At 35.4% G+C, this 72,089-nt stretch overlaps 1 long non-coding RNA gene across 1 annotated transcript; it reads left to right on the forward strand.

Annotated features, from left to right (window-relative positions):
• On the forward strand, positions 48,689-58,860 carry LOC110257010. Its single transcript, XR_002339136.1, has 2 exons — positions 48,689-48,809; positions 58,699-58,860. It is a non-coding gene; the product is annotated as an uncharacterized LOC110257010 (long non-coding RNA).

Genomic DNA, 72,089 nt, shown 5'->3' on the forward strand with positions numbered 1-72,089 from the left:
GCCCACAGAGAATAAATCCATCCGTTGTCATTATTGAAATAGAACTGCAGCTGTTTTGCACCTGTTGCTAAAATCTTTTTAGACGTCTCAATTGAGACCCTAATAGTTCTACAGATATGCAGTTTTGGACCTCTGTGTGAACAGAACTATGTCAATATTATACACAGGTGTAAAGAAATAGCTTTTTAAGTTTTTTTATGAAAGCTTACTTTGAACTTTTTATATTAAAATCAAACATTTAACTAGTCTTCAATGTGGCCACTAACAGATATATTTGGAATTGAAAGTTAGAAAATTAGTTGCTTATATCTCCTGCCTTGATGGGTTGCCCGTGATTTTCATAATTATAGCATTTACTAAATAATTGAGCATGTAGCTATATGGTCTTATTTTACAAACACATAAACTGAGGCTTTAAGAAAGTCAAGTCACCTGATCAAGATTATGGAGCTAGAAAGTGGCTGACACTAAATCTTTTTCTTTTTTAGGGCCGCAGGTGCAGCACATGGAAGTTTCCAGGCTAGCAGCTGAATCAGAGCCAGCCTATAGTACAGCCACAGTAATGCCAGATGCTAGCCACATCTGAGACCTACACCACAGCTCATAGCAATGACAGATCCTTAACCCATAGAGCAAGGCCAGGGGTCAACCTGCATTCTCATGATACTAGTTGGGGGGGTTTCCACTGAGCCACAACAGGAAGTCCCTAAATCTCATTTTTAAAAATCACTGCAAGCTTCCTCCATTCTGTGAGAACTAGCACTCTATTTTATGCAAGAGGCAGATGTTTGGAGGTTCCTCTAAAATGTAAAGCATAAACTTATGTAAACCTATTATATCTTTCAGAAGCAACAGTGCATATCTCAGAACAATCCATTTTAAAATCACAGTGGATATTTTCTATTTCTGGGAAAATAATACATTGTAATATAATATATCCCTTAGAATTAAATAATGGTCTAGCATTTTTCAATCAAGTAACTTACTGGATAATATGTATACCATCTTCAAAAGAGATTTTTTTTTTTTGGTCTTTTGTCTTTTTGCCTTTTCCGGGGCCACTCCTGTGGCATATGGAGGTTCCCAGGCTAGGGGTCTAATTGGAGCTACAGCTGCTTGCCTACACCAGAGCCACAGCAACGTGGGATCCGAGCTATGTCTGCAACCTACACCACAGCTCACCGCAACGCCAGATCCTTAACCCACTGAGCAAGGCCAGGGATTGAACTGGCAACCTCATGGTTCCTAGTCGGATTCGTTAACCACTGAGCCACGACGGGAACTCCCAAAAGAGATTTTTAAATGCATAAAATAAAAAAGCTGAATGGAATTCTACCTGGGACTAAATACAAAGAGACATAATCTCAGGAAGTTGTATTTTCCAGTTTCTTTCAACTCCTGACAGAAATACATTTTGGATCACACCAGAAATAAAACTGGCTTAAGGAAAATATTTTATAATATCCTTAGAATATCATTCTATGAATGACCTATTATGGACAATACCTCAGACCACCACAATAAGATGAATATCACAATAAAGTGAGTCACACAAATTTTTCAGTTTCCCAGTGTATATAAAATTATGTTTATACAACACTGTATTAGTGTACCACAGTATTATGTCTAAACAGTAAGCATAATTTAAAAATACTGTATTGTGGAGTTCCCATTGTGGCTCAGTGGGTTAAGAACCATGAGAATGCAGGTTTGATCCCTGGCCTCATTCCGTATGTTAAAGATCCAGCATTGACACAAGCTGTGGTGGAGGTTACAGATGGGGCTCAGATCCAGTGTTGCTATGGCTGTGGCTTAGCCTGGCAGCTGTGGCTCTGGTTCAACCCCTTGCCTGGGAAATTCCATGTGCAGCAGTTAAAAAGGAAAAAAGAAAAAAAAAAAACTTTATTGCTAAAAAATACTGTTATCTGAGTTCAGCAAGTTGCAATAGTAACATCAAAGATTACAGATCACCATAACAAATATAATGATAATGAAAAGGTTTGAAGCATTGCAAGAATTATTAAAATGTGACTCAGAAACCCAAAGTAAGCAAATGGTGTTGGAAAAATGGAGCCAGTAAACTTGCCCCAAATCTTCAATTTGTAAAAAAAACGCAATATATGCAAAGTGGAATAAAGTCAAGGGAAATAAAATGAGGTATGCCTATACAGACATAAGCCTATTAGTTCACCAGTTAGATCTCCTGAAAATCATGAATTCGGGATAGAAACACCCTTTCAGGCATGGCATCATATTTTAGAAATAGCTTAAGTCAAATCTTTTATTTATTTTAACCCACAGGATTTAAAACACATTAACATTAATAAACTGTTCCTCAGTAACAAATATCTCATGTAGAATGGCCTGTTTCCTCTTCATCAGATGCTGACACATCATTCAAGCATTCCTAAATGATCTAACGTGCTCAATCATTGTAATTTGGATTTAAAATATAGTATAGCTAGTAAACACTGACTCAGAAAACTTATAACCTCAGCAAGATTATTAATAAATACTAAAGCTGTCCACTGTTATTTATTGAGCTCATTTGGGGTTTTTTTAAGATTTATATTTAAGTCATTTAACATAAATTCAAACTCTAGCATTTTGAATTTTGGTCTTTCCATACTGTCATCCTTAGTTATAGCATGCATCACTAGCCTAAAATGGCTGTCTATGAGGGCATATGGTATTTTGGGAAAAATGCATGTGTTTCAGAACAGAGAAAACTGGATTCAAGTCCTAGTATTGTCATATGTTAATTAACCTAATCTCTTTCCATGTACCTCTCTCTTTTATTATAATAAAAGGAGAATACGACAAACTCAGAAAACTGTGGGGAGGATTTTTTTTAATTATATAGATCTATTTAATTATATATAAATATATTTATATATTAATTACATGTGTATGTATTTATAGTTCATATGTATCCATATATATTCTCTATAAATAATGAATACATGCAAATAAATTAATATATCAAATATATACAATTCTTGAAAGTATTTCTTTCTTTTTGTAACCCTGGTCATGACTGATATTTTATAAACAAAAGAAAACCTTACTGATTCAGAGAAAATTGGGGGGAAAGGAACCATACAAATTAGTGAAGGACCTCAGACTACAATTTCTTATAGAATTTTATCAAAATTGCTGTTCCCCACATTTCCAAGTAGAGGGCACTACTTTTAAAAAAAATAAAATCCACCTAAAATAAATACTATCTACTTATATATAAACCATAATTAATAGCAAATGCTATAGAGTGCTAACTATGGGTCAGGTAATGTTCTATGTACTTTAAATCACAGTGAAATAATTGTAATCTTGACAGGCAATTACTTCTTACTGTTGAGTAAACTAAGACTTTCCCAACCGATCTGTCCAAAGCCGTAATACATACTAACTGGCAAATCAGTCTAGCTACAAGATTCATGTCCCTATCCGCTACTCCTTTATAATAAATGTGAAAACAAAATTTTTTCTTAAATATGTCTCTTAAAACAACATCTTACAATGTTGATTACATTGTTATGTTGCTTAGTAAAAATTAATTCTTTATTTAGTCCACCCCATGCCACTTGTAATTAGTCTATTTTAAATTACTATAGTCCAAATAGATTCATCTCCGTTTATAAATTTTTAAACAAGAAGAGAATATTGAAAACCAATTTATCAACCAAATTTTAATTTTGCAGCACAAGTTTTCATATAAGAATAATAATTAGCTATACTTCAAAATATATTTCTGAAACTTGATTAATAAGGTACAATTTTGAGAACCAAATGTTGTCGTTACATTTGAAAAGAAAAGTTGAAATAAATAAGAATACAATATTCAACTTCTATGGAAGGTGCCTAAAAAATAAAAACTGATTTTAATTCAATAAAATTTGGAATAAAATAAATCTTTAGTTATACCTTTGATTTTTAAAGGTATAACCCAATCCCAAAGGATTAATTAGCTCATCTTTAATAACTTTTTGATGTTCTCAAAAGTAAATTTAGAAATTGGAAAAGAGCAGATCAGAAGAAATCTAAATTATACCAAAAATAATTATATTCCTGAATGTAAGGCTTAGGAAAAAAGAAAAATAGTTATTTTTAAAGGCTGCATAATTTGATCTAATATTAATATATCAATATTTCTGTACTATTTTGTTTTGCTTAGAAGCAAGGTACAGATCGAACTGAGCTTGGGTTTCCTTTACAAAGTATAAGCCCATAAATCTATAGCTTAATATATTTTAGGATATTCACGATGGAAGAGTTACACAATTCTGCTTTTGAGATTCCTCTTATATTTCTCAATTCCCTAGTCAATACCCCATTTGAGAATATCCTTAATGTGAATCTTAAAATTAAGAAATATTCTCATATTCTAGCAAGAGCAGACAAAATTTGGAAAAAGGAGACTGTTGCCAATTAACTATAATGAGTGAAAATAAATCTCAAAGTTTCCAGAAACAAATGATTTCTATGGAAGTGCTTAATCTCTAGAAATTGTTATAATTGTTTTATTTTTGATGAAATTAAAGCTTTTATAAATGTTTGTTGAACTCAGAGAATATAAAAACAATTCATGGCCCACTGACATCTTTTTAAACAAAGGAAAACTGTCAACACTTAGTAGAGTTTTAAAATTTCTCAAGAGAAAAATTCAGTGTCACATTACAAAATTAATTTGAATTGATTGGCAAAACACTAAGATTAGTAACATTAATTACTTAGAATGTGATGTGACATTTTTTGTACTTTTGTGAAAATAAAATTACTGTATTCTTTTTGAGTCAGCCTCCCATCATATAAAAACTCTTAACCCTTTCATTGAATTCAGAAAATATAATGTATTTGATGCTATGTTACACAGGGTTAATCCATTCTCCACAGTGGAGTGCACAAGTTTGAGCAGTAACATATTCTGTTCCACTATCATCCGTATAAAATATTGTTTACACTCCAGGACTATTGCTTCAGGAAATTATTGATGAGAGCAGCTGCTCCTTCAGAAGAAAAGTAGAAAAGTCCTTTCTGTCCAACCAGGGGCATTTTCAGTCCCCTGCTTTATCTCTATGGCACAGAAGCATGCAAGATTGGATTTCAGACTTTGAATATAAAAAAAATAATAAAATGAAATAAAAATCTTTAGAAAGGAACTCTTTAAAACTTCACTTGGGAACTTTTGTCAAGCTCTGAGCCATCTCCCTTTACTCAGAATTCTTTGTTAAAAATGAAATGAAAAGCAGAGCCTAAGCTATACAAGGTAATCTCTATCCAACTTCAAATGCAACTCATTGCTACTGAACTGAACATTGTAATTGCAATTATAACTCTACACTGGTTCATGCATAAATTATTCAAATTCTGGCAATAGATTATTCAAACATTATCTCCAAGAAACACTTCTGAAAGTTCATCAACAATTATTCTACAACCCATTACTAACAAACGTCCTGCAATTAAAAGCTTAATGTATTTTTAAGACCCCGAAATGGTCAATAAAATTGTTTTAACATAAATCTATTTTTAGCTATAATTCACTATCAAAAACTTATTTCTTGCCAAATCTCAAAAAATTCAAAACTGTCTCTGAAAAGGTTGAGAGTTTATCTACATTGTTCACATTGAGTATATATACTTCAAAAGATGAATATCTTCCATAAAATATGAAAATATGAATATTACTGAAAAAGGAGATTCTCAATTATTGTTAAAATAGAAGTACAATGCCAATTTGACTTACCTAACTGACTGTACCCACCATGCTCAATAAAACCATATTTCCATGTAAAAAGTTGAACCAAACATTAGAATAACTTTCAGTTGAGTTCTAAAGTTAAAATCATTTGGGCTTGGCTTTTGTGTAGGTCGCTAAAATTCATAAACTCTGCACTATGCTGTTGTTTATGTTGTAGGCTCTATGAATTTCCTCTTTAAGGATTATTTAATCCACAGCTTACACAGACACACCTGAGATCTCTGATTGCCTTCCCAGAGTATCGCATCAAGTCAGTAGCATAGAATGCTTTCTCAACTATTATTGTCTGTTCCATCATGAATGTCACTTACAGTAGCCTTTTTAATTCATTAAAAAAAAATAAACTAGAGATTCAATAAATGCTTACTGCTTAACCTCTGGCCAAGGAATTGATTACCTACCTTACTGAAAAGTCCAAAGGCTGATCTTGTTTCCCCCATGACTGGGTCTTTCACACAGATTTCTTCTCATTGGTTCGGAGTGCATCATATCTGTATTGCTGAGCCAAGCACTGGGGCAGCAGAAACATTAACTCATACATTGGTTTGGCTGGTGTCACGTGACCAGGAACAGTTTATATAAGAGTTATAAATCACACTATTATCTCTTTTTGTTACATGTATGTTTAAAATATAACTATTCCTTTATTTTGGCTACACAGATGACAAAATATCAGGAAAGTGTCATTATACATTATCTATATTGTTTAGCCTTTGAATGAAATTTTCTCTTCCATAACTGAATGAAAATATTCTCATGTGTGAAAAGTAAAGGACTATGCTTTGTCTTATTCTTGACTCACAATTTCCTCCTACTGAAGGGAAGAATTTATAGGCTGTCCCTAATAGCTGTCATTCTGCCAGCATGCAGAGGTGCACAGTATATACAAAATATGAATTTCTGTATATATGACTATATTTATACTCCACATCATTCCCTAAAGGATTCCAGTATGGTTTAAAAGAAAATATGTTCTACTACAAGATGAAACTGAATGGAATTTGGCATATGACTAAATAAAAACAAAGTAGTACGATAGCAGGAATACAAAAAAAGCATCATAATAACCACCGTTAATTTGCATATAATTAGTAGAGTAACAGTGTAAAATTGCTTTTAAGCTTCAGAGTAGGAAGAACAAGGTGAACATGATCAACTTTCTAAAGATTCAGAGTTTCTGTAAAACTTAAAAATACGCCCACAAAGAGAAACTGCTTTACACAGTTAAAACCACCACCAATATCTGCTTTTTCTTCCTCACTGAATGGAGCCAAGAACATAAAAATGTGGCACTGGACAGAAGGTAACCTTGAAGAAAGTGCCCTGAGATGGTAGTTATGATTCTACAGTAATAAGCAGAAACCTCTAGCCTTATTTTTATTCTGCTTATGAAGCCCTGTAGCAGGGAAAGAAGGGAGATGCAGGTTAAGGATATGCCATAAACTAGTCAATGTACAGGTGTGAAATGGATTATGAAACTATTAGGGGAATTTTTGCTGCCAGCAAAAAGACATTCCTGTTTATAGTTTATTATTTGGGACTTTCCGAGAAGTAAAAGACACCAGCAAAATCCTGTCTTCATCTTTCTCTTGTTATTCAAAAAATTAAATTGCATATCAAAGCTTGCTTATCAAAATTATATTTATCATCTTTCAAACACATTAAGATGAAAATAACTAGAAAGTGTATTTTAAAGAAATAAATAGCACTACTTTCTTCTTTCAACTTTGCTGGAGAATAAAGTGACTAGATTTTGGATTTGCATAATGAACAATTTAGGAGTTATGAAGAAGACACTAATTGTTGATGGAGCAACCTTTGCTGAAGAACACTCTTATTTAAATAAGCAGTGCCTCAGGGTATTTTTGTCAGTCTAAAGAGAGGCATTTTATTTCACTCTAGGAACTTCTACAGTTCAATGTTGCATTAACTGAAAAAAAAAAAAGTTTTAAGCAGCACATTTGCTTATGCATATGAGTAGAAAATCTCAATAGAGATATTAATTCTGATTTTTTGGATAAAAAAATAAAAGGGCAAGAGACCACATGGGACTGCATTATAAACAAAAATAGAGAAAAACCATAAAGAATTTCACAGAAGAGCCATTGCCACAACAGTATTACATATTCAGCTTACCTGTATTACATAGTCTGTAGTTACATCAATTAGTGATAAACTCATTAACCATAAAAAAGCACCATCATTTTACATGTGATCCAACAAGAAGATGCACTCAATTCATATTTACTGAGTGCTTATTATATTTGAGTTGCTTTTCTAGACACAGAAGCCAGAGAAACATCAAGATTTTTATAAATCATAACAATTCATCAATATTAAATGTACTCCAAGAAGTTAGCATTAAACTGGAGAGGAACATAGTTTTGGATCTTTCTATTTCTTAGATTCAGGTTTTGTAATGCTGCATTTTTTAATGAAGAAAAATAGATGTGTTGTTAGACCACAAAATGGAGAATAACTGTAATTTCTGAGGAAGATTTATTTAGATGGAGTGTTTGAACCTAGAGTGAATAATGAAGAGAAAATGGGGATGGTAAAGGACCAGTTGCAATGAAGTAAAACTTATTCCTTGCATTGTGTGGGCTACTTAAGTACTGTAGAAAAATGAAATCTGAAGAGTTTTGTCTACATTCAACTTTGATAAAGAATATCTCTGGGAGTTCCCATCATGGCTCAGTAGAAACAAATCTGACTGGCATCCACAAGGACACAGGTTCAATTCCTGGCCTTGCTCAGTGGGTTAAGGATCTGGCATTGCCATTAGCTGTGGTGTAGCTCACAGATATGGCTTGGATCCCGTATTGCTGTGGTTATGGTGTAGGCCAGCAGCTGCAGCTTTGATTTGACCCCTAGCCTGGGAACCTCCATATGCCATGGGTGTGGCTCTAAAAACACAAAAGACAAAAAAAAAAAAAAAAAATTCTGCATTGAAAACAGATCAAAAGAAATACAGCAAAATATTTGGATAATGCGATTATGGTTATTTGCATCTTATACATTTCTTCACTTTCCAATTTTTCTGCAATAAATGTTACCTCTAAAAGCAGGAAAAAAATCAATAAATTATATTTTTAAATGAAGCGTAATATAACACGAAAACTAATAAAAATAAATCTGTATTTGCTTTTATATCTTCAAAGTACATTTAAATTATACTTCATATTTATGTAAATATGTATACACTTGAATGCACACTTATATACATATTTTGCCCATATATTATACCCTCAGCACAGAGTTACTGGTTTCCACTTCAATGTAAAGTCGAAGTTCCATTAGCCCAGGATCATACTGTGAAAACTACCAACTGTTAATAGTGATGAAGACATCAATTTTCACATCTCTGGTCAAGATTATGGAATGCTTAAAATAATCATATATTTCCAAATGTAATACTATAATGTACATTTAAAATTTTTATTAACTCTGAAGCTTTGTGTATTAATTAGTTAATGACTTTTTGTAAATCAGAATTCGCTTCCAGTTCCTGGATCCTCATGGTTAATTCCTTGCCACTCTGAGACATATAGGAATTTATTACTGCAAACCAAGCAGAACTGCAGGTAACTAGTTGAAACTATCTAAGATCCTTATCTGCTTAGACATTCCACATAAATATTTATTCTTTGGAGTCCTCCCTACCAGAAGATCTTTTCTAAGGAAGTAAGCCACAGGTACCTTCTATTCTCATACTGTAGAAACCTACTTAGCATATGTTACTACTATTAAAAAAAAAATGGCTCAAGAAACTGGGTGCAGAGCCCCTTCTGCAGGAAAATTCGATGGAGTTTTTAAATTTTTCTCCTGTTTTTCTTTGCCATAGCCCAAGCAACCTTCCCGTGTCTTGTGAAAACTTGTTCTTTTACTGTATATGTTCTTATATTTTGCATGTGTGTTTGCATGCGGTGTGTAATCTCATCTTACATATCTTAACTTCAGACTGCTTCTGCAATATCCTGCCTGATTCATTCACTTTGACCTAATTCTCAGGGGTATTCTATACCTTCTTTCTGACTCTTAAAAGGAACCCACCTTCCATATTTTACTATGCAAATCTCCTGAGAACTCTGAGTTCACTATAACTTTTCTCCCACCACCTAAAAAGATCTATGACTCTAGTAAGACTCTTTTCATCACGAGTCCCAACATACATCACCCCAGCTTCAACCCTGTTTACGTTGGTCACTCACTGGGCTTCACATGTACTCTATTTCTGCCCAAGCTGGAAACATTCAAGATTCAACTCTAGGCATTTCTCCTGCATAAAGTTTTCCCCAATACTTTTCCCACCTCGATCATTCTTTGGTCAGGCAGCTGTTAACAATGTGTACATGATCTTTTGTTTTTGCAGTACTTTCTATTCTTATTTTACTCTATTTTACATGCTCATGTATTATTGCATTAGAAGCTTCTCACAGAATTCATTGTAGGCAGTATTCAGCTGAACAAAATGAAGTAAATAAATACTTAGTAAACTGAATTAAATACATACTTATGTGGAGTCCTAAAGAGAGAATGAGAATATGGTTGTTTCAGATATTTGTCTCCCTATCTTGATAAGACAGACCCAGCTAAGTTCAAAATATACAAGTAAATAAATATTAAATTTCTTTCTTTCTGATGTAGCCATTCTAGAGTATTTTAATCATACAAAAACTCAGTATGTTAATACAAAATTAGTGTTCTGCCAACATCACTTCATTTTTAATATTTTGATAATCCTTGACCCAACTGCCTTCATTGGTGCAATGCTTAATTCAATCTCTTGAGAAAATGTGTTTATTCCCTAGTCTTTTAGAAATTAAAACCTCAGTTTTCTCTGGCTGTTTCTTCATAAGTGCTTTCTACTCTAATGCATTATTTAAAGTAAAAACATGTGTACGAGGCTATTTCGATTGGAAATGTTATGTTCATTTGTTTTCAGAGATAGAAAAACAAGAATACAATCATCACCTTTGTATATTTAAATAATTCACATTGCCAGAGGTCCTTTGTGCTTACTAAAACAGGGATGTATTTCATTAATCTTTGAGAGAGTATATTAAACAATGGGTTGCTAGATACAATTTTCTTTCTACATTTCCACTACATTTCCCTTTCTGATATTAGATATTTAAAGCATTGGTGACAATGAAACTTTAGTGGTGCATTATTTTATCGGGAAGTTTTTATTTCCCATGGGGTAACAGCCTTTCTAGAAGCACATTCAAGATCATTTCTAAGGATTGTTTTCATTTGTTACTAAGGAGATCTCAACTAGGAAGTAAGCATCAGGGACATTTTCTCTTTGCAGCTAAATCTACAGCACCTGGAAGAGTCCCTGGCATTCAACAAATATTTGCTAAAGAAACAAAGGCTAGGGAGTTCCTGTCTTGGTGCAGTGGAAACGAATCCGACTAGGAGCCATGAGGTTGTGGGCTCAATCCCTGGCCTGGCTCAGTGGATTAAGGTTCTGGCATTACCATGAGCTGTGGTGTAGGTCACAGGTGCGGTTTGGATCTGGTGTTGCTGTGGCTCTGGTGTAGGTTGGCAGCCATGGTTCCAATTAAACCTCCTAGCCTGGGAACCTCCATATGCCACGGGTGCAGCCCTAAAGAGACGAAAGACAAAAAGAAAAAGGAAAAAAGAAACAAAGGCTAAATCAGCAAAGAAGATTATTTTCTTCTGTACTGTGTTTCTTCTTATGCCTTTCTTTTTTTATTTTTACTTTTTTTTCTTTCTTTTATTATTATTTTTTTTATGCCTTTACCTGTGGCATATGGGAGTTCCTATGCTAGGGGTCAAATTAGAGATGAAGCTGCTGGCCTACACCACCAGCACAGCAACACTGGATCCAAGCTGCATCTGTAACCTACAGGCAAACCTGCATCCTCAGGGAAGCTATATCAGGTCCTTACCTGCTAAGCCATAACGGGAACTCCCTTATGCCTTTCTTAAAAGTTCCTAATGTCCCTTTTCCTCCCATCCCCAGCTCTTGAATACACATCCCATTGATACCTTCAGGAACTAACCGACAGAAACAGCTTTAAACTGTACTTAGTGATAGTAGAATACTAGTTGATGTGGACAGTGCAAATATTTACAGATAGGAAGCAAATATTTATAAGTATTATATAAGCTTATTACCCCTCCCCCCAAAAATATTGCTTGATTTTCTCTAGGTTTAGCAAGTTTGCATAAACATAATAGAAGTTAAGATTTGAAAACTAGTTTCCTATAAGAACCTAGGAGGCAAGCAAATGCTACCTCTCCACAGTTAATGTCTCTACAGCATGAGACAAAAAGAGACATAGAGAAAGGGAGTGATAAAGGGAGGGAAAAAGAAAGGGAGGGAGGGAGGGAGGAAGGAAGGAAGAAGAGAGAAAGCCTAATATCCATTGTATCAAAATACGCTATTTATTTTTTAAAAAATCAGTTAGCTGTTTTATACACTTGTAGTTGCCAAGGAGAAGGGAGAGGGAGTGGGATGGACTGGGAGTTTGGGCTTAGTAGATAGATGCAAACTATTACATTTAGAATGGATAAGCAATGAAGTCCTACTGTAGAGCACAGGGAACTATATCCAGTTTCTTGGGATAGACTATGATGGAAGATAATGTAAGAAAGGGGATGTATATATAAGATGTGTATGTGTATATATGTATATTTATGCACATATATATATATGCATATATATATATATATGACTGGGTCACTGTGCTGTACAGCAGAAATTGGCACAACATTGTAAATCAGCTATACTTCAATAAAAAAATTTAAAAAATCAGGTGTTTTAGATCACATGGATTTAAGCAACTAATTAGCTTGCAAATATAAATGTTTCACTTAAACAGATTTGTACTATCAATATAAACACTTGTTCAGAAGGACTATCTTCACATAAAGATGACAGCATCTGAATAAATCACCAGGAAAATCTTTTAGAGGTTTTAGAGTTCTGACTTTTTAAATTATATTATACATTACTAAATACCTTTTTACATATGAGTGGGTTATTAACATTTAAGAAGCAAAGCCAATTCATATTTAACTTTTGTTGCAGGAGCTCACCATGGGGCAGTAATTCCCTTAAAAGAACAAGGAAACTAGGCACCTCCAGCTGTGATAGAAATGGGATTGGAAAAGGGCTCCTCCCTCAGCTCACCTTTTCATTGTTTCCATGTCTTTTACTGTAATAAATCACTTTAAAAGGCATTTTTACAGTATCACTTCTGCTTACTTTACATGATCTTCAATTTTGGATACACATCAGTATACTGAGATATAGTTTGCATTTTTATAGAAAGCTTTATTCGAAGTTAAATTTGTTTTTTAATGTTAAATCGGAGAACTTCATTTTTTTTTTCTTAAAGTGTTAAAAGTGTTCACGTTTTAAACCTTGAGACGTAGACACATAAAATAGCAATATAAATGGTTTTGGAATTTTGCTATCTAATTACTATGCTAAAGAGGCCAGGTCCCTTTATGTTTTGTTTTTGTTTTCTTTGTTTTTACTTTTTAAGACCATTTATGCAGAACTATATAGACACTAGACACACTGAAAACTATTGTATATTTTCAGATAAAGTAACTAAATTTTGTAACCATATGGAAAGAAAGCATTATACTTGAATACACAAGAAAGGAAACAAAATTTTATAGTAAAGAAAGATTTTAAATAATTTTTCATGGAATAAGTAAGATGTATAAAATATATCATGTGTGTACATAACCATACTCAAATTTTGATATTGCTTTTATAATAATTGAGATCATACCCATAACCTTCCTATACTTTGTTTTTCTCACTCCAAAATGCATCATGAAACTACAGGTTAACTAGTAGAAAACTAAATCATTATTTTTAATGGCAGCATAATGTTCCATGGTGTGGATTTTCCCCCTAGTTTATAAAATCACTCCCTGTTAACAGGCATTCTCTTCATTTCCACTGTTTTTCTTTACTTATCTTTTACTCAAGATATTTTCACATATTTTATTAAGTAATGATGCATCTGTTCATCTATACAGTAGACTCCTGCAAATAAAATTAGTAATCAAAGGTTATGCATCTTTATTTTAATAGATGCTGACAAATTACTTTCTCAAACAGAAGCATTAACGTTCACTTTTCCTAGTATGTGAAAGAGTAAACTCTTCTCCACATCACTTTACATCACTTTTTTACCACTGATGGAAAATATAGGGTTGTGTGTTTTTTGGGTTTTTTTTTGACAGATCTATGAATATAATGAAATATCTTGTTTTCTGTGTTTGGCTCAATGTGTGTGTATGTGCATGTTTCTCTATCACACTTAGCCAATTTTTTCTCACATTTGTTGACCATTTAGGTAAAGATCTTTGCTATTTTTTAAAGACATTAATTCCTCTCATCAGTCTAAAAGTGCTGCACAAGGTATTAGCAAGTACAATCCAGAAACAAATAAAAATGAAAATATATGACTAAAGGTGTATTCTAGGAATGCAAGAGGAAGTCCATTATTCTACATATTAATAAAAGAAAAATATATGATCATATTTATAGGTTATTAAAAGATATTTGATAAAATTCATCAATAAAAGCCTAAATAAAATAACAGAAAAAATATGCAACTACAATAGACAGTCTTACCACTTCTCAAAGGTATACATTATAATAAATAAATAAGCACTAAAATCTTTCCAGTTATACAGGGATGAACGCTATTACAATGTTAAATACTGCCTTGAAAGTTTTAACAAAAGCAAATACCCAATAAAATCAAACAGCTAGCATTAGCACCAGAAGAGACTCAATAGGATACTATTTGAGTAGTAGAAAATCCAAGATATGAAATGTTCAAACAAAATTATTAAAACACTTTGCGAAGGTAAAATGACGAAACATAAACATGCAAATCCAAATAGCTTTCTCTATCCTAGCAATAAATACCAATAATGAAAACACAGGGAAAATCTCTTTTTGATAATGATGAAATCCAAAAGATATTTAATAACAAAGATATCAAGGAAGAGCAATGTAAAGAAAACTATAAAATGTTATTTAAAAAAATAAAAGAAGATATGAACAAATGGAAATCATACCATGTTCCTGGGGAGAAGGAGAAAAGCATTCCTGCAATGCTTGAAAGTGGACCTGGTGCTCACATGTACTCTTCTCAAAGATACTCAACTTCATAGAGTAACACCATCAGAAACAGCTATGCTATCACCATGATGAATAAATACAAAAACTAGAGTACTACCTAATTTTTTTCTAAACACAGACAAAATGTGAATACTGTCCAAATAACAAAACTAATCACACCTCCTACTTCCTGGTTAATATGAGTACCTGCTTCTTCTTTACCAATTACAGCTCCGGCCTCTCTTTATTCCTCCTGCCTTCTAGGTGAGATCTATTATTACCCTCAATGGCAGAATCTCTCCTGCTTCCTTACAGGATCCAATCCAGGACAAAGCCAGACGGACTGCCTTACATCCTCTCCAAGATCACTTAATAGATCACTTATATAATAGATCCTTTTTAACTCTGAGACACCCTATGGCTCCCCATGATGTGTGTTACCCTTAGTTGCAAAGAACAATAAACCCAACCTTTTCAACAAAAGTTCATTTCCAATGGTCTTCAGCTGGGTGGGCATTGACACTGAATGGGAAGATTAAGAGCAGAACCTATCAAATTTTTCCAAATTAATATTTATTTTAATGTTTAAAGCAATTACAATAAGTGCCCACATAATGTGTGTTGTGGGTCTGGATTTGCTTAAAATGATCTTCAACTTAATTTAAATTTCAATTAAATAATTGAAATTCTTCAGTTTCATTCTTCAAACAAAGAATGTTTAATGACTGAGTAGGCTAAAAATATACATATAAAGAACAATAGAAAGGAGGAGGGTATATTTATAAAAAGGCAACAAGATGGGTCATATGGAGATAGAACTGCTTGGTATATTTACTGTGGTGATGGGTACAAAAACTTATACATGTGATAAAATTGTTTAGAACTAAATATACACACAAATTAGTGCAAATGAAGCTAGAGAAATCCAAGCAAAAGTGGTGAATTTTATCAATGTCAATATTCTGGTGTGATATACTGTAACTCTGCAAAATGTTACTATCAAAAAAAAAAAAAAAAAAACTGGGAAAAGCATTCAAAGCATCTCCCTGCATTATATCTTACAACAACCTGTGAATCTACAATCATCCCCAAATTTTCAACTAAACAAAAAAAAACGAATAGCAAGATTTGTGCAGGAAGGGAACTTACATTATCAGAATGAAGACTTTACTCCAAAATCAGTGAACACAAACAGTAGGTATTGATATGAAAATAAATCAGTCAATGGACTAAATTATAAAATCTAGAAATATATTCATATACACACTATTATTCATAAATATTTCCAATTCAGAGATTATTATTTACATCAGTGTTTCAAACTTCTGGAAAGCAATATATAGCACTATGTAAGTTATTATCATCTTATCCTCTTATCCTTTTAATCAAGTAATTTGATATACTGAAGGTAACCAATTACTCAATAAATATAAGCAACAGTGTTGCTACACCAGAATAATGCAAATTCTATTTTCAAGTTGAATATTACATATAAATCTTGCTTTTTGAGTGAGAAATTACAATTTCAGTGTATTCTATAGAATTGCTATCAGTGCTTTTATTTAAACACTGGAAAGTAATGTCTAGTATGAATACATATGTTTACCGTTGTCGTACAAAACAAAAGAGAATCTCTTGATCCATGTGACATTTAAACCTCTCAAGAAAGATTTCATCTATGAAAATTTCTCTACAAGGCCAAACCATCACTCTCCTAATCTCAATTACAGAAAATCAGATAAATCTAATACCTAAAACCCCTTTCCTAAAACTGCCTTATCTCTGGGAAGTAGGTTTCTTGTTCCTGCTCTCTTGTAATTTATCTTGAATTCTTTAATTCCTTTTCTGGTCTCCTTAATCCTCTTAATTACAGCTTCTTCGAAACTCACTCTTATGTACTCCACTTGCACTATTATCAGATCATTTCATTATCAATTATCTGTAAAATTAGTTCTTAAATTATTCTTGGTTTTTAATAACTTATTGTTCTCACCCATCAACCTTTCCAATTCTAAGGTAGTATTTTTAGATCCATTTCTTATTCTCTTTCTCAGAGTCATTAATCAAAGACCACACTGATTTTCTTTTCTCATAAATACTATGAAGTGCCCTACCCCTACCTCTCCTCAGGATCCAGAGCCAAAAACAGTCTTTCTCAAAGTTAGTGGGCCTAGGAATCACTTGCGATATGTAAATTTCCACCTCCGTTTCCTTAAATTCTGACTAGCTCTATGGTGGGAGTCAAGAATCTGTATTTTTTTCCTGAAACATTTATTTTTTTTTCTCTATTTTTCCTAGTTTCATTGAGCTATAATTACACATAACAAGAAATCTATATTTTAAACAAGCACCCTATATGATTCTGATATGGGACATATGTGGACAATTATTAAGAAACACAGATGGAAGGGTAGATAGTTTCCATCAGTGAGCCTACAACATCCTCACTGGAAATGTCTCAGTGTTTTGGCCAATAATTGAAGGAATCTAAAGCTTCTTCTAAGCAAGGCATTGGGACAATATAGTTAGTAATAAGGGGATATGAAGGCCGCATGAGCTCAAACAACTGTTTTCCTAACACTAAGCCTCAGTTTCTTCCTCTGGCATATGAGGATAACATCTACCCCACTGGGTAATTAAAAGAATTAAATGAGATCACCTGTAAAATGTTTATCTCAGTCAAACAGAGTATAAGCAATAAGTAAATATTAGCTCATATTTTTCTACTGGGAACTTTTCACACTTTTCTTAGATGTTTTTATTCTTAATAACTGTTTTACATTTCTAAAAGAGCATGGTCTGAGTGGAACATCTTACATAGTCCTGGGATCCTGCAGATGCTTAAATGATTATTATATTGGAAATTCAACAACAAAATATTTTGTTTTCCTCCTGTGTTTAATTTTTCTTTTTTGACCTGATGAAAATTCTTAGAAATCTGAGAGGAAAGTATCATAAGCATAGTGTCTGCTGAAAAAGAAGACAGCTTTCTCATATTACCATATTGTACTGACCCTTCCCCATGTCCCAGTATAGTCCCAGAGAAAAACATTTTCCCCTGTTAGAAACATAATAGTATCACAATGTATAGCCATGGATCTGTTTGCTCTGTAAGCAATATAAATATTTCACCTTTTTCAACAAGTTTGAAAGGGGAAACACAAAAGAACTGTGTTATCCCATTGAAAGTCTTATCAGAGAAGACTGTTCCTATATCACCAACAAGGTCCTGGAGAAAAATCACTCACCATTTGCAGTCCTAAAAAAAGAAAGGGAAAGGCAGACTACCCTCTTCATTCCAATTATTATCTTGACAAAAGGATTTCACAATTCACTAACTAGACAGCAAAAAGTATCTAGAGAGTACACACCTGGAGAATTCTAGAATGCTTCCTCTCTAGCCTCAGGAAACAATGTACTAGTCACTTTACTCTACAAGTGTCAGACACCACGCCTACCACACTCAAGGAGTTCTTGGTCTAACAACAGGTCTTTAACCAATACTTTCTCCTCCTCCTGGGTTGTACATTTCCCATCAGCTGTCTGTATCATCATGGCAAGGTGCTTTTCTTAGAACCATGCTTCTTTTTCTGAATATTTCCTTTTTCCCCCTTTACTTACTCTATCAAAACTGTCTAATTAGCTCAGATGTCTGGGAATACGACTACCTTGTGGCTAATATATTACACAGATCAAATATAGTCATTTTAGCTCTAGTCAATCTTTTTCATTTCATTTCTCTCCTAAAAGGAGAGGTCTGAGAAGAGGCTATCACTCTCTTTAAATCATGTTGCATATGCAGCCATAAACTCTGCATTCCACTAACTGCCAATTACATATTCATTCAGTAAAGCAAAAATCAAGCAGCTAATATGAGCTAGGAATGCTTTCATATTCTAAGCATTTAGAAGTTAATTTTAGCTAATATTACTGAGTATTTATGCTATTCCAAAAAAATCTTCATGCCCTTTACATAAATTAACTCACAATAACTCTATAATTAAGGAACTATTATCTCCAATTTATATATAAGAAAGTTATATATATATATATATATATATATATATATATATATATATGAGAAACAGAGAGGTTCTATATATTTGCCAAGGTCACACAGCAAGTAGGCACTGGAATCATGATTAAAATCCAAGGAGCTTGGCTTCAGAGCTCAATGTGCTTAATTAAGCATTATGAACTTTACCATTCTGAGAAAGTTTCCATGAGACTGAGAGCCCATTGTCCTAAGGGGACAATAGATGTGGAAAGAAATACCAATAATAAAACTTATGAGCTACACAGTGAGTTCTGTACCCTGAAGGATATATGCTTCTAACTTCTGGGATTCCTCAGCCATCAATCCTTTTCATAATTGCTCTAGATGAAAAGAGCAATCACCTTGCCCAAATTCAGACCCCTTTTCAGCACAGCTCCCATCCCAAGGCTGATGGACATGGAGAAGGCTATTCAAGCCTCACATCTTTTCATGGAGCTCACTGGAACTCTCTTTGAAACTACATCTCAGCTTGGTATCTCCCTCTGCTCAATCCTGCTCCTTTCCCTTTGCTTTCACAGATATTAAACTTCAGAATACTCACAAATAAACATCCTGCATCCTAATCTCCAGATCAGAAAAGAGTCTGATCTCAGTGCTGAATAGTAATCTCCATTTCAGAATCTGATACGTGGGAATTCTGACCTAAGACATGCTATAGTAAATTAAAATTTGAATGAGTTGAAAAATGATAAAGGAATTCATTAACTTCCAGAGGAAGCTCCAGGGGCAGTGGGTAGGGCTGAGAGAAGAGTATCTATTCTAGTCTTAGTTGTAACTAGCCACCAATGTGGCTAGTTTCCATTCAAAAAAAAAAAAAGCAAAACTCTTTGTTAAGGGACATCAAATAGCTCATAGAATCTCTAAGGGGGTTGGTCGGCTCTGAGATTATCCCTACACATGTGTGTGATGCACCATATGCACATCTCTGCCTCAAACATCCCAGCATCAGTCAGCAATCCTTACATCTGGGATTGAACTCCAAAACATTTGCTACTGCTGCCCAGGGAATTGTATACCTTCACCATAATGCTTGTTAGAAAACTACTTCCCCATGCAAGGCCACCTTGTAATGCTGCTCATCTCTGAGTCTACATCTGATTTGTAAAACACCTTTCAGCTACCTATACCCTAGCCTAAAGGGCATCTCAGGAGGTGCATTTTCAGAAGGTGGGACTTCCCTGAGAAAGTAACAAATTGTAAGGAGAATGTTCAAAGATGGTGGATAGCCATCAACCACCACCCACTAGAGGAGGATTACCTGTGTTTTCCTCTTCATGTAGCAGGGAATCTGTGCAGTCTTTCTGGGTTATGTAGAGTTCCACAACAATTGGAAGAGAAAATTAATAGCCAGTCTCTCTTCCTTAACCAAATGTTTACTGCTTTTTTCTTGACATACCCACAGAAAGTAGAATCAGATTAATTATATATATATTTATCATGTTTTTAAAGCATTTTGCCATTCCTCTTAACTTGTTCATCCATTTTGAATGGTTTCAAATTAAACTTTACATTTTAAATTCATTGTAGATTTTGTACTGTACAATATCGTGGACTAATTATCGATGAATTATGCTCTTTAGAGAGGTAAATAACCAAATGCTTTCTCCTTGCTGAAAAGAATTGTGGAATTGTGGTATACATTTCTGTATTTTACTCATAATCACAATATAATTCTATTCTTTATTCATAAGACTAGGTCCATTCTGTATTATTTCTGATTTAAACCAAACTACCTTAGTTGAAAAGAATATTTATCATAATTATTATTAATTGGTTTATAATAAAATCTCTGCTGCCATTTTATAATACAAATTATAATTTAGTCTCATATACTCATTACCATTCTAAACTTATTAGTTAAAAACTTCATATTCTAATCTCAATATTACTCTGCTTTAGTCAAACATAGGGGTGATTTGTAAAATTATGATCTCAAGTACAAGATCAGGCAGCAGGGGTTAATATTTCATCTCATCAAGTCAGGTTGATGTTCAGTATCTTTTGTCTTTGAACTGCTGACAGGCAAACAGGCTCAAAGGAAGCAGGAGACTCTGGGTTAGTCAATCTGATTTGGCAAAAAATTTTTCCACATAAGGCAAAACACACACATTCACACACACACACATGTACACACACACACACACACACACAATATTTAATTTAAAAGGTCTTTGGGGAGTTCCTGTCGTGGCTCAGTGGTTAATGAATCCGACTAGGAACCATGAGGTTGTAGGTTCTATCCCTGGCCTCACTCAGTGGGTTAAGGATTTGGTGTTGTCATGAGCTGCGGTGTAGGTTGCAGACGCAGCTCGGATCCCGTGTTGCTGTGGTTCTGGCATAGGACGGTGACTACAGCTCTGATTGGACCCCTAGCCTGGGAACTCCATATGTTGTGGGTACAGCCCTAGAAAAGACAAAAAAAAAAAAAAAAAAAAGTCTTTTGGTGTTCCCTGATGGTTCAGCAGGTTAAGCATCTGGCATTATCACTGCTGTGGTACAGGTTCAATCCCAAACCCTGAAACTTCCAAATGCCAGAGGTGGCCAAAAATTTTTAATTAATTAAAAGGTCTCTTGATGGAATATTTTATGGGACTGTTTGTTGTAAAAAGCTACTATATATTAGGTTTGCACAAATGTTTAGCACCTCTTTACTACTTGATCTTTTTGGGATCTAACTCAAAAGCAAAATTACATGTTATAGCAAGAGCATTAATAGTAATTACCTTAAGAACAGAAAAACAAGACAATTCCACAGCTTTCCAAAATCCTACTCATAAAGTAATTTTAAAGGGTAGGGCATTTGCCTAAATGGATGAGATAAAATCTTTGTAGCTGTCTTCTGAGTCTGAACTTTTCCTTACATGTAAAATACCGATGTGCTTGTACGGACTCAAAGGGATTAAATGTGATTTGCATCTGATAGCTTTGTTTCTCATGGTAATTATGTATCTAGAAAAATGAAAGAATGTAGTTTCTGACAAACTAGGCATTGGCTTCGAAAATCATTTTTTAATTAATAAGTGATATGAAAAGGAAAATAATATTTGACTATTGAACTGCCTATACAAAGAAAAATCAACAAATAGATTAATTGAAAAAGTCATTCCATCTAGTTTGGGGACTTGGGCTGGGAATAAAAAGAAAGGCATGATTGACATTTCAGCTTTTAGTTAATTGCTTTGGCACTGTATTCACACAACATGGCTTCATTGTTTTGCTGGCACTCCTGAGCAATTCTTTACCACCATGTTACCCAGGTGAAAAGCACTGTGAAATAAACAAAGAAATAATGAAAAAGTTTTTCATATCATTATAATAAATTTATAAGTATACTTAATGTCAGGATCGTCTATATGCCGATTTCCTCTAGCAATGTTGAGCAACTGGAAATTACAGCCAAACAGATAAATTGAAAAATTCAAAGCTTAGTAGAAAGGGAGCTGGACAGAAGCAAGATCAGATGACAAAAAAGATTAAGTACAAAGAAAAGATCTGCCATGTTTACTGTTTTAGAAGAAAGATTAATAGCTAATGCTTTATTTGAAATAACATGCAAGAAGATTTCAGCCAAAAAAAAAAAAACAACTAATTGTTAGTTAGACATAGACAATACGTTATAGAGCCCAAAGATTGAATCCTGTCTCTACCACTTCCCAGATAGAAGACTATACTCATTTAGCTTCTTCCTCAATAAGATGAGGCAAATGCTAACAACACCTGCCTCAAAAGATAGGTGTTAGGATTAAATTTCCTTCAATAGAAAATACCGATTTTTTTTTTTCTGAGACGGGTATAAGTCACTGTAACACTGAATTCATGGCAAAAACAATAAAAATGAACATAAAGAATGGTAGACCAATTAATAGAACTTGAATGTGCATTTAATGGCATGAAGCATATCCTGATTAAAAACTAGCCTATCTAAAAGAGATTTACAAGGGCCTTAACTTCTCTGATTTGGTCTACTCTAATGTAATCGTCAAACCACATGCACCAAATCCAATATTCACATGCTATGAGACCTAGAGAGGTTTCCACTATGAATATATACATATATATGTGTGTGTGTGTGTGTGTGTGTGTGTGTGTGTGTGTGTGTGTGTGTGTATTTTGCTTTTTAGGGCAGCACCCACAGCATATGGAAGTTCCCAAGCTAAAGGCTGAATTAGAGCTATACCTGCCAGCCTAAACCATAGCCACAGCAACCCAGGATCCAAGCCACATCTACGACACAGCTAGCCATCTTCTTAGTAATAATTTGGAAATAGCCTAGCAGTTACTGTTGTCATTTTATGTCTACTTTAAGGACTCAGCTTTTTAGGGGTTTAGCAACCAGCTGCAGTTTGGCCCAGATTTTAAAAAATAGTATGGCAGTATGTGTGATCTATATAAAATACAGATATATAAGATTCATCCTTCTCTCTACCTCTTCTTCAACTTCTGGTTCTCTCCTAGCAACTTTGCCTCCTGGTTTCATGTCTATCAAGTCCTTGTGATAAGATAACTTCGATGCCCTTGATGCAATTTACATAAAATTATTAGTCTTAAATAAAGTCCATATTGCAATTTACATAAAATTATTAGTCTTAAATAAAGTCCATTCCAGAGTATGCAGGAATCTGGGCATGAATAGGTATCTGGTAACCCTAAGAGGATGGGCATCAGTCAAATGGGATGTGATAACACTCAGAGAAAAAGGCAGGATGAGAACAGAGAAGAAATTTCAGGCCAGGATGTGGAAACTACATTCCAGGCAAAGACCCTGAGAACAAGATTGGCAAATGGAAGATGGTTGATTACCTAAGACATCATTTCACCTAATGAAAGATCTTAAAGAGCTCTGTGTGAGCTCTGATTTGAGTGAGTACTAGGATAATCTGGTTTAGTTAGTCTCGGCATTTGCAATTACAGAGCAAAGTCTTTCCCTTCCATATCCTATTTAAAATGGTGGCTGTTATCTTCACTTATCACCTACAGTTGCTCTGTCCAACAATATCCTTATTTGAATGCTCTCTGACACCATAGAGTGGTTTGAACAGCAATATTCTACTCCCTTTCTTTGCTGGGAAAAAAAAAAAAAAAAAAACATAGATTTATAATTGGACAGAGTATTTTTGTCATAATCTTTCAAGATAAGACAATGAGCTCCTATGACATCACTCACAGATATTCCTGTTTCAATTTTTTGTTGCTATTATATATCTTTTATTTTTAGGGCCACACCTGAGGCATATGGAACATTCCAGGCTAGGGGTTGAATCGGAGCAGCAGCCACCAGCCTATGCCACAGCCACACCAGATCCAAGCTGCACCTGAGAACTACACCACAGCGCATGACAACACCAGATCCTTAAGCCGCTGAGCAAGGCCAGGGATCGAACCTGCATTCTCAAGGATACTAGTTGGGTTCATTACCACTGAGCCATAATGGGAACTCCAGTTTCAATGTTTTAATCCCAATAGAGAGAAGACTTTACAAATACACTGAAGCACCAGTGTTTTCATAGGAAAATTCCGATATTCCTGAATGATTAATATATTTCCTTTCCTCCAAAACAAGGCATGTTCCTCTTTTCTAAAACACTTATTCATATTCCTGCTGTGTGGTTATTCATAATAACAAATAAGTATAATAATTTAGAGAACTGTGGAAAAAAATTCATTCTCTAAACATCAAATTTAAATTGTGATTTTCAGAGAGTTCCCATTGTGGCTCAGCAGTAATGACTCTGACTAGTAACCATGAGGATGCAGATTTGATCCCTGGCCTTGCTCAGTGGGTTAAGGATCAGGCGTTACCATAAGCTGTACTGTAGGTCGCAGAAACAGCTCAGATCTAGCATTGCTGTGGCTGTGGCATAGGCCAGTGGCTACAGTTCTGATTTGACCCCTAGCCTGGGAAGGGGTCATGTGCTGCGAGTACAGCCCTAAAATAAATAAATAAATAATAAATAAATAAATAAATAAATAGTAATTTTTTCAGACTTGATAGTCCCAAAACTTTACAGAGAATTTAGCATCTGCATCTAAGAGAACAGCTCCCACTATCACCTTTATATGGATAACTATGCGACCAGCTGTATGTCCAGCCCTGGTGTCTTGAGCTTTTGTCTGTTCCCAGTTGTTTTGTTTTTTAGTTTTTTTATTTTTTTCCACCGTACAGCATGTGGACCAAGTTACACATACATGTACACATCATTTTTCCTCCCATTGTTGTGTTGCAGTGTAAGTATCTAGACATAGCTCTCAATGCTACACATCAGGATCTCATTGTAAATCCATTCCAGGAGCAATAGTTTGCATCCATTTACCCCAAGCTCCCAATCCCTCCCAGTCCCTCCCTCTCCCCCTGGGCAGCCACAATTCTATTCTCCAAGTCTATGATTTTCTTTTCTGTGGAAAGGTTCATTTGTGCTGTATATTAGATGCCAGTTATAAGTGATATCATAAGGTATTTGTCTTTCTGACTTATTTCACTCAGTATGAGAGTTTATAGTTCCATCCATGTTGCTGTAAATGGCATTACGTCATTCTTTTTTACAGCTGAGTAGTATTCTATTGTGTGTATATACCACATCTTCCTAATCCAATCATCTGTCGATGGACATTTGGATTGTTTCCAACTCTTGGCTATTGTGAATAGAACTGCAATGAACATGTGGGTGCATGTGTCTTTTTCAAGGAAACTCTTGTCCGGATATATGCCCAAGAGTGGGATTGCGGTGTCATATGGAAGTTCTATGTACAGATTTCTAAGGTACCTCCATACTGTTCTCCATAGTGGCTGTACCAGCTTACCTTCCCACCAATAGTGCAAGAGGGTTCCCTTTTCTCCTCACCCCCTCCAACACTTGTTATTTGTGGACTTATTAATGATGGCCATTCTGACAGGTGTGAGATGGTATCTCATGGTAGTTTTGATTTGCATTTCTCTAATAATCAGGGATGTTGAGCATTTTTTCATGTGCTGTATATCTTACTGAGAGAACAGTCTATTCAGGTCCTTTGCCCATTTTTCCATTGGGTGGTTGACTTTTTTGCTGTTGAGTTGTAGAAGTTGCTTGTATATCCTAGAGATTAAGCCCTTGCCTGTTGCATTGTTTGAAAGTATTTTTGCCCATTCTGTAAGTTGTCTGTTTTCTGTTTGGTTTCCTTTGCTGTGCAAAAGCTTGTCAGTTTGATTAGGTCCCAATAGTTTATTTTTGCTCTTATTTCTGTTGCATTGGGAGAATGACATGAGAAAATATTCATGATGTTGATGTCAGAGAATATTTTGCCTATGTTCTCTTCCAGGAGTTTGATGTTGTCTTGTCTTATATTTAAGTCTTTAAGTCATTTTGAGTTTATTTTGGTGCATGGTGTGAGGGTGTGTTCTAGTTTCAATTGCTTTGCACGCAGCTGTCCTGTTTTCCCAGCAATTCTTCCCAAATAGACTTTCTTTTTCCCATTTTTTGCTCTTGCCTCCTTTGTCAAAGATTAATTGACCATAGGTGTCAGGGTTTATTTCTGGGTTCTCCATTCTGTTCCATTGGTCTGTCTGTCTGTTTTGGTACCAGTACCACACTGTTTTGATGACTGTGGCTTTGTAATATTCTTGAAGTCTGGAGAGTTATGCCTCCTGCTTGGTTTTTGTTTCTCAGGATTGCTTTGGCAATTCTGGGTCTTTTGTGGTTCCATATAAATGTTTGGATTGTTTGTTCTAGTTCTGTGAAAAATGCCAGGGGTAATTTGATAGGGATTGCATTGAATCTGTAGATTGCTTTGGGTAGTATGGCCATTTTTAAAATATTGATTTTTCCAATCCATGAACATGTAATATCTTTCCATTTCTTTGCATCTTCTTTAATTTCCTTGATTAATGTTTTATAGTTCTCGGCATATAAGTCCATTACCTCCTTGGACAGGTGTATTCCGAGGTATTTGATTTTTTGGGGGTGCAACTTTAAAAGGTATTGTATTTTTGTATTCCTTTTCTAATAAATTTCATTGGCAGTAATAGAAATGCAACTGATTTCTGAATGTTAATCTTAAATCCTGCTACTTTGCTGAATTTGTTAATCAGTTCAAGTAGTTTTGAGGTTGAGTCCTTAGGGTTTTCTATTGTCCCCAACTTCTTAAGTGATCATCTCTGCCTTGGTGTTACCAACCAATAACTCAAAATTATATCCAAAACGCATATTATCTCCTTCACAGAATCTATTCTTTCTCTTCTGTTCCTTATTCCCTCTGATTTGAATGATTATTAACATACTCTCCCTGTTCAAAACTATAATAGATTACTTTACAAAAACTTCCTTTCCATATTGAATAGACAACCAAATTCTGTGGATTTTTCTTCAACCATATCTTACATTTTTCCTTTTTTTCCCATTCTTAATATATTTTATCATCTCATACCTAGATAGTAATAGACATAGTCCTTTAAAAAGCCTTTGCTTTCCATTTTGTCCTCTTTTCAATATATTCTGAACACAATGCTTCATTTCTCTTCCCACTGATGATATCACATCATTCACTCTACTCAAAAACTTTACATAGCTTCCTATTGCCAATTACATAAAGTTCAAAAACTTTGCTTATCCTGTTAATCATAGCCCTCTATGATCAAATCATAATCTATCTTTCTAATCTTTTCAATTTGTGCACATTTCACATAAACCTATAAAAATTATTCACTGGACTGCTTTTCACTGCTTTAGCTGTCTGAACATTGTTGAGGACATTATTTAGATCTTTTCTAAAAAACTGCTTGTAATTTCTTTTAAACTTTGTGGTAAAGTTTTGCTTCCTCTGAGAGGTTTCTTTGTTTTAACAGAAGAGTTTTCCTTTTTTTGTTGTTTTGTTTTGTTTTGTTTTGCTTTTTAGGGCTGTACCTGCAGCATATGGAGGTTGCCAGGCTTGGGGTCCAATTGAAGCTACAGTTGCCAGCCTACACCAGAGCCACAGCAACACCAGGTCAGATCTGCATCTGTGACCTATACCACAGCTCACGGCAATACCGGATCCTTAACCCACTGAGCAAGGCCAGGATCAAACCCACAACCCTCATGGTTCCTAGTCAGATTCATTTCTGCTGAGCCACAATGGGAACTCCAACAGAAGAGTTTTATAAATGACCATATTCTCTTTAATTATTATTATGCCTGTTACGTTGCTTAGACAAACCTGTAGATCAATTATATCAATATACATTTCCACCATGCTCTAAATATTTCTTTCTCCCTAATCATTTAAAAAATGTCTATTTCTATTTTCTAACATGTTCTTTATTATCTGTAATTTATTAGTTGTTTACTCTGTGTAAACCCCCTAAAATATTTCCATAATGAGGTAAAGCAAACAAAATTTTATCCAAACTAAATTTATTTTCTTGGGCCCATAGAATGTACATAACTATGTGTCTATACAATTTATGCCCATCCTGCCTCAGCATCTCTAAACAGAGCTGACATGCTAACATGTCTCCAGGAAATCTCCCAGTCCTTAACTCTTATTTATGATTCCCTACTTAGTATTCCTGGCTAATTTCTTTCATATGGTTTCATATTGAACTTGGCTCTTGCTTCTCTAGCTTATCCACACAACACTTCCCCTTAGGCTTGGAACTGATATTCTTCCTCCACCCAGGGGTCCCTGCCAGAGCTTAGAACACCGGGAAACTGCCTGTAGACACGCTCACTTCTCCCAGTAGGAGAGCAAGATCAGCTGTATTCATTAGAGGAAAGGTCTCACTCTAATTTACATGTTTCTAAATCCTAACCAATCTGCATTCAGTGCCTCGCATTCACCTCCCCCATGCAGTCCTTCATAAGCCCTATTCCTCGGTAACCAGTCTTCTGAAATATTTGGCACTTAAATGCTTTTCAAATAAAGTCCTATTTCTTTCTATTATAACAGGACAAATACAAACAAAAAACGAACCTATCTATGGAACCGATCTATGTCCTATCACGGACATAAAGAACAGACTGGAGGTTGCCAAGGGGGAGGGGGAGGGAGTGTGATGGACTGGGAGTTTGGGGTTAGTACATGCAACTATTGTATTTGGAGTGGATAAGCAATAAGATCCTGCTATATAGCACAGGGAACTATATCTAGTCACTTGTGGTTGAACACGATGGAGGATAAAGTGAGAAAAAGAATGTATATAAGTGTGTGTATGACTGGTCACTTTGCTATGCAGCAGAAATTGACAGAACATTGTAAATCAACTATAATAAAAAATTTTTAAAGAGGATTATTCTCCATGTTCAAATTAAAGGAAGCAGATTTTCCTCCCCTCCTTTTTCTTTGAGCATTTATGTGTACTTTTAAGTACTTTCTTCCACTCCCCTTATTCTTTTGAAAACCAAATAGTCCTTTTGTTGACCTTGGAAAGTCTTTTTCAAGGACTGGGAGCCATCTTTTTGAAATGTAAATGTCAAGTGAGATAGCACCCCTGTCTCCCAGTTTCTGTGAGACAGTAGGAACCTAACTTCAGTGGATACCTTGCTCCAAGTTGCAAAATTCTTTCCTGTCAAAAGAAATGTTTGCTTTGCCTCTTGATAAAGCCAATGAGCTAACACACCAATTACCATGTAAAGTTAGGATGAACTATATGTGACAGACAAATGGTATCATGAAGTCCTCTTACTTGAAGACTAATGATTGCTTATCTTGAGAAGATGTATATAATGGATCATATCTACTTGACTATACAAAAGGGTAGATTCCTTTCTGCCTTTGCCAATTGCTTGTGATATGCATCACATTCAGTTTAATTTTGCTTATTCAATAATAAAAGTGTTTTCTTTCTCTACCACCTTTGTGGAAGGGATTTCTGAGTTAGAAGATTTTGTTTTGGATTATATTTCCCCATCTCTATACACATAGATATTTTGGGTGTTTCATTCCCCTTATAAACTACTATAATAGAGTTGAATCTATCACACTGGATGTTCAAATAATGTCATATTTCAAACTAACCTACAAAAATTACAAACTATTACCAGAATTAGTAATAGATATAATAGAAATCAGTATAGTCTTCAATAGTCAAATGTGGGTAAGGCCACACACACACACACACACACACACACACACATCACATCACATCCACACACATCACATCACATCCACACACACACCTTACTACTATGTTGTATATGATAATGAAACCCAGTATCTGACAAAAGATAACATCTGATTATATTCTGCTACCTATACAAATATTTCTCAACAAGCAAACACAAAATGTTACACTCAATAATTTGATGCAGTCTCAGATCTCTATCCCTTTAAGTGCTCTAAAATGTATCAACATGAAAATCTGGTCAAGGCAGTTGCAGCAATAATTCTAGCAGTAAAATTCGTCAAACCTACTAGCCAAGTGTCAGATGAGGGAATCCTCCAAAAGTCTCTGAACAGATGAAATCAAATGGAAATCTTACACTTAGGGTATGTTTCTGAAGGATATAGGCTACTGGAAATCACTCGATTACTTTATCTGATTCGTAAAGAATAGGATTATATATTTTTAGTGAATCCACATACCTTGAACAGTATTTATTTCACTAGCAAAAGTTCAGTAATGGCAAAATTCTGTTCTCCATTAGCTACAGAGCACACCCTGAGGGGTTGATGGAAAATTTAGACAGCTGAATTACTTTTGTAGTGCAAGCTTTTTATGAGTCTTTCAAATTCCTGATCATTGCAGTTCACAAGCAACTAACCACTCTTGAGTACAGCTCAAAACCAAATAATAGATGCATTTTTTTTTTACTATGTCTGTTAACATGTCTTAAATTACAGGCAATATAACATTATGCTTTCAAATTTAATTCAACTGCCTTGAGACATCACATGAATGACAATGGCAGAATGTCTCCCACCTTGGACCATGATAGAATTCTGTATCCCAACCTTGCAGCATCCTAGAGCTCGGGCCTAGATGTTATTTTCATTTGTAATGAAGACTCTCTCCCCTGACAAGTTCATCAGGTCTGAAGGCTCTAAATGTCATCTATAAGCCAACACTTTGAAACCTGTGGCCTAAGCCTGGACTTCACACCTGACCTCTGGGCTTATTGACCTAGCTGCCCACTTGACATCTTCCATCTCCGCTTGCATGTTTAATGGACATCTTAAAACTTATTACACCAATAGTTAGGCCCACATGTTGTCTTTTTTATTCTAGCAATGTTCAGCTTGCTGTCTAACATATAGTAAATGATCACTTAACCTTTTTCATTGATGGAAGTTGTAAATTTCTAACTTCATATAAAACCAAACATTACCCCACAAATATTATAGTTATTTTATCCCAATTGCATTTAGCATCAAATGTTACTATGTGAAGACTCTGGGAGTATAAATTCTGTGGTTAAAAATCTCACTGAAATTTTTGGCTTAAGCTCATTTTATCACTGACAAAAGAAAAAAGTTAAGCCAGTATACAAAGATATCTGGTATTAATTTCACTAACAATACACTGCCACAGGTCATCTGTCAGCAACATCAAAATTGTCATTATATGATTACAAACCATGTAATTACCTCTAGTCAAAGGAAAATATTGTGGGGAATTTGTTAGGTATACTTCTAAAATTCAGCAAAGTTTACAAATGCAATTTAATGCGATAAACATATGATGAAAACTTACAGTGCACCAGGTGTTGCTGTTGGCACTCCAGCAAGTACAGAGACACAGTTTTCTTTCTCTTTGTGTCCCTTAGAAAGAGATGAGAAGAAGGGTGATAGGACCATTAGTTGCAGAGACAAATAGTAGGTCACTCTAATTAATCTGGGTGTTTTCTTGCTAGCTTCCCCAAGGTTGTACCCTTTGTGAAGCTGAGCCACATGAGGAAGTTAACAGCACATCCCAATGATAATGAATCTAGTGAGGTAGAAAATGATATATTCAGTACAATGTTATTATAACTGAGAAGATCTGAGGCTATGAACAAACAAGCATCATTTATAGACAAGGCCTCCTTAGTATATCCAGTGAAAGAACGCAGAGTCTAGGACTGTGGGTGAGACAATGAAATGAGGCATTGGATAGGAATAATTGTTTCTATTATTATTTCAAGCATTGTACATGATAGACATGGTTCAAAGTTCTTTAAATATATTAACTCTATTAATTATCATAAGAACTCTAAGCATAGTTAATGTTCTTACATATCTTACATATAAATAAATATTATAATAGACCTAAGATCAATGCTATTATTATTCAATTTCACATACAAATGAACTCGGCCAGAGAGAGATAAAGCATTTGCCGAAGATCAGGAGTTCCTGCCCTGGCATAGTGGGTAAGAATCCAACTGCAGTGGGCCACTGAGGTGGTGTGGGTTGGATTCTCAGCCCGGGTCAGTGGGTTAAAGGATCCAGCATTGCCACAGCCACAGCACAGGTCATATCTGTTGCTTGGATTCAATCCCTGGACTGGGAACTTCCATATGCAGTGGGTACAGCCACTAAAAAAAATTTTTTTAAAGAAGCATGTGTCCAGGTTCAGAATTCTTTGTATTTATATGCAACACATGGATGTTGTATCTGTAAAACTCCTGTTTTGAGAAATATCAACAACAAAAAAAGCAGATACAGACAAGGTTTACTCACTAAAGAATATAGATATAAGGTATCACAGTAAGGATGTAAAAATAATAAACCAGCAACATTTTTCAAGAAAGGCAGAGATGCAAGCATTTGTACCCCCAAATGCTTACAAGTGAATATACAGCTAAGAAGGATACATGTGAGTGAGTGAATGAGTATTATATCCAAGTCTAATAACTGAATAGTGTAGTTCACACAAAACAGTCCTGGTTTACACCTGTTATCCCTGCATGGTTGTTACTAGTCCTCACTTGTCTCTCAAAAGTATCCTACTTCAACAATGTATAACATGATCACTGTAAAAATGAGCCTTCTGAAAATTGAACTGTTCCCCTGGGTCATATGCACATACAATGAGATCAAATGCACGTGTGCTATCTGTGGATATTGATGTGTCAAGGGGGCCCCTCATCTAGGCCAGGTGATCCTCACAAATCATGATATACTGCATGATACCGGAGAACAGAGAATTTGATACTCTCTAAGCATATTTCTCCATTAGACTTTCTTTGCTAACAAAGTTTTATCTAAGGATGTTTCTACATTCAGAATGAGGACAGAAAGCAAAGGTTGGTTACCTAGATTTCTCTGAAAATCAGACTGAGATTCCTTGGTCTATTATAGGGAATAGCTTGAAATATCACATTTCGTTAATTACCTTCCTAATACAGCTTTCTGCCAAAGTAATTTTTTAAATTGGCCCTTGGAGGAAAAGTGAAAGCAAAACAAAACAAACAAAAAACCAAGTGCAAACACACACACACACATGACCATGCACACATACCAGCATATAAATATTGCTGAAACCAACGGGTACCAATCAGGAGTTCCCCTCATGAGTCTGCGGTAACAAATCTGACTGGTAGCCATGAGAATGCGGGTTCGATCCCTGGCCTCAGTCAGTGGGTTAAGGATCTGGCATTGCTGTGAGCTGTGGCGCAGGTGACATATGTGGGCTTGGATCCCGAGTTGCTGTGGCTATGGTGTAGGCCGGCAGCTGTAGCTCTGATTCAACTCCTAGCCTGTGAACCTCCATATGCCATAGATGCAGCCCTAAAAAGAAAAAAAAAAATTTAAAAAAACATGTGCCAATCAAAGAAATAGTCCATAAAACTCCTAATCAAGCCATTATGGGACAATGACAAGTAGCAAAGAAGCTATATGTCCACTAAAGTCAGTATTGCCTGCTCGAAGCTCAAAAAACTCAGACAAGTTAACACATTGGTCTATGAAGTTCTTATTAAAGTGAAATAGTATAAAATAAGTGTTAAAATATGTAAATTAAATATTATATTTAAATAAACAGAAGCCTAGTATCAGTTACATGTTTTGATAAAGAATAGTTCAACTATGTCTGCCTCTTATATTTATGAATTTCAAGGCAAATTCATTTCACTAAACCAATAACTGAACTGTGGACAATCCTCAGACACCAAAAGAAATAGCCAATTTACAATGTTTTCCTGAAGCCTATGTACTTAATGTATTATTTTGATGGTGTCAGATTCAATTGTAAACATCTTAATTGGAATTCTTTTCATACTTCACTTTTCTTTTGGAAAATGAAATATGTTTCAGTGTTACAAATAAATGCATTGCTTTGAGAGAGGCAAAGACAAAGAGGTTTTGAAAGGGGAAAAAGTAAGATTGCATGAATCCATGCTTTCTCTTTCCAAATCTCTCACCATGTGTGTTAGACTCCTCCATTTCCAACACTGCTTGTCTTCTGGGCCCTGCCTTACGTTCTAGCCACCACTCCCAAAACCAAGCAGGGCCCTGTGGGGCTTCTGGGAACAAAAGCCTTTCTGTGTCCCCCATTTCTTGTTTTTAGGAAATAGGCCTCAATCAGCCTCGAAGGCCTTCCCTGAGTTTCAAGGGGCAGATTCAGACAGCTGCTGGTCAGGGAAGGGAGGGGATCCAAAGACAAGGAAAGAACAGTCAAACAACAATAGTATAGCTTTGGGGCAGAATCCTGGTTCCCTCTCAAGGGATACACATAATGACCTAGAAATCTTATATACCTAAAAGAAAAGTTAACATTCCTTATGCTTCTTTTAGAAATGATACTTTAAAATTGAACAGTTTGGAACCCTTCTTTGTGCTCCTCCCATGTTTGATTGCACCCTAAACACAATGACCTGTTATCTAAAGATGAGGCACCCTAAAGACAACTGCCTATGAATTAGATTATTAGCATATGATGTTCCTCAGCAACTTCCCAGTTTGTTCTAATTTCTGATCAATATGCCCTTTGTACAAGTACTGTTATTCTAGGCAATAACCCAGAAGACAACTACCAGCATCACTCCGAGATCTCCTGATGCCAGGCTCAATTATTAAGATTTCCCCCAAAGAAGGAAAAATGTATGTTTACCCCAACCCTGATTCTTATCTGAAACCCTGTTTTTCTCCTTTTAAACTATAAAACTCCCTGCAATTCTTCCCCAAAGAAGGGCACAGACTTTAAGGTATTAGCCTGCCGAGGCTTCCTTTGCCTGGCAAAGCAATAAAAGCTAATTTTTTTCTCCTCCACCCAAAACTCTCTCTGTGTGTTTCTATTTGGCACAAGGGACAGAGGCCAAGTTTCAGCAACACCACCATCCTAGGGAATTAAGCTTTTCATGACCTTTGGCCTGCTCCCCAAAGTACCTTGCCAAAATCTCTAAGCAGTTACAGAAAACACAACTTGCAAGTAATATGAAAACAGAATTTGCTTCCTCAACTCTATCCTCAGTACACAGCACATTACCAAGCACATAGCAGTTGTTTAATGAATATTTGTAGTATGAATAAGTGAAAAGTTATGCTCAATGTTTTCATTTAAAATGCAGTATTTAGTCATCTTAATATAGTCAGATCGGTTTGAGAGATTTTTTTAAACCTCCGGTCTGAATTCCTAACAACACCATGTTTTGCGCATAACAACTACAGTTCTGTGCTTCAGAAACAAAACAGGTTTTGGTTTTTTTTTTAACTATTAAATAATTCAAAAGGATCAAAAAAGTCCAGACACAGATAATCTCATAATCTCTTACTAACAGAGCCCATTCCTTATTTTCCAAAGCTATCCTTTGATCTTTTCATGCACAAGCATGTGCTCGTGCACACAGATATACAGACACAGAGGCACACTTAGAGTTTTCTTTTTTCCCCTCATTCCCCTCATTCTCCCTCCTACAGAGTATGATGTGGCTATTAGTCAATCAATCAGCCAACCTATGAAATGCAAATGGCAGCTCATAGTGATTTTTTTTCCAGGTTTCCTAGTCCAGGCAGCAAAAATAAAATACTTTCTCAGAGAAAATCAAATGAACCGCATGTGAATGAATTGTTTTCTTTGCCATTTTCATATTTTAGAAAAAGCAGAAATGCTTTCACCTGGAAAGTACTTTCTTTGACTAAGTTAGTATCATGCCGACTGACCTTTACTTTATTGTTCCACCAGCTCTCTGGCATTTTAATGTTTGGGTCTGTAATAATAGTCTTGAAGAATGGAATGGGCTTTTTGAAGCAATTTTCTCCCTAAGGATTTAAAAATCAGTCTTTATTTTGCACATACTCAAAACAAAGCACTTAAAAAAATAAAATGGAAATGGAGTTAGTGCAGAAGTGGGCTCATTTACGCTTTAATATCTTTAAATACTGGACAAAAGAGAATACTGCATGTATATACTTTGTCAAATGTCTTTTTTTTTTTTAAGCTTGAGGGACTTTTGGGTTCAAAATCAAATGCAATATATTATAAGACTATAATCTCTCCTTTGCAGAGCTTCCTGGGATGAAGAATCTTAGAACAGCCCAATGAGGGGTCTGGATTTTCCGCGTGTGTACACAGATTGCTCTGCTGGAAACATCCTTGTGCCTGGCTCCAACCTGGTTGAGTTTCTAGTCTGTCTTTAAAAACTTGACTTTCTCTGGTTCCACAATTTCTGCTGGTGCAGCCTTTCAGCTGTTTCCCAAATAAAAAACAAATAAAAAAGAAAATCAAAGGCTTTTTCAAGTTGTGAAACAACCTTCCCCTGCTGAGCTAACAGATTTCTTTCCCTTTTGTCTCAGAAAGGAAACAGAATATACTCTTAAACATTCCCTCCATCCTCCAACATCTGCAGCTGTTTCTTTCTCAAAGATTCATGATTATCACAGCCAAAAATAATTCTTATCAAAATTCAATAATAATTCAAAAAACTGTGAAGGTAAAATTTAAAACTACTAAATTTAATTTTAACTACTAAATTTAATTTTAACTCACCAATATGTACCAATTAATAGATTACTAGAGAAAAATTTTAACTAGCATTGCTGATAAAAATAATTTAAATTTGTTAAAGAAGATGTCAGTGCTCCCAAGTAAATATTTTGTCATAAATATATTTTCTAAATAATCAAGAATGTACTATTCAAAGATAAACCATTTTAAGTTTTTGCGGTGGATTAAGTATTTAAGAATGTGATCTCTAATGAACTAGGCAACAAATATTTAAAGAAAAACACAGTGATCAAGACATTCCTAGGCATATACTTAGAGTTGAAGAAAATCATAATATACAAATTTCTCACACAAATAAAATATTACCATCTATTTGTAAGACTAAATTATAGGCACACATGAAAGAAACTGCAAATATGAGAATAACTGCATATAGCTTTTGGGTAGGCTTTATGAGACATCTATACAAAAGAACTGTGCTGCAATAAATGTAAGTGAAAAAGGAGTTAAGAATGAAGAATTATTGTGAATTGGTAGCAAGAGAGAAGGTTTGTCATGAATGCCTCAACTTTTGTCAAATCATTCCCCTCCACCAGTGGCTCAATTACAGTTGCTCATTTTTCTCATCCTTGTTTCTCTCATCACTAAAGACTAATAGTTTCATGGAATTGTCAAAGTCTTCATGTTCTACCCATTCAACACCCAAACACAAAATCTCACAATTTTTTCAGCATTTCTAACTAAAACTCTTCACCTCAACCTCTACCAAATCCTCTGATAGTCTAGAATTTACCATCACCCAGAACTGCTTCTTGGTAAATATGTAAACCTACAATATCTCTCTCTGTTTCCAAAGTCTTCTATGTCAGTACATCATTTACATGCACTCTTTGACCACATCCAGACCAATTCCTCACTCTCTATCCCTTTCATACAACTGTTTTCTTCAACTTTTTGCAGTGCCCCCTTGTTCTCATCTCCTTCCCTAGCCAGCCTGGAACCCCATGGCTGATAAAGTTAACTATATTTCCATCAGTACCTTAAACTCCCCACAGCCTCATTCTTTTTCAAACCCCCTCTACAAATTGTCATCTCTTCATTCATCAGTTCAATATGTAGATGCTGAAGCACTATTACAGAAACCCCCACATTCTTATGTATTCTTGATATTAAAAATATTGTTTAATGAAGGAAGATAGGCTATGAAGAAAAGGAGAGTTAGCCACTTATACATTCAAGGCTTTGGGTGGAGTGCCATGAGAATACTGTGCTGGTTAAAGTTACAGACCAAAGGAGTTCCCGTCGTGGCGCAGTGGTTAACAAATCCGACTAGGAACCATGAGGTTGCGGGTTCGATCCCTGCCCTTGCTCAGTGGGTTAAGGATCCGGCGTTGCCGTGAGCTGTGGTGTAGGTTGCAGACGCGGCTCGGATCCCATGTTGCTGTGGCCCTGGCATAGGCTGGCGGCTACAGCTCCGATTAGACCCCTAGCCTGGGAAACTCCATATGCCACGGGAGCAGCCCAAGAAATGGCAAAGAGACAAAAAAAAAAAAAGTTACAGACCAAAGTTCCATCATGATTTTCAACAGAACATATCAACTGAAGTAACTGTTGCCAAATCAGGGTAGATGAAGGGACGGCTTTGAGGTGACAAATTGGAGACAATGAATATAGTATATTTTTTAAAGAAGACTGGAGTTAGAGGAAATGAGATATAAAATGATAGCTAAAGAAGATATATACAATGATAGCTCAAGAAAGATATTAAAATCTTTTTTAATACAGATGATATTTGAACATAGTTATAGGCCAATAAGAAAAAGCTAGTAGGAACATAGTTACAGGCCAATAAAAAGAAGCTAGTAGAAACGGAAATGCTGACAATTAAAGCAGAGAAAATTGCCAATTTGTGGATCAAGAAATCAGAAAAACAATAAGAAATGAGCTCACAGTTGCCCATGAAGGAAGAACAGAATAGGGAAAAAAAGGGGAAAGAATATAAGAAAAGATTTGGATGGGCTTTTAAGTAAAAGAGACAGAGTTGAATGAATTCTAAGTTAAGAATCTGCTTTTGTTGTATGTATGAGGTTTGGGGATTGAATAGGGAATCCGAAGAAAATGGCAAAGTTTGATAATAGTTGTGCAAGTAGTTGCCCAAGGGAGATACAAAAGGATGCTCAAGCACTTTAAGGGTACAGGTAATTTCGAAAGCCACACATTGATGGTGTCATAATTGCGTTTTGCTATTTTAAAAAATCGCTTTCTGTGATGTATTAGGTGCTGTACCCACTTTCTATGTTCAAATCACATCACTTCAACCTGCTTTGTTCCCTATTTTCTATATCTGCTTTGTTTCCTATGAAAAAATTCACAATGTCCCCTCTTACCTAAAGCTTTGTATCACTTCTATAATCATAACTGCTGGCTTCATTCATATGCACCCTTTAATTGCCTTCTTCTATTTAGTCTGTTTCAGCTCAGTTCCTTGAATCCTATGTGCCATCAGCTCACCAGATGCTCTATACCCCAATCAACAGGAAACAGACAAGCAAGAAACACTCTTCAGACTTTGTTTGATTTGACTCTCTATAGCATTTGATGATCCAATATAGCTTCTCTCTAGATTTCATTCATCTATCTAATGTTTGTGATTTCCAAGATTTCATCCTCACCACTAGAGACCTAGACAGAAGGAAACCAGATAGGTATTCTTAGAAGTTGCCATGCAAGATTATCTCTGAAAAGTGTGACTTGAAACATGAAACATGAGTAAAACTAATAAATTTAGAAAGGAAGCTGATTTGGGAAAGAGAAGGAGTTAGATTTTAGATTTCAGGTTGCTATTCTCCCATCTGTGCCTCCAGTTCTGCTCTCTGCTCCAGGAGGAGATTGACTTGCAGGGTATGCATCATTTATGTTCCTGCATCCTCTGGATTCCTGTTAAGTCTGAGAAACCCAGGAATGAGAAACCCAGGAAATAGGAGGGTGGGAGGAAATAGAACCCAGGTATATAGTTTTCCCTGCTCCCTCCAAGTTGGACTGCAGTTTTAGCAGTGGCTGCACTCCTCTACTCATGGCCACAGCATTTCTCAGGAAGGCTTTCGTTCATAGCATCAGTTCTCTCCAGATTCTGATAACCACTCTCTTCCCTCCCTGGACATTCCAAGTTTCTTAATATTGCTAATCCCTGGATGGTTCACCATCCTGTATTGATTACCTTATTCCTGCCCACATCTCTGCAAATAGTCTACACATTAAATCTCTTCAACTAACCCTTTGAATAAGCCATCTGTTTTCTGTCTGGACCCTTACTGATACTGAAGTGTTTTGTTTGAAACGACAGCAGAACAAGCAAACAGTGAGATGGCAGCACTTAACTGGAGATTCTGCGCAGAAACAAAGGAGTGAATTCAGAACTAAAAACGTATGTTTGGAAAAATATCTGCACAAATGTGATAATGGAATCCACAGCAGAGGATGAAACCTCTGAAAACTGCATGGATAGGAAGTACAAAGTAAATAGCTAAATAGAAACCATGGGATGTATCTATGTTTTTAGCAAATAGAAAAGAAAAAATGAAAGAACAAAAAGTAGAAAAAATTAAGTATCAAACAGACCCAAGATTCACTTAATATTTTTATTGTATAATAATAATACATGGAATTTTAAGAAATCTAGTGGTGACTCTGGCCTCCCCAAAATATTAAATCTTGTCCTATCATCTAAATGTATAGTGTTCATATTTGAGTATGTATTGGGTATGTGTGACTATCTTTCCAAAAAATATTTTAACAAATTGTTTGCTTCTGTCCTCATAGACTTAGCTATCTGTATATGCATTAATACAACCAACCTTACATTATATAATTTAGCATATTCTTTAATGTAAAAATAAAGTATTCCTATACAATGCAAAATAACTTGCCTAAGCATGGAAAGATATGAATTACCTTGGGTTGACAAGCTCTGGGTTGTCTGATTTGTGTGTGTGAGTTTTTTATAATTTTCCTTTTGTTTTGAACAAAAGCAGCCCTTGATATTGCAAATAATCTTTTGCCAGCTTAAAGAAATTGTTGGAGTGTGGGAGGCACTTAAAGCATTGCTTTGTCTTGTTCTGTTTTGTTTTAAGCAAAGGAGTAAAGAATTGAAGGTGGGAAAGACGTCAGCAGAAAGGAATAGAGACCAAATATACAGGCCGACACTTCACAACAGTTGATTATCTATTTTCAAAATTTGCCTTTCCAATGAAGTAGAAATTCAGCAGTCAGTTGATGATGCTGTTCAAACAGAGAATAAAGCCAGTTTTCATCTGTGAGAGGAACTCTGCAGTAATCTCATCTCAGCCATCCCCATGTTAAACCTTCAGTACCACTCACTATCAGGCCTGGGTCTGTTTCCTCAGATCCATTCCTTGCCCTTCTCTTGCTGTCGCAGTGTCCTAATGAGAGCTGATCCTGGCAGTCTGCATTTACCAAGCTCCTGACAGAAGACACTCAGCTGGGATTGGTCAGTTGAAAGCAATGGTGAGAACCGGGGCTCAGGAAGAGAGAAGCCAGAAGTTTGCCCTCTCATTTTATGCTGCAGGTGTCTCTGACAGCTGCTGTGCCCTTCCTGTGGTTGTAGCACCTGTCAGACAAGCTCTCCATGATTACATCTTACAGTCAGTGAACCCAATGACCTGAGTCTCTGAGCTCCAGCTACACTCCCTCTTACTTTTGCTCCTGCAGCACATGGCTGGCAGAAACTTTTGTCCTTGCAGATCTCAAGGATACTTCATTGTTCCCTGGTTGGCTTCTTATTCCCTTCTATCAGCTAGATAACCAATTCCCTGCACTAAATTCCCTCTGTCTTAAATACATTTTCTATTGTAGTGTTTTCTATTTTCCTATTGGTCCCTGACAGATTAATACCCTGTACTCTGCTCTGTATTATGCTGATTTGCATATTTGTTTCATTCTCTCCATTACTCTTTGAGATCACTGCCTGTAACACCTGGCATTGTGCCCAGCACAAAGTAAATGTTTCACAAATATGTGGAACTGCATTTCTAAAGGGAGTTTGTGAGGTTTAATATTTAATGAAAAATTAAAACAGAACCAAGAACCTTAATTAGGAACATAGTCATTCACAGTAAACTTAAAAGCAGCTATTAAAACCATCCAGTAATAACTTATCTCATTGTGACACTGATTGAAGAGACCAAAGCATTCCTGACCTCCTCCCACAGCAAACCACTGCAAATCCTCTTAGAATTAATAGCAGTCATAACCCTTTTCATAGGTGAAAATGCAGCACTCTTACTAGAACAGTAACATAACAATTGTAATGGCCTGTAATTTATACCACGATTTGTAAAACGCAGGCATTCTGTGATGGTTTCCATGGCTACATGCATAGAGAGAGGAGTAAGATTACAGATGAAAATAAGCTATGACTGAACTGTGAAAAGAATAAAAAGTAACTCTAAGAATGAGAGGGAAATATTTTTTTTTAAAAAAATGAAGTGTTAGGATTGAAGCCACATAATAAAATACATGGTTGTTATTATGACCTGACAGTGATGTGATTAACTGAGAAATACTATCAAAGTGAAAAGAAATGAGTTACTTTAATGCAAATAAAAGGTACCTCCACATTTTACAGAAAGTCACCAGAACCAGATACTCAGCAGAATGGAAAGGCAAGTTTAGTTGCCCTCAAAACTCCACAAAAAGCACTCAGATATTGATAATACTGTCCTCTCCACTATCCTGGAGTCTTGACTCAGCACGTAACAACCCCAGTACAATCTGTGGTGACTGTTGTAAACCTGGGAGAACTAAAGGTTAATTTCACTGGGTCAATTTTCTAGGATTTATTTCTACCACATCACAATTTCCTTAATAGCTTAGACTTTAGGGCTTCCTGACTTCTTATATTGAATATAATAAAGGACAAATTAGAAGATAAAATTATTCTATAAGTTAAATCATGCTTTATCATTTAGTAGATTAGTACTAAAAACAAGCTTAGGGATATATAATATTAACCACATTAAATGGGCATCTACAAAAAATGTAGAATAAGAACAAGAAATTGACAAGGTAACTCTCAGTTATTACTCAGTAGTTTGTATGAAGCTACTTAAAAATCAACTCTTCATTACAAAAAACTAAATTTATTTTTCAATAGATCTGCCATAATTTGACATAATTGTGACAAAAGAATCAAAATCTATTACAAATGCATTAAATGATCTCATTGAAGGGAGTGGGGGAAAATGTTGCAAAAGGAACTATATGTAAGTACTGAATTTTGGTTATAAAGCTTCTTCCCATGAGAGTACAAGTTAATAATCTCAATACTGCTATACTTGTATACTGGAATTAAATAATATATATATAGATAGTGAATGGTGAAACCTACTATTAGATTGGGAATTAACAGATAAACAAGTGAAGGAGGCTAGAATAATCTTAGTTCCTCTGGCTGGTTGAAAGATTGCACTGACATGAGATAAATTAAAAGGAAAAAATCAAAAGTTTAAGAATATGTACACATGAGAGACCCAAAAAACCTGAGTAACCAAAATCCTTACCTTAAACTATGATCTCTAAGCCTTGCCCATATTCTTTGCAGTTATCTCTAGTGTTAGATCTGTCTCAGAAATAGGTAGTCAAAAGTAGTGTAATAAGAATAACTTTCTGAATCTCTTGTTTCTTAAAAATAATCAACCTAAATTAACCCTCATGCCCAAGAGACACATTTGGTGTGTGAAAATGCGGTACTTCACTGGAGTTGGAAATAGCAGTACAAACTTGTATTTAATTTAATATAGATGATTTTATAGAAAGAGAGAGAGAGAAAGCAAGAGAGAGAGAGAGAGGCTAGAACACACACATTTATTTCCTAGCTCTGTCAACATAGAGAGCTTAAAAGAAGTAATACCCCAGTAACCCCAGCAGAAATAAGCACACTTTGTGCCTAAATCTTGGTGTCTTCTACCATTCTCTAACAAAAAGAACCAGAGTTCTCAGTTTCTTGGAAAAATAGTTGATTCTAGGACTGGCACAGGAATGCCAAGAAGAGTATGGAGCAAACCGTAGTGCCGGAAAGTAAGGAAGTACTCAAAACAAAACAAACAAACAAACAAAACCCACATTAACAATTCTGGGACTCTGTTGCCGTATCTTTGCAAATGATATTAAATTTGAATTTCACCTGAGGAACCAAGACATTATTGACTGTGAACATTCCAAGGTGAGGTAACTGACCAACACTTTAAAAACTGTTAGATGACTTTTAAATTCCTCATCCACTTCCAGATTGTGGCGGGTTGAAAAAGAATAGTAAAAAAAGTCCAAACCTATGAGCTAATGGAGGGTAAATGCAACTACAGAAAATATTAGCTTAAGCAAAAGAAAATGATAAAAATTAATATATAAAATGAAAAAATGAGAATGAATAGTAAGATGGTCAATGTAATCTCAAATAAAAACTCAAATATACACAAATTACCAAAGAACTATCTTAAATATGAGAACATTGAAAGGTTGAAAATAACAGAAGGGAAAAAGATACACCACATAAACACTAAGCAAATGATAGCTGGTGTGCTTATATTTATGTCAAACAAAATAGATAGGAGGTATTATTAGAGATTTTTAAAGGACACTTCATTACAATAAAGTTGTCAGCTTACAAGGAATAAAACAATTTCAAATCTGAATGTACCTTATAATGTTATTGCAAAATATACGAAGTCGATATTGACAAAAATATGAGGAGAAATGGAAAGGACAATAATGTTGGAAGACTTTAACTCATTTCTCTCAGTAACTTATAGAACTAGAAAAGTATCAGGAGAAGCAGAAGATTTTAATAGCACAAGTAATAAAATTGACTAAAGAACACAAAAATAACACAGCAGAACATATATTCTTTTTTGAATTACTTAATGAATTTTATCACATTTATAGTTGTACAACAATTCTATTCAGATACTCATGGAACATTTCTAAAATTTGACATTATGTAAAGTCACTGGGGAAGTCTCAACAAATTTCATGGATTGAAAACACTGTATGTTGACACCAAAACCTGATGAGGACATTAAAAAGAAAGGAAAATTACAGGACAATCTCATTCTGATCTCAAATTAGTTTTAACACTGTCTTCAATGTTCTGAAGGACAGGTCAGGATTTCCCTTTCCCTTCAGCAGGGCGTGGAAGGTTGAACACCACTGAGAATAAAGAGATCGTCTGTTGCTTTACATTTAAACCACTAGCTTCCAAACTACAGTATGTTCTTTATCACCTGTCTGCCACCTTTGGGGTATATATTTTTCTCTTTACTCTTATTAAGTTCCTACCCCTGGTTTTCTGCATCATGAAAGATCTTTCTCTTGGCTCCATTGTCCTTCTCTTGGCTTTGGGAATGTGAATTCAGTGAGCACTCAGACTTCCTCAAGTAGCATTTCCATTATTTCTCCTTCCTCAATTTCAGTCTTTTGTCGCTGAAGTTCTGGAGCACTTCACATGGAGCACTTCAGTCCTCTTGCCTCCAGTCCAAGAGCCCAGAATTCCTTCAATAAGACTCTCTCAACATTCCTACTATGCCCCACCTTCACAAGGAAGATACTTTGGATGTCAAAGAATGTATAAGATGAGAATGGATATCTCATCTCTCCTGCTTTGTTCCCAGCCTTTGGCATATTACTGCCAAGACTTTGGGAGAGTTTATGGGAAAGAGTTGGAACGTGTGTGCCAATTTGGTCTGTGGCTGGAGCTCTCTATAACTGTAATCTATCACACAGCCTACTTGTAACTTTTAAAAATTCTTTTAAAACTTGGCTAATTTCCTTTGAACTCCATCTATAGCAGATTCTTCTCAATCTATCATTCGACTCAGAATGAGAACTGAGTGGATTTCTTCTCTCCTATACAGTTCTTACTATTTTCTGAAACTTTATTACATTAGACCTCTTTGTGTTTTCAACTAATGGATTTTTAAGTGACTTTACTGTTTATCTGGCTTGTTCAGTTCTTAGGTTAAGAGTGACAGAATCTTGAGACTTTTGAGGACCCAGCCAGAAGTGGAAGTAACTCTCATATTTTTTCATCTTTAAAGTTCAAACTATTTTTAAATTTCCATTGATTTCTTCTTTGATAAATTTGATATTTAGAAGTATATAATTTCCAAAATTAAGCAAATTATCTAACAGGAAAACATACAGATCATGCATCCATTTCAAAAAGAAGATGCAAAGAAAGTTGAAGGAAAGAAACAATGAAGATAAAAAAGAGAAATTATAAAATAAGAAACAAATACAACAAGAAAATAAAAAGCCAAAACTTGGTTCTTTGAAAAGACTAATAAATTTGATAAACTAGCAAAACTAAAAAAAGGGAAAAAATAAGTATGAATATCGGGAATGAGAAAGAAGACACTACTACAAAGCCAAGAATCAGTTAAGATCATAATAAAACATTTGAAGGACTTGTACCAAAAAATTAGAAAATTTAGATGAACCAGACAAACTTTGGAAAAACAAAACCTACTAAAACTGACACAAGAAAAAAAAATCTGAATAGTTTTATATCTATTCAAAGAATCAAATATACTATTAATTACTCCACAAAACCACTTCAGGCCCAGATGGTTTCAGTGATGAATTTTTTAAAAAATGATTAAAGGAAAAACATCAATTTAATATAAAGCATTCCAAAGAATAGAAAACAAAAACAAACATTACAAGCTGTTACACGAATTTGGAATAACTTTAACATCCAAACTTGAAAAAAGCTTTAAAAGAAAAAAAAATTATAGGCAAATCTTTCTTAAGAATACAAAGGAAAAAAACCCTAAATTACCCAATAAATAAAGGACCCAAGGTCATGGCATCAGAATGTCATCATCCAGACATCTATAACCATCTTCATTTACTCTAAGGCTAGAGAACACAAGATTCTTCTTTGGAAAAAGCACAAACCACAACATACCAAGAATTTAATACTCCCACACAAAGCCTGGCTTTATCACATAAGCATATAATACAATGAAACTCAGTAGATAAGTTCTGCCATACACACTAAACTTCCAGGCAGTTTTTGGGGTTTTTTTTGGTTTTTGTCTTTTTAAGGCCGTACCTGTGCCATATGGAAGTTCCCAGGTGAGGGGTCAAATCGGAGCCGTATGCCACAGCCACAGCAATGCCAGATCCAAGTCTCATCTGTGACCTACACCACAGCTCATGGCAACACTAGATCCTTAACCCACTAAGTGAGGCTAGGGATTGAACCTGCGTCCTCATGGATACTAGTCAGGTTCATTTCCACTGAGCCACGATGGGAACTCTCCAGGTGGTTTTTTATATTTCGCTTTTGAATTTAAATGAACAATAAAAATCAGTAGGTAGAAGAAGAAAGCCACTGAGTAAATAGAGACATACACACAAACCAAAAATAAATAAATAAATAAATGACAAAAATAAGAAGAAAGAGAGGAAATTCAGGGAACAGAATAAAACAAGGAAATACAACTAACATTCTTGAGGAAATAAGAGAATTGTCTTTATAAAACAAGAACATTTTGCCATACAAAAGGAAAAATCAGAAACAATAAAGAATTTGGAAACTATACATATGGCAATTGAAATTTAAAAATGGATAGCAATCTTAGAAGAGTTAGGAAAATATCCAAAAAATAAATATGGGAAAAGTAAATTAGAAAGTTAAAGGATCCATATGAAAATCCCTTATCTAATTAAAAAGACTTATAAGTCAAATTACTTATAATTTAGTTGTAATTTAGTAAGACATATAGTAGAAAGCAGGAAATTATGTAAGAAAACAATAGGAAAAAGGAAAATGCCTCCTAGTTCAATTGTTTCTACCACAATAATTTTTTGACTCTAGAGCAAGACTTATACACATGGAAATGTAGAGCACAAAGGATAAAGAGAAGATATTAAAGGTTAGACAAAAAAAAGTTCCCTTTGCTCATTCTTAGGAAAAGGATATGCTCCAATAAAATGAATATGTAAACAATTATGAGATAAGACATGGGATTCCTGAGAGATGGGCAAATGTAGATGATGATAAAGAGAAGCCCCAAAATGATAAACATGCAATAGACCTAGACAGCAAAGAGTTAATCCAAGCAGTAGGGTATCCTGAGGAGGAAAAGATAAGTCACATGACGTAGCTGGCTTTGTGAAAAACAGTATTGAATAGCTACAGATCTCTGGGTTTATCTGAGAAGAATTAGAAAAATAATTTAAAAGATTACACAATTATTAACTCTTAAAACTGTATAAGAAAAAAATGTAATTAGAATATACTATTCAACTAAATTGTGAACACTATTTTCCTAGTTAAAATAACATATATACCCTAACTTTTATTTCATTCAGAATCCTGATAGACCAATTAAAGGGGAAGCAAAGGAATTAGAAACTTGAGATAAGCAGGTTTTATGGTGCAAAAGTTAAATGTTTCTGAATCATAATCACATAGTATCTAGAATATAGAAATAAATACCTATAATGTAAATTGAGTTCCCTGCGAAGCTAACTTTGAGATAGAAGTTAGCTTGTAGTTTATTAAGGAGTACTCTTAGGCTCAACATCTATGGAAGAAGAGAAAAGAAAACAGGATTGGACAAAGGGAAAAATTAAGCATCAATGTACTTCAATCAATCATCTCAGCTAACCCCGTTCTGAAGATGGGATGACCATTTAGAGCAGTATGAAGTTAGAGCAACTCTTTGGAACAGTCTTGAAGTGTTGGGGGGGAGGGATGTGGCAAATGAGGACTTCATATCCATCCATTCTCCCTGTTCCACCCCATAAATTAATCAGTGGATACAGATTAACCAAGGAAAGGGCATGATCTTAGGACAAGCAGCTCTCATAACTGAGGCAGTTCCTGGAAGAGGTTAATAAATGAAAGCTATCTGTCAGTGGCACATCCAGCATCTGAGTAATAATTCCTTATTTATGAAGGGGAGTCTGCATAACCAACCACAGCCTCCACCACAGCAGTGTAAGTTTATCATTTGAAAATATCAAGGTAAGTATCTAAAGAAACACTTAAAAGAACTGAAAGTTGTTGCATCTGAGAAGCTAGTCCTATGATATAGGGAATGGTTAAAAAGAAATGTCCTATCTCATAAGCCCAATGGTATTATTTGATTGTTTTTATTCTGTATTTACTAGCCAACAAAGATAAAAGTGATAATTTTTAAGAGCAGGACTCACAAAGAAAATGTAAACATAAATGTATATATTTAAAGATAGATAAGAGGAAATACTTCAAATTTCATTGTTAGGATAACATGGTGGGAATATAGTTAGATACAAGAATATAGGTAGAATACAGAAAAATATCCACTCTTCGAGATTTCTATAAAGTCATTTATTATAGTTTTTAATTTAAAAAGATAATTTATAAACTTATATAAATAAATCAATGCATTTGTAAAATTTGCTATTTAAAATAAATATTTATTTACTTCTTTATTAAAGTAGATTCATCTACATTTGTTGTATCCTGCTGGAGTTTCAGATATGGTTTTGAAAAATATACAACAATGTCTATCTTTTTATATATCCTCCTAATTATGAGCATATATATATACATGTGCGTCTATATGTCTATCTATCTGTCTGTCTCTCTAAGGCTTATCATGGTAAATTAGAGATCAGATAACCCAGGAAGATATGAAATATGTTTTACTTTTACCTTTACCTTTACATATCAAGCTATAAAATATCTATCTGATTGAAGTCATCTAAAGTTCTCCCTTCACCACTTAGAAAATTCTTATTCAGCTATAAGGTCAAACATAAAAGCCATTTTCCTTCCAAAGCATTCATATATATTACTCCCTCCTCCACACAGATGTGATCTCTTTGTCCTTCACAGTAAGCATAGAACATAGCAAATGTAGATGGCTGATAATCTGAGCTTCTAAAACGTATTTGATTTGGAGTTCCCATCACGGCGCAGCAGAAATGAATCTGACTAGGAACCATGAGGTTGCGGGTTCGATCCCTGGCCTCACTCAGTGGTTAAGGATCTGGTGTTGCCATGAGCTGTGGTGTAGGTCGCAGACGCAGCTTGGATCTGGCGTTGCTGTGGCTGTGGCATAGGCCGGCAGCTATAGCTCTGATTCGACCCCTACCCTGGGAACCTCCATATACCTTGGGTGTGGCCCTAAAAAGACAAAAGACCAAAAGAAATAAAAAATAAAACTTATTTGATTTGGAAAAAAAAAAAATCCGTCAGAAGAACCTATTTTTTTTCTTAATTTTATTAGAGTATAGTTGATTTATAATGTTGTATTAGTTACAGGTATATAGCAAAGTGAATAAGATATACAGGTATATAGACGTTTATCCTTTCTTTTTCAGATTCTTTTCCTATATAGGTTATTAGAAAATACTGAGTAGAATTCCCTGTGCTATACAAGTAGAATTCCCTTGTTGCTTATTTTATAAATGGCAGTGTGCATATATTAATCCCAACTACCTAATTTGTCCCTCCCCCACAACAGTTTCCTCTTAAGTAACCATAAGCTTGATTTCAAAAACTGTGAGTTTGTTTCTGTTTTGCAAGTACCTTTGTATATTTTAGCAGTGCTTATCAAAACTACAAATTCTCCAGCCTCTGCCCTAGGGGGTCTGATTCAGTACCTGTGGTACTGGGGCTATGAATCTGTACTTTAAGAGATTCCTCAGCTGAATTATTATGATCAGGAAAGTTTTGTGAAAGTATAATAGTATAAAAAGCAAATAGTGGGAGTTTCCTTGTGGCATAGCAGGTTAAGGATCAGGCTTTGTCACTGTAGCAGCTTGGGTTGCTGCTATGGTATAGGTTTGATCCCTGGCCTGTGAGCTTCCACACACTATGGGCATGACCAAAAAAAAAAAAAAAAGAAAAGAAAAAGGAAAAGCAAGTACTTTAGAAGAAAAGAGATCTGTGCTGTGTTCTAATCAGAGCTAGGATCACTAGCTATGTGACACCAAACTAACTCAACTTCTCAGTTTTCTCATCTGTACAATAAGCTTAACTTCATTTGTTAAATACTATGTATTAGGACCGAGAACAGAGACTAGCACTAAACAGCACATGGCAAATATTCTTATCTTTCTTTTTAACCCCTCCTCCACCCCATCTCCATCGAGCATGTACCATCTTACTATATACCTAATTATTTATAGCTGTGTTCACTGCTGAATTATGAAATCTACAAGGACAGCACCACATTTTTATTCTTGGGTTCCTTAGTACCTATCATTGCACCTGGCACATGATTGGTGCTCAAATACCATGGAATGAAATGACCAGGAAAATATCATAATCACCAGTTCCAGTTCTTTGCCCAGATTTACTATACTGACCAATCTTTTTCACTCCCTCCCACTCCCAACAGATTGCATGTAATTGTGTATTCCTTATAATAAAATTAGAGAAATCAACACTCTTGATACGTAAATAAAAATAAATTGGTTATAATTATAGGAAAATTAGAATAAAATTTAAAAAGATGAAAGGAGTTTGAAATCATTCTCTATAATTACTTCTTTGTGCCATGAAAATGTGTGGTTTTCATTTGTTTTGTTTTTGGCCATGCTGGTGGTAGCATGTGGTTCCCTGACCAGGGATTGAACCTGTGCCACAGCAGTGACCCAGGCTGCTGCAGTGACACCAAATCCTTAACCTGCTATACCATAAGTGAACTTTTGGATTTCACTGTTTTAATCTGCCATATTTCTGAGTAACAAATATACTTAGGTAGGCATTTAGACATTCCTAGAATAGAAATGATCATTAGGGTAAGTCTAATTTAGTTTTCTGCTGAAGGTGATAAGGACAGCTCATTAATTTCTTCTAGTATAGAAGTCCCTTTCACTACTTTAAAATCTTCTCATGATCTGGAAGGTACTGCCAAACAATAGGATTCGAATGAGAACATAAAGACAGGGAAATTTTATGAAAACCAGTTTTCAAATAACATGTAATCCAGTCTTTGAAAGAAAATATTTTTAGTGAAGTAAAAATGAACTGGTTCGGAGTTCCCGTCGTGGCTCAGTGGTTAACGAATCCGGCTAGGAACCAGGAGGTTGCAGGTTCAATCCCTGGCCTAGCTCAGTGGGTTAAGGATCTGGCATTGCCGTGAGCTGTGGTGTAGGTGGCAGACAAGGCTCAGATCCTGCATTGCTTTGGCTGTGGCATAAGCCAGAGGCTACAGCTCCAATTGGACCCCTAGCCTGGGAACCTCCATATGCCGCGGGTGCGGCCCTAAAAAAGACAATAAAATAAAATAAAAAGAACTGGTTCATTACTTATTAGTAGCCAATAGATGTAGAAGGATCACTTGGCAGTTTGATTTTTCATGTATGAAGATGAAAATTAATTGTTGTGCTAATGTTAGGTTCACAAATATATTTTCATAACCTCTTCCTATTCAAAGTACTGTTATCTCTGGAAGCTCTTAAAAAAAAACCCAGAGGGTGGGGAGTTCCCATCGTGGTGCAGTGGTTAACGAATCCAACTAGGAACCATGAGGTTGAGGGTTCCATCCGTGAGCTGTGGTGTAGGTTGCAGACGTGGCTCGGATCCTGTGTTGCTGTGGCTCTGGTGTAGGCCAGTGGTGTAGGCCAAGAAATGGCAAAAAGACAAAAAAAAAAAAAAAAAAAAAAAAAAAACCCCAGAGAGGCCAAGACTGTAGCCCCATGCTCAGAGAAACAGCATGCAAATATTGTGCCTGTCATTTGCTAACTCATTTTATGTATGATGACTCATCTTCCCTGTACTTGTCTTAGATTTGGAAGTTGCATAGCCAAATACTTAAGTTTTAGATCTTCAAAAATACATGAATTAGAGGCCAAACCTGAACACTTAAACTTAGTCAGTTTGGACAAGTAATTAGTATCACTCAATCTTCAGTTATTTATTTCTGGAATAAACAATGTTAATGTCACAGGATTTATTTGAGGGTTCAATTAGATATGAATCTGTTAGAGCCCTTCCATTTCCCTGGCTATTATTATTAATTATGTTCAGTCAAAACTCCAGGAGATTAGCAGATCAAACTTCATTTTTTGATATGCATTCCCAGTTGTCTAAACTTCCATGTGCAAACTTTTACGTACTGCTTACTACTCTCAAAGTACTGCACTAAATTTTTATTTTTCACAACAAAGCCATTAGGTAGGTAATCACCATCATGTAAGTGAGGTAACTGAAGCACAGAGACATGAAGTATCTTATCCAGAGGCAGGTATCAAGCTGTGATTTGAACTCAGTCTGTTCCAGAGGGTTTTCCCTAAACCATAACTTTAACTGCACCCTGCTTAGTATAACCTGACTGAGAACAGGTAAAGCCCCAATATAAACTAAATTTATCTCAATTTAGAATTAGAAGGGGAAAAAAATCATACTCAGATGAAATAACCTCTACAAAAAACTTCAAAGAAATCCTGCATCAAAGACTTGGTTAAGCCCTGATGTATCAGCTCCTTGAATGTTTTGCACTTCCTTAGAAAGCTTGCCCTTGATTTGTAAGCAAGAAATATGAACTGACTACTCTGAAAACCCAAATCAGGAGCAGCTGGTTAAATTTTGGGAGATTTTTTTCCTTCTTTTGTTTTTGCTTTTCCTGAAAACAAATGCCAATAGCAATAATTTGCTAAATATTTTTTAAACATAGACTCTTAGTTTCACAGCAGTATACTGTTGTGACTAAAGATTTTGCTCAAAAATTGTCTAATTATAATCATAAGTGAATGCCATCTCATGACTCAGAAAGTTGTTTCTTTGTTTTGACTTTTTCATGAATTATAGACACTTTTATTACTATGTCACAGGTAACAAAAGCAGTCTAGCAAGGTTAAATGACTTGAATGGAAGTTAATATTACCAGCCCTTACATTTCTGTACCCAAAAAATGGCTGACAAACATTAGTCCTTGTGCCCTGGTTTTAGACCCTCCAGTATCTCAAAAAGACATTTGGGAATATTTGCTTAATCTACCTTCATTCTGACATTAAAAGCTGTCCTCTGGAATTAATAATTAGTAACAATGTTATAGATAGTCTGAATCCAAATATATCCTCAAGAGCAAATGCCTTTTTTATTAGATGAAAAAAATACATTTAGTGTTTTCAGTCATATATTTCTGCAGTCAAAAGTGTGTAGCACACTTACATATATTGGCAAATATATTCCAAAAATTCAAAAGCATGTCATAAAATGTCCACTCAAAACAAATTCCACTCCATAATCATACAAAATGAATCAAATCACCCTTGAAGTTTAATAATACCTCAATACCACGTGTTTAAAATTAGTATACAATGTAGATAACTGTATGCAAAGCATTACTTTTGCTTATGATATTTTTAGGCAACAATAAAACATAGATTTTTTTTTTTATTAACTGATCAGGAAAGCTTGACCAAACAAATAAACAAGAAAAATCATTCATGTAATACTAGCACATTTAAAATTGCACTTAGGAGTTCCCGTCGTGGCGCAGTGGTTAACGAATCCGACTAGGAACCATGAGGTTGCAGGTTCGGTCCCTGCCCTTGCTCAGTGGGTTAACGATCCGGCGTTGCCGTGAGCTGTGGTGTAGGTTGCAGACGCAGCTCGGATCCCGCATTGCTGTGGCTCTGGCGTAGGCCAGTGGCTACAGCTCCAATTCGATCCCTAGCCTGGGAACCTCCATATGCCACGGGAGCGGCCCAAAGAAATAGCAAAAAGATAAAAAAAAATAAAGACATTTAAAATTGCACTTAAATGGTGGGACAATAAATATTTTGGTAACCAGGAAAGCACTGAGAGAACTCAGAATGGACTGCTTCCCAGTAAAAACTCCATTGATAGGCAGCAAACATAAGCCTCAAAAATGACAAGGTTAGGGAGTACGTTAGAAGACATTAAACCAATCTTTTAAGTCTCAAACTTGGACACTTCTTAAAAATAAGCATCAGGCTGAATTCCTCCTCTCCAACCCTACAATCAAGCCTTCCTAGAGTCTCTCTCTCTCTCTCTTTTTTTTTTTTTTTTGTTTTGTTTTGTTTTGTTTTGTCTGCCCCAGAACATCTGCAGCAGGATTCCTAACCCACTGCTCCAGTGGGAACTGAACCTGGTCCCAGTGCTGCAGAATGCCTCATCCCTTGCACCACAGCAGGAACTCCTAGATTCCCTCTTAAAAGGGTGTATCTTCCTTTTTCTTTTTTTTTTTTCTTTCAGTTGTTAACACCCTAAGTTAAGATCTTTCACCTGGTTTCTGAATCTTGGAATATTCTCCCAGCTGGTTCCCGTTTCCATTTTCTCCCTGAAATAATCACACTGTTGTTTTCTGAATCTATCACTGATTTGCTCAAAAATGCCTCACTGATTGTTAGCTCACAAATTTGGGAATACCCCTGGGTGAAATTCAAAACTGGCCCCCCAACAGGGAGGGCAAGGAGAGACAGAAGAAAGAGGCAGGTCACTCCGGCTGGGTAAGGCGGCAGGTTTCACGGGACTTACCTAAAAGGTTGTCTCCAGCGGCCAGTGGAGTAATCTCAGCACCCGCGACCAGAATCTTAAATAAACCCAGGGGTCTTCACTGCGTTCAGTCACGTATTCAGAACAGATGATTTCAAAAACATCTTACTTTCTCAGGGCTCTGTGTTTGAAACCGCTTCTAGCATGGAGAGAGTTGGAGGACAAGGACAGCGGGAGCCGGTCAGAGGCCGCCAGTTTCGCCAGTTTCCCGCGACCAGCTCTAGGGTCAACTGGAGGTCACATCCTCTGGATGACCTCCTCTAATGCTAACAGTGTTTTCTTCTCTGAATTCAACATCCTTCACAAGTATCTCCAAGCCACACTTTTTACCTTTCACTACTTACATTCTTGTACTTTATACTCCAAAACAATGGATACTTTGTATTTTCCAAATAGTCTATCCTCATTCTCCTTCATGCCTATAATACTCTTTATCTAGAAGTCACATATCCTCCATTGGCTTGCCTATTAAAATCTGAATTATTCTTAATGGCATCCACTATATTTGCTCCTCTGGCATACATTTCTTTTTCTTCTAGTCCCCAGTTGCACTTTTGAGAACTACTTCTAGCCCCAGGGCAGAATCTTGATAAGCTGTTGATCTCTGCCTTCCTTTCCTCTTGCTAGAGGGACCATTCTGTTTCCAATTTAGGCTGGATAGATGATCTACTCCTAGAATTACAACCAGGATTAAAATCTGTCAGATATCAGCCATCACTAACAGAACTTTATACAATCATGGCTCATTGATTCCTGATTTTCAGATGTGTGAAACTATTCTGGCCCCTATCTTTTGAAAATTGGCTTTTCTACATTTCCTTCATTTCTGTAAATCATACTTTTTTTATAATAAAAATTTGTTATAAAATTAACAGGATCATGATGTATAGCTTGAAGTCAAGGTACTCTTCATCATTACATCATATTGGTCCTTTCTCAAATAATACCTCCTCTGTAAAGATATTTATGACCCAGAAAAACCAAATTTGACTTTTCATAGATGAAAGAGTGGCTGATGGCATTCTGGTAGTTGAGTAAGCACAGGAACTATACTTTCACCTTTTATCACCATTACCCCGTATACAATGCCTCCCTTCCACTTTCAGGAATTCCTTATGTCCCTGATTACGGAACACTTCTGGTTCAGTACCCCCAAAATATCAGCCTCTTGGTAGGGTCAAGGAGATAAAATCCCTAGAGTACTTGGACTAGGGATGAACACAGGGGGTCTAATTACTCCTTACACAGACTTTCAACTGCTCCTTGCACTCCAATGTAAAGACTTCGTGAGTCTTTCTAATGCTCCAGAATTACAAATCCTTTTGTTTCTCATTGTTTCCTCTGCAAGAAATTAGGTTTCAGCTTTGTCCTGCCTGCCAATCACTAGCAACTGATCCATCTGCTTTCAGTCTCCCAAAATGTTGTTGACATCTCTATATTACTGCCTTCAACTTTTCCCTTACCTAGTCTTTATAAGTTTATCGCTTTTTGAAAAATTCTTTGGTCTGTACCCATGGCAAGTGGAAGTTATCAGGCCAGGGATCCAACCCACACCATAGCAGTGACCAGAGTTACATTGGTGACAACTCCAGATCCTTAACCCACTGAGCAACCAGGGAACTCCTTTTAAAAATTATTTTTTGTCATATAAATATATTTTGTGAAGGAAGCAAAAATAAACATTGTTTTCAATCTACCATGCTTAGTCTGAATCCTTTTTTCTTTTTTCTTTTTGTCTTTTAGGGCCGCACCAGCAGCATATGGAGGTTCGCAGGATAGGGGTCAAATCGGAGCTGTAGGCTCTGGCCTACGCCAGAACCAAAGCAACTCAGGATCTGAGCTTCGTCTACGACCTACACCACAGCTCACGGCAATGCCAGATCCATAACCACTGAGCGAGATCAGGGATCGAACTCACGTCCTCATGGATGCTAGTCGGGTTCATTAACCATTGAGCCACAACAGGAACTCCTTAGGTTGAAGTCTTGAAAGTTAACTTTAATACTAAAATTTTCATCAGTATATTGTAACACTTAGAAGCATGGCCTCTGGAGTGAGACACTTCTGTGTGAATCCAAGCTTTACAGTTTACTAGCTTACTTATTTACCAATTTCTCTGGATCTATTAAGAATTTAGATTTGTTGTAAGGATTAAATGAGAAAATATATCTAAAGAAATATATTAAATATATCAATGCCTAGAAAAATCTCACTGAATGTTACCAAGAGACCCTGTCATGTATACAAATAACATATTTTAAGTATTTCTTTTATGCTAAGCAACTTTGATCTTTTAATGATATAAAGAGGCATATTTTATCATCTCCATTTTAAATAATATCTTATGATCTACATAACTAATGATAACCAAGTTATGAAATGCAGAATCTTCCTGGAGAAAATCAGAGAAAGCCTCTGTTATTTACTTGAAATCAATGTTTTCTCAGGTCTAAACTTTTCATAGGAGAACGTTAACATTTTGTATCTGTCATTTTTTGTTAATCTTAGAAAGTAATAAAAAGTGTAAGTATGCTTTGGACCATCAAGCATCATCTTAAAAGTATGAGAATTCAGTGCTTGGGTTTGCAGGGTTTTTTCTAAGATGTCTCTGGTATTAGGTAGTAAAAATGTTATTGTCAGGATTATGAAAGATGAAAGACAGCAGATCTATTATGTGGAAAATGCATTTTATATTAACTTGGGGCCAGGTAATGTCAAGACACACTCCAAAAGGGAAAGTTTCAACAGTAGATACAAGAGAGACAAGGAGAGAGCAAATTTAACCATCACTAAAACCTCAGAAATATAATGTGGGTGTGAGCACTCAGCACCTTATTCACATTGCTGTCAGCACTGAGTTCCTACAAAATTATAATATCATCTATAAAATTAAGATAGGTTATTTGAATTTCTTTTTTTTTTGTCTTTTTTAGGGCCGCACCTCCAGCATTTGGAGGTTCCCAGGCTACGAGTCTAATCAGACCTGTAGCCGCCTGCCTACTCCAGAGCCACAGCAACGCAGGATCCAAGCCGTGTCTGCGACTTACACCACAGCTCATGGCAACACCAGATCCTTAATTCACTGAGCGAGGCCAGGGATCAAACCCGAAACCTCATGGTTCCTAGTCAGATTTGTTAACCACTGAGCCACGACAGGAACTCCTAAATTTCATTGGTTTTCAAGCCTTGGTAGCATTTAATCTGCAAAAATTAATTTTGTAGTTTATAAGGATAATAAGTATAGAATGGGTATTAATTTTACATGTATATAACACAATAAAAATAATTTAATAAGAATAATTTCTTGACTTACTTCACTCAGGACTCCATGTGTCCTGGTCAAGGAGAGAAGAAGGTTGGGCAAAATTACTAACAATTTTGAACTATTGGTTGTTAGGAGTAGGAGCTTCCAACAACACCAATCACCTTGACATGGAGAAACAAAGGATGAGTTTAAGATGCAACAGCCAGAAGACAAGGAAGAAGAATATGGGCATGGACTCGGAAGATGCCAATGGTAACTGTAATACTTTAGAGCCAGAAGGGGAATGGACAAGGCCAAGAGTTATTTTATTTTATTTTGTCTTTTTGCCTTTTCTAGGGCCGCTCCTACAGCATATGGAGGTTCCCAGGCTAGGGGTTGAATCAGAGCTGCAGCTGCCAGCCCACACCAGAGCCACAGCAACGCGGGATCTGAGCCACGTCTGTGACCTACACAACAGCTCATGGCAACGCCAGATCCTTAACCCACTGAGCAAGGCCAGGGATCGAACCTGCAACCTCATGTTCCTAGTCAGATTCATTAAGCACTGAGCCACGACAGGAATTCCAAGAGTTATTAACGCAGACTGAGGCACATTATGTGTGAAAATACCTTGCCTGTTGGATGTCCAAAAAAATAAAAATAAATGAGTGCGAGTGCTTCCTGTGTTTCTCCTCCCTCAACTTCTACATCCATGTCATCTTAGGAGCCCTAACATCCTAAAATTGAAACCATGACCATTAATAAACATCTTTTATTTCCCTAAGTCTTGAAAGCTATGCACTATTTTCTTTAATTCCAAATTATTTTAAAAACAGAAATTTTGTAGGGATGGATGTTGATATCCTTTAGTCCAATATTTGGAGTATATATCACTTAATCCTATTTGAGTTGAATTGTTTTGTTTCTCATAAAGTTTTTCAAGAAATTCTATTACCTAATGGGAGCCTTGGAGAAGGCTATAAATAGCAAATTACATTAATAATAAATTTTTAAAATAAGTGACAAATTTTATAAACTTTTCTAAAACTTGCAATAGATACTTTGTTATTATTAGTCAGATAAAAAGTTATATTAATTGAAATCTTCTCTTTCCAAATTTCCAAATGACACAGGGCAAAGGCTTTTGTCATCACAGATTTAAGATTTTATAACAAAAGTTCTTATATTTTTCCTATGAAACGAAATCTCAGAATCCTAAAATATAAAAGCTTTAGGAATATGTGGAATTTAACTACCCTACCCTTACACACATATTTTGTTTTCAGAACAATGTTGCTCCTTTATTTTTTATTTTATTTTTTGTCTTTTTAGGGCTGCACCCGCAGCATATGGAAGTTCCCAGGCTAGGGGTCTAATCGAAGCTATAGCTGCCGGCCTACACCACAGCCACAGCAATGCAGGATCCAAGCCATGTCTGCGACCTACACCACAGCTCATGGCAACACCGGATCCTTAATCCACCGAGCGAGGCCAGGGATCAAACCCAAAACCTCGTGGTTCCTAGTCAGATTGGTTAACCACTGAGCCATGAAGGGAACTCTAATGTTGCTCCTTTAAAAAAGAAAATACTTAAACATCTTTAGGAAGTTCAGACCCACCAACTGTTATTCATTCCATTAAACTTCTTTAAAAGCTTCCATCAGAAAGTTTGTATTTGAATTTCAGTAGGAGCCAAATGTATGACTTTAAAAACTTTTCCCACTCAGTATGCATTATCATATTTACTTTTTAAATTTTTTTAAATTTAGATATAATTATATAATTAGACTATTTTCAGGTGTACAACATAGTAGTTTACTATTTGCATATATTTCAAAATGATTACCACAATAAGTCTAGTTAGTATCCATCATCAGGCATAGTTACAATTTTTTCTTGTTATGAAATGTCATACTTTAAGTTGTAATCACTATGCTGTAGCAAATAAAAGTGGATAAAAAAATAATAAAGTTGATTTGTATGGGGCTAACTGTGCAAATGCTTTTATATGCTACCTAATTTGATAATGAGAAAAAAATGTTTAAACAACTGTTTTGACTGGGGAATAATTTTTATTTTACAGTTTATATGAAAATAATAAGTAGTTGATGCACTCTATTTACAAAGTTATGTCACAGGAAAGGAGCTTCATAATATTTTTGAGGAATTTTGTATAATTGTTTTTATGTTGATAACTGTTTTACTGGTTGAATATTCCTATTATCAGGATAAGAGTGAAGGGAATATATTTTCTGAAAAAAAAAGAATTTTTAAACTAGACAGCTTAGAATAAATAAGAGAGATTTCACATTTGGCACTTGAGATGATTTTGGTGAAATTCATTTGCATGTGCAGTATGCATATACAAATTTTAATAAGAAAATATCTTAGTTATCAACTATACTAAATGTGTATTAATTATATTATTCTTTTATATTTTATTTGTAAATGTATTAAGGGAAACATAATGTTAAGTCAGGTGACAAAGGCACTAAGTTTTTTAAGCCCCAAATGATGAATGCAGCATGTACATTTGGCATATCCTATGGAAAACACAAACAGAACTGTTATCATGACAATTTACCTGCAAAATATTAGTTGACACCATTCTTTGTGCTTAAACAATAATGTGCTCTGTCATTATATTTTACATGCATAACATATTTTCTTTTTTATTTTGTATAATATGAACCTATGGCTACTGTTGGGATAGTTCTAATTTCATTACATTATTATTATTAATTAAATTGTACACGAAATGCTTTTTTATGTTAGCTCTATCTCACGTGATATTTGTAAGATGAAACAACGGTATTATTCAGGTGGATTTCCTTATATATGTCACACACAAACATATTCTAAGTAAAATGGTGTCTTTCTCTTGCAAATATAACGCTGTTTACCCATTCTGATATGTTTTAAACTTTTTTCCAGAAATGGGGACAATAACAGGTTGCTGCATTTAAAGTATTTCATTAGATTCTAATTGTGATTAAGGGGTATATTTGCATCTTACCTTATGGGTATAGTTTAAAGATGTAAAGTAGCCCACAAGGGACCTCATTAGCATGGTGATTACAAGTTAATCAGTAATACTTAAAATAAGGAAATAATGAAACAAAAAAACAAAATTTAATGCATTAATTATTAGAGTTTCCTGGCTTTTAAAGTTTTAAAAACTATCAGGCTAATGTTTGGTGCTTTTACTTTCTAAATTATGCTTTCCTGAAGGTATAATTTTGTACTTTCAGGTAAAACTAGTGAGGAACAGTTGTCATTGGGTCATTTATTTTATTGAGGTTTTTTCCTTCAACTCAATAAACATTTAGAAAATGAGTATTAGGAGCAAGGCACACTACTAGGCACTGTGATGAATACAAATGCAAGGAAGAGTGAAGCTTATATATAAGAAAAGTCAGGAAACCAAACAAAATAGAAGTTCCATATGGAAAGGGAGAGAAGATTTGGATGGGGAGATCAGAGAAGGATATTAAAATACTAGGATTCAACCTAAATCTTGAAGAAAAGAATGCCGAAGGCAGATATAGTAAAACAGCATTCAGGAAGAAGAAATACTATAAGCAAAAATGGAGAGATGAAAATTATTCAGTCATAGTTAAGAAACATAGAGCAAAATTAAATTTTTTAGAGAGCCAAGGTACTTACAGAAGAATGAAAGGAGATAACCGATAAAGAAAAATTGGGCCCAGATGGTAGAAGACCTAACTGAATACAATTTTGAGGAATTTGAACTTTCATCTCTAAGCAGCAAATGTCCACTAGAGGGTGTTGCTTTTAAATAAACAAGTTTTATACTTCACCAATTTTTTTTAATAGCATATGTTCACTTTCAAAAATTTGGAAAATAGGAGTTCCTATTGTGGCTCAGTGGGTTAAGAACCCAACTACTATCCATGAGGATGTGGGTTTGATCCCTGGCCTCACTCAGTGGGTTAAGGATCCAGCATTGCTGTGACTGTGGTATAGGCCAGCAGCTGCAGCTCTGATTCAACCCCTAGCCCTGGAACTTCCATATGCTATAGGTGCAGCCATAAAAAGAAAAGAAAAAGAAAAAAGAAAAATAATTTGGAAAACAGAAAATAAAATATAACTCTTTGTACCACTTAGAGTCATTTAAGTTTTTTCTACTGATAGAAATGATGGACGAGCAGAGATATAAATGAATCACACTGGAGTTTTAGAATAAGATATGAACAAGCCAGTGTGAAGAACATAAGCGTGCTACAGCTTCCTTTTTTGGTTTGAATGTGAAAAGCAGGCCTTTGAATTTTCGAGTATTTGTATTATATATTTTACATATTTTCCAAGACACTTTCACATTCATTTTTATCTTGCTGCCATGAAACATGGAACAGGGCTACAATTAACATTATATCTTAGTGAAAAATTAAGCAACTTTGCTTAATTCAAACAACAAATTAAGTCAGAGTCAGATTAGAATTCAGGTTTCCCAGCACATGTTTCAGTGTCCTTACCTTCAGTCCTTATATTAAAACACTAGAATAAAGACATGGAATAGAAGTGTTTGACATAGTATTCCTTCATGTAATCACCAACCCTTCCAGAGCATCTATTAGTGCCAGGTGCCAAGGTATCATGAGTATAAGAGGTAAATTAGATGTGACCTTGTCTCAAGGTCCTTAGCCTTTCATGGAACAGTCACAGTAAATATTGCAGTGAATATTATTGAACACCGTCTCTGTTACATAGTACTGAGTCTTATTTTATGTAAAACTATTTTTCTTCTGAAGAGATTTCAACATGAGTAGAGTAATACTTCAGATTCCTCTTTGCATCACTCATTCACACCAGAGGAAAAAGATTTCTCCAATTAGTAAGCTTTGAAGAAGTATGACTGAATTCTATCTGACCCTGTCATGGAGCCAGTCTGCCAAGCAGATGGGTGCAGTCTCGTTTGCTCTCTGTTGTGGAGTGTCCCCTGAAGGGGAAGCCTACAGTTATTTAGTTGTGCCAGTGATTGTATTGGTGACTCTAATTCAGGGATGAAATACTGGTAAACACACCTGGTTGCAGATCTTCCCTCCTTCAATTCTTTTTTTTTTTTTCATTTTTTTAAAATTTTATTGAAGTATAGTTGATTTACAATGTTGTGAGAATTTCTGCTGTACAGCAAAGTGATTCAGCCATAGACATATACACATTCATTTTCAGATTCTTTTACCGTAGATTATCACAGAATATTGGGTAGAGTTCCCTGTTCTATACAGTAGGTCCTCATTGGCCAATCATTCTGTACACCACAGTGTGCATATGCCAGTCTCGAACCCAGTCCATCCCTCCTCCCAGTCCATCCCTCCCCTCAGCCTGCCCCTTTAGTAACCATAAGTTTATTTTGTTTTCAAAGTCTGAGTCTGTTTATGTTCGGCAAGTAAGTTCATTTGTAGAAATAGGGCTGCAATGAACATTGGGGTGCATGTATCTTTTCAAATTATGGTTTTCTCTAGATATATGCCCAGGAGTGGGATCACTGGGTCATATGATAGTTCTATATTTAGCTTTTAAAGGAACTGCCATACTGTTCTCTTTAGTGGCAACACCAATTACATTCCCACCATCAGTGTAGGAGGGTTCCCGTTTCTCCACACTCTCTCCAGCATTATTGTTTGTAAATTTTTTGATAATGGCCATTCTGACAGGTGTAAAGTGATTCCTCATTGTAGTTCATTGTAGTTTTTATTTGCACAGACATTTTTTTTATTTAATGATACATATTCTCTCATGATTAAACATTTTTATATCACTGCATTCCTCTGTAGAGATGTACCTTCTTTGTGCTTAGCTAAATATCAATTTCTACCTGCCAGACATCGTTCTAGGTAAAATAGGCAGAGAGCAATATTTTCTCAAGGAGAAGATTTTGTTGAGTAACAAATCTCTTTCTTCTCAAGGAGTTGGCATTCTAGTGGGAAGAGGGATTTTAAAAACCAAACAGGAGTTCCTGTCATGGCTCAGCAGTAACAAACCTGAGTAGTATCTATGAAGATGCCGGCTAGTTCCCTGGCCTCGGTCAGTGGGTTAGGGATCCAGCTTTGCCCTGAGCCATGGTGTAGGTCACCAGCTGTACCTCTGATTCGACCCCTAGCCTGAGAACTTCCATATGTTACAAGTGCAGCCCTAAAAAGCAAAAAAAAAAAAAAAAAAAAAACAGACAAAAAACAACAAAATGTAAAGAAGTGAAGTAGCAGAATTCCTGTCAAGGCGCAGCAGAAATGAATCCGACTAGGAACCATGAGGTTGTGGGTTCAATCCCTGGCCTTGCGCAGTGGGTTAAGGATCTGGCGTTGCCCTGAGCTGTTGTGTAGGTCGCAGACGTGACTCAGATCCTGTGTTGCTGTGGCTGTGGCGTGGCTGTGGCCAGCAGCTACTTTTCTGACTAGACCCCCAGCCTGGGAATCTCCATATGCCCCAGGTGCGACCCTAAAAAGACAAAAAAAAAAAAAAAAAGTGAAGTAGCGAATATGAAAAAATAAACAGTGTGATAGAGGAGGAAAGAGAATCTTCTTTAGTTCAGGAGGAGGAAATGGTTTGAGATCTGAATGATGAGAATGAATTAATCAGGGGAAGATCTGGAGGGACATTGATATAGACGGACACAATAGTCACTGCAAAAGCTTTCAGCTAAGAATAAAAGTGGCCATGGGCAGAGAGTTAGTTTTTCTCACATGCAAGGAAAAACTGAGGGATTTCTAAACCTGGGAATGAAGAGTTAAACTTTAGAGAAAAAAGTCACTCTAGGTTCCACAGGGCATCAACTTCAAGAAGGGAAGAGTAGGAGGCTATTATAAGAAGAGCTACAATAATAGAGATGAAACAAACTGGCAATTGTTGGGAAATCCTTTGGCCATAGTTTTATTCTTGTTGATGAATTGGGTGTGAAGTTTTAGATGAGATATGAAGTTTGACTCCAAGATTTTTAGCTTGACCACTCATTTGAAAAATCATTTTTATAAATTTGGAGTCATAGCTTTTTGTCATATTTAATTATTGTCCCCTCTTTGTAGTTCGTCCTATAATTTTCTTTGTTATTTTTGAAACACGGAGCAATTTAATTTTAAGGAGTTAAATAAATAAATCTTTTCCTTTACTTGTTTTGCTAATAAACATTTTTTTTTTTTTTGGTCTTTTAGGGCCAAACCCACAGCATATGGAGGCTCCCAGGCTAGGGGTAGAATTGGACCTATAGCTGCAGGCCTGCACCACAGCCATGGCAATGCAGGATCTGAGCCATGTCTGCTACCTACACCACAGCTTACAGCAACACCAAATCCTTAACCCACCAAGTAAGTCCAGGGATTGAACCTGCATTCTCATGGAGGCTAGTCAGATTTGTTTCCGCTGAGCCATGACAGGAGCTCCTGTTTTGCTAATAAATTTATAAAGTGATTTGCTACTTTCAAATTTTGCTAATTATTCACTGTTTTCTTTTGAATATAAGGTCCTATTTTTACATGTTTGTAATATGTCAGAAATTTGTGAGTAAGATGTGAATAAGGGAAGCTCCCTCCCTTTTACCCAGTGGCTGTCTAGTTATTAGATAATCCATCCTTTATCCACTGACTAAAATGCTGCTTTTAGAAAACACTTAGTCTTATTTAATTTGGGTCTATTTCTGGAATTTTCATTTTGCTCCTTTTATTTGCCTGAAGTTGGTCTGGTACTGAATTATTTTCTCAATTATTGGATATTTATTATATAGTTCAATATCTAATGAGGAAAATCTGTCCTCATTACTCATATTTTTTGAAATTATCTGTTACCCTCTCACATTCCTTCTTTCAAATGAACTGAAAATCCTGTTATCACTCAAGAAAAAGAAGTTTAACACTTGATAAACTACCAAATTTTAGCTTTATACTATGATTGGAATTAAAGTAAATTTTGGAATACAGCATATTGCATAGAAGTGGCATAGGTGCATAATAAGAAAAATATAATTACTTTCTTCTTTATCTTGGGCAATGCCTTTGTGGTAAGTTCAAGTTCTTGTCTTAAAAAATACTTCGGATATCTAATATGTTTTGTAAAAGAAGTGATATTGCAACAGTTTAATTATAAACATTTACATTTTACAACACCAAATGATTTTTGACAAAGCACCCGTGCATAATTAGCCCATTCTTTTAAACTCCCAAATCACATTTCTATTTTCTTCAAAGGAAAACATAATCTAGAGTTTTTTTCTTTATCCTGTATTTTAAGCCTGATACAAAATCTAACATTTAAATATGTCTTCATTGCCATGTATGCTTTTTGAGTTTTCAATGCAAGATTTTTTCTAAAAATGCAATTGTATGACTTTGATTTGTTTTCACACTTTAATCTTTATTTTCTTATAAATCACACCTACCCTTCTTCCCAAGAAAACTCTGAATGCATTATTACTTCCTATATTTGACATGTATTACCTAGAAAATAAAAGAATGAATTTCAAAAATCTTGCTTAGATCCACTGGGGGAAATTGCAGCAGCATATTTTGCATAATTCTAGTTGTGAAAGAGAATTTGGTAAACCTGAAACAGAGTGAACTAAAAAGTCCCAATGGCAATGTCAAGGGAAGCATGGATATCTTAGGTTGAGTTCAGATTTAATAATATCCAAGAAGTTGAAATGTATTAGTGTTCTTACAATCAATCATTATCTTCATGGGCTTGCCCTCCTTTATGATATGTTTTTAGACAAGTCTTCAGTTTGACATATCCACACACTCTATACTTATCCATTAAAACAAGACAAAGGTGCCAAGGACATTTTTCACTGAACCAGAACAAAATATTTTAAAGTTTGTATGGAAGCACAAAAGACCCAGAACAGCCAAAGCCATTCTGAGGGGGGAAAAAAAATGGAACTAGAGGAATCAGCCTCCCTGACTCCAGACTATACTACAAAGTTACAGTCATCAAAACTGTATGGTACTGGCACAAAAACAGATCAGTGGAACAGAATAGGAAGCCCAGAATTAAACCCATGCACCCACAGTCAACTAATCTATAACAAAGGAGGCAAGAATATACAATGAAGAAAAGACAGTCCCTTTGATAAGTGGTTCTGGGAAAGCTGGACAGCTACATATAAAAGTGTGAAATTAGAATACTTCCAAATACCATACACAAAAATAAACTCAAAGTGGATTAAAGACCTAAATATAAGACCAGATACTATAAAACTCTAAGAGAAAACATAGGCCAAACAATTGCCAACATAAACCACAGCAGTATCTTCTCAGATCCACCTCCTAGAGTAATGACATAAAAACAAAAAGAAACAAATCAAACCTAATTGAACTTAAGTTTCTGCACAGCGAAGGAAACCCTAAACAAAACAAAGACAGCCCACAGAGTGGGAGAAAATATTTGCAAATGAAGCAGCTGACAAGGGATTAATCTCCAAAATTTATAAACACATCCTACAGCTCCATACCAAAAAAACAAAAAACCCCATCAAAAAATGGGCAGAAGATCTAAACAGACAATTCTCCAAAGAAGGCATACAGATGGCCAAAAGACACATGAAAATATGTACAACATCACTAATTATTAGAGAAATGTAAATCAAAACCACTATGAGGTACCACCTTACACCAGCCAGAATGGCCATCATCGAAAACTCTACAAACAATAGAGGATGTGGAGAAAAGGGAACCCTATTACACTGTTGGTGGGAATGTAAATTGCTGCAATCACTGTGGAACACAGCATGGAGATTCCTCAGAAAACTAAAAGTAGAATTACCATTTAATCCAGCAATCCCACTCCTGGGCATCTATCCAGAGAAAACCATGACTCAAAAAGATACATGTACCCCAATACTCACTGCAGCACTATATACAATAGCCAAGACATGGAAACAACTTAAATGTCCATAGATAGAAGAGTGGATAAAGAAGATGTGGTACATATACACAATGGAATAGTACTCAGCCATTAAAAGGAAGGAAATAATGGCATTTGCAGCAACATGGATGGACCTAGAAATTATCATGCTAAGCGAAGTTAGTCAGGCAGTGAGACACCAACATCATATGCTATCACTTAAATGTGGAATCCTAAAAAAGGACACAATGAACTTCTTTGCAGAACAGAAACTGACTCACAGACAATGAAAAACGTATGGTTTCAAAAGGAGACAGGTTGGGGGTGGGAGGATGGGCTGAGGGTTTGGGATGGAAATGCTATAAAATTTGGTTGTGATGATCGCTGTACAACTATAAACATAATAAAATTCATTGAGTGAAAAAACAAATAAAATAAAATACCAAAAAAAGGAAGAAAACAAAAACAAGAAAAAGGTATGAAATTGTGTTCAGATGAACTGTTCAAGATTCCTCCTACTTTCCTTGCTTAAGTCCACAATTGTCTTTTACTAAACTCTTGACTGCAGCTCTATTATTTATTTTACAGTTTGGCTCTTCCTTTTTCGAATTAGCTTCTGCAATGAGTTCCTCCAGCTTCTAATTTTTGTCTTCCAATTTCTCACTCACTTCAGATACCCTCACACAGGATTCACCATCTTTATTGACCTACCATAGCAATTGCCGGCCTCAAATCTCTAACCATATGGGTATTACGAAGATTAACTAATACAATAATAATAAATATGAAGCATTTACCACCATATAAAGCACATCAAAAATGCTCAGTTAGTGGCAATTCTTACAAGCTATACTGCTCTGCAATAACAAGTTGTAACATAGAAACAAACTAAATCAAGTGATTGCTTTTCCTACCAATAGCTAAAAAAATAGTTTGGCTAATTTTTAATTTTATTTAATTGACTAAATATTTAGTGTCACAAATAGGATCAATGTAGGAGTATGTCAGCTGGTTGTTGTTAATGTTCATTATGTTTTGATACAGGGACAACTTTTGCATCTGCACACAGAAAAGAAGAAGCCAGTAGAGAAAAAAGTTGAAGATAAGTGGGGTGACCATATGTCCCATTTTGCTGGTGACAGTGACAATTTATACCTGCTCTGCTAGCGGTATGAATAGTGCCTAATACGAATAGTGCCTAGCTTCACTCTCCACCATGGAATTGTCCAGTTGAAATTGATGATGGAAATGTTCTATCTCCAGACCATCCAATATGGTAGCTAACAGCCAATGAGGCTATTGAACATTTGAATGTGACTAGTGTAACTCAATTTCATTTAACTTAAATTTCATGTGGCTAGTAGGCTATTACATTGAATAGTGCAGCTCTAAAGTATAATGTTTAGGGTGATAATATTATATGGTCATTCTAATGATAAGATGTATTTCGTAGATTGAAGTCCGTTAGGTCATCAGAAAGGAAATAATCTAAGTGAAAGGATTAGTCCTAGAAAAGCAAAGAGAACTTCCCTCTTCACTAGGAGGAGGAAATATGTGACCATATATGGAAATTTTCAGATGGATAAATGGATAGTTTAGAAAGCTCATGTCAAATTATCTTATTAAAGTAACCAAAAAAAAGAGATATATCTTCTGAAAGTGAAGGAGAGGTGATTTGGAATCACAAATTGCCACATATCCTAGGAAAAAAATTAAAGTAGGAGGTAAACTTTCCTAGCTGTGATAATAGGACTTCATGTTCTTCCCATGTTTCTCATTCCTTCTATGGTTTTTATCATTTACTCTCTACCACAGTTCAAATATTCTATCACCTCACAAGTTGTTCCTAATTAGCATACAACCAGTAAAGAAAAAAAGTGACCTTTTCTTGACTAATTTTCCTCCTTCAATTCAACAAGAGCCTGTGAAGTACTGTGCAATTAATAAGGATTTAGAGAGAAGTAAAGGTCTTATTTTATGATTTAAAAGAGGAATAATTTCACAAAGATCAAACTAGTTATAATTCCAATGATAGTTAATATGTATCCTTTAGTGTAATACCTGATGAGCCATTTTCTACATTTTAAGAGAATAAAAATCAAATAATTGTGGCTATTTGTATTATGTTTGAATGTAATTATTCATCAAATCATAATGAGGAGTGACATACAGACCTAATTTATTGCTGTAGCACTTTCCGACACTTAAGTTTGACTAGTTTGTAGTTTTTTTCTTATTTAAGAGGAAATAGAATTATTCAACTTCAGATATGAAAAGTTATTTTTAAAGGCTTCAACAAACAGTTGCTCTATTTTAACTTAAATTTATTGTCCATCAGCTGAATATTCATAGAACTTTAATCTATATGACTCATAGATTACAATCTTAATATAGACTGTTTTATGTTTAATGAGAATCCCATGAGAATTAGTGATACATATTTTATTGCAGCAGAAGGGGAAAAGACATTCTTAGTTTGCTTGTTTTCTCACCTTTGTAAATCTCCAGACAGGCTGGCAAAAATGACATTGCTGTGTCTCATAAAGAATAAAAAAAAAAAAAAAAAAAACCACTGGGCCTAAAAACCACACAGCTGGTCTTTTCAATTTTCTTAACTAGTGAATTGGATTAACTGCATGATTCAAGTCAATTGATTGTGCAGAAATCAATGGCTGAGAAGGCCAGATCTTCTCTCCTGGCTGGCCTCTTCCTAAGCCTCTGAGCATGTGATGTTCACTCAGTGCACCATCAAATTTTAAAATAAATTACTTCTGAATGCTAAAGTTATGAACTTCAATGGATGATAACTGTCTTGAAAATATCCAGTAAATGAGTAGCAAAATATAATTTAAAGGCTTGCAGTAAAATATAGAATTTATTAGACTTTTTCCAATCATATTTATTGTTGAAAATCTAGAAAACAGAAATATAAAAAAGAGAATAAAATACTGTAACTCAGCCACCTACTATTAATGCTATGGTATGTATCTTTAGAATCTTCAAGCGTGTGTGTGTGTGTGTGTGTGGGTGTGTGTGGTGTGTGTGTGTGTGTGGTGTGTGTCTATGTGTGCGTGTGAGTGTATGGTAGGGAGAATAATGTCCTCCTTCCACCGCCCCAACGATTTCCACATCCTAATCTCTGTAAACTGTGAATCTGATATGTAAAAAGTCAAAGGGGAGTCAGCTTGCAGAAGGAATCAAGGTTGCTTGTCATCTGCTTTTAAAATAGGGAGATGATGCTGTATTGCTTAGGTGGGTCCATGTAAGGGCAAGAGTCCTTAAAAGTGGAAGTTGAAGACAGAAAAGGAGGAAAGAATGATGTGATAAGAGAAGGACTCAACATGTTTATTAGCTTTGAAAATGGAGGAAAGGGGACCACAAACTTACCACTAAAGGTGGAATCTTAAATTCAGAAAATGTGCTACTTGAACTGATCAACAACACTATTTGAACTGATCAACAAATTCAGCTAAGTAGCAGGATGTAAGATTAACATTCAGAAATCAGTCACATTTATGTATACTAGCAATGAAATATTAGAAAAGGAATACAAAAATAAAATACCTTTTAAAATTGCCCCCTCAAAAATCAAATACCTGGGAATACACCTGACCAAGGAGGTAAAGGACTTACACACTGAGAACTATAAAACATTCCTCAAGGAAATTAAAGAATATGTAAAGAAATAGATA

This window comes from Sus scrofa, chromosome 15 (genome assembly GCF_000003025.6).
Source record: "Sus scrofa isolate TJ Tabasco breed Duroc chromosome 15, Sscrofa11.1, whole genome shotgun sequence".
In the NCBI taxonomy this organism is placed as follows: Eukaryota; Metazoa; Chordata; class Mammalia; order Artiodactyla; family Suidae; genus Sus; species Sus scrofa.